The sequence below is a fragment of the Bubalus bubalis genome, chromosome 17, assembly GCF_019923935.1.
Source record: "Bubalus bubalis isolate 160015118507 breed Murrah chromosome 17, NDDB_SH_1, whole genome shotgun sequence".
Lineage (NCBI taxonomy): Eukaryota > Metazoa > Chordata > Mammalia > Artiodactyla > Bovidae > Bubalus > Bubalus bubalis.
This window is the reverse complement of record NC_059173.1, coordinates 72,031,949-72,104,037: the sequence shown is the minus strand read 5'-3', so window position 1 is coordinate 72,104,037 and position 72,089 is coordinate 72,031,949. Positions and strand designations below refer to the sequence as shown.

At 41.0% G+C, this 72,089-nt stretch overlaps 1 protein-coding gene across 4 annotated transcripts; it reads right to left on the bottom strand.

The window, feature by feature from the left end:
* Window positions 1-24,129: 24,129 nt before the first annotated feature.
* TMEM192 (transmembrane protein 192) lies at window positions 24,130-60,334 on the bottom strand. Of its 4 annotated transcripts, none has more exons than XM_025268237.2 (6): window positions 60,161-60,334; window positions 43,343-43,489; window positions 38,792-39,056; window positions 32,212-32,346; window positions 26,290-26,392; window positions 24,130-25,976 (listed from the first exon to the last, which is right to left on the bottom strand). In XM_025268237.2, the coding sequence occupies exons 1-6, from the start codon at window positions 60,242-60,244 to the stop codon at window positions 25,838-25,840; spliced, it is 873 nt and encodes a 290-aa protein (XP_025124022.1). In that variant the 5' UTR covers window positions 60,245-60,334; the 3' UTR covers window positions 24,130-25,837. The 4 variants fall into 4 exon arrangements, with proteins under 4 accessions (XP_025124022.1, XP_025124023.1, XP_025124025.1 ...); XM_025268238.2 differs by lacking the exon at window positions 60,161-60,334 and adding an exon at window positions 52,285-52,437; XM_025268240.2 differs by lacking the exon at window positions 60,161-60,334 and adding an exon at window positions 52,267-52,390.
* Between the last annotated feature and the right edge of the window lie 11,755 nt (window positions 60,335-72,089).

Sequence of the window (72,089 nt, the reverse complement as noted above, 5' to 3'; positions counted from 1 at the left end):
TAAGGAGTTCATGATCTGAGCCACAGTCAGCTCCCAGTCTTGTTTTTGTTGACTGTATAGAGCTTCTCCATCTTTGGCTGCAAAGAACATAATCGATCTGATTTCGGTGTTGACCATCTGGTGATGTCCATGTGCAGAGTCTTCTCTTGTGTTGTTGGAAGAGGGTGTTTGCTATGACCAGTGCATTTTCTTGGCAAAACTCTATTAGTCTTTGCCCCGCTTCATTCCATATTCCAAGGCCAAATTTGCCTGTTACTCCAGGTGTTTCTTGACTTCCTACTTTTGCATTCCAGTCCCCTATAATGAAAAGGACATCTTTTGGGGGTTTTAGTTTTAAAAGGTCTTGTAGGTCTTCATAGAACCATTGAACTTCAGCTTCTTCAGCGTTACTGGTTGGGGCATAGACTTGGATTACTGTTATATTGAATGGTTTGCTCTGGAAACGAACAGAGATCATTCTGTCGTTTTTGAGATTACATCCAAGTACTGCATTTCAGACTCTTTTGTTGACCATGATGCCTACTCCATTTCTTCTGAGGGATTCCTGCCCGCAGTAGTAGATATAATGGTCATCTGAGTTAAATTCACCCATTCCAGTCCATTTGAGTTCACTGATTACTGGAATGTCAACATTCACTCTTGCCATCTCTTGTTTGACCACTTCCAATTTGCCTTGATTCATGGACCTGACATTCCAGGTTCCTATGCAATATTGTTCTTTATAGCATTGGACCTTGTTTCTATCACCCATCACATCCACAGCTGGGTATTGTTTTTGCTTTGGCTCCATCCCTTCATTCTTTGTGGAGTTATTTCTGCACTGATCTCCAGTAGCATATTGGGCACCTATTGACCTGGGGAGTTCCTCTTTCAGTATCCTATCATTTTGCTTTTTCATACTGTTCATGGGGTTTTCAAGGCAAGAATACTGAAGTGGTTTGCCATTCCCTTCTCCAGTGGACCACATTCTGTCAGGTTGTCATAACGACCTCATTAAAAATTTATAAATCTGAATGTCTGGCCAAAGAAAAGATACAGATAGTAAATAAGCATATCAAAAATACTCAAAATCATATATCATTAGGAAATTACAAACTAAAACAACAGTGAAGTAGCACTGCACACCTATTAGATCCAGTAAACTAAAAAAAAAAAGGGTGGGGTGTTGGCTTCTCTGGTGGCTATGTGGTAAAGAATCTGCCTGACAATACAAGACACTCAAGTTCGATCCCTTACCCAGGAAGATCCCACATGCCAGAGAAACTTAGCTGGATTTTTCCACAGCTAAACAAGGCTCACCTGTGACCTGAACACTACACGTCTAGCACTTAGTAAACAGCTTTGAAAAAGTGTCCAGACAAAACTATCACACAATTATACACAGCAGCTCTACTTGTAACAGCTAAAAACTTCCAAATATCAGGAAGTCATAGACTTTCAAGGGACTTGTGATCTATAATGTTACTTTGTACTGTGACTTAGGTCCCAAACTTGCATTGGTAGTCAGGAAGCACCTAGCCTCATTAGGAATCGAAAGTTCAGAAGCTAGATGGAGCTCTAGCTCCAAGAGCATCTCTGAGGTTAAAGGTTACTCAGATTGGAACTACAATGGGTTTTTTTTCCTTTGGTAACGCTGGCTCTTAGTGGACCAGAGAAGGCTCTTATACTGGTGTAGTGACGCTTGGAAGGAACACCTCAGTATTATGTTAGTATCAGCCTTATTGTGGTCAGGAATATACTCAGGGTCGTGCACAGGCACTCAGGTGATGAATGTTTCCCCCAGCGGTCTTAGCTTGGGAAGCATTCCAAAGGTTACTCTGATTGCACCCTGGGTGGCATCAGAGGCAAGCACAGTTAATGCTGAAGAGCTGGACGTCAGTCAAGGATGCCATCAAGTCTACCCCTGGTGCATTCCCACCCCATCTTGGTGGTAGAACCGGGAGGGACAAGTACGGTGCCTGCATCGGTAAGGGATAGACTAAGTCCAAGCAGGAAAGAAAACCTTTGGTGTTAAGTCTGTGTACACCCCCATCTAGAGCAGGGAGGAAGATGGTGCTGGTTGCTTTTTTTCTCTCTTACAGATGGGAGCTAACAATTCCAGCTTCACTCCTTTGAACTATATCCTGAACAACTGGGATAGAGTTGATCCCCAGAGCTTAAAGAAGACACACCTGGTCTTCCTATGGGATACTGCATGGCCATGGTATCCATTGGAGGATGGAGAATGGTGGCCGGTTGGAGGGTCTCTTAATTATAATACTGTTTTACAATTAGACAGGTTCTGTAGAAAACAAGGGAAATGGGTAGAAGTAGTATATGTGTTGCCCTTTTTCTCTCTGTGAAGTATGCCAGACTTATTTCCTAAGGGTATAGATTTGGGTGTGAAACCTTCACCTCCCTCCTGTCCTCCTACTTTGCCCCCATACCCTGGACTCCAAACTGAACAAACTGAAAGCCAGAGAAGCCCCACAAGAAGAGTTGCCTTTGTCTCACTGGAAACCCAAACTGAGATTCAAACTGCCTTGGTCTCAGTGGAAATCCAAACTGACATTCAAACTGCCCACATGGAGATCCAATCAACTCCTGTTTCAGTATGACCTCAGACTACTCTGGTTTCAGTAGAAACTCAGACCATCAAAGTAAGAGATGAGATGGAGGACAGGAGACAAAGAGATAAAGAAAAGCAGGTTTCTCCAATCTATCCCTGGGATCATATGCTCAGAGCAGCCAGAGAGACTGAGGAATAGCCACACAAGCTGTTGCCTCTTAATGAAGTACCCACCAGGAGAAATAATCAGTCTATGAGAGTTAATAATCCTTTCTCTTATCAAGAAATACAAAGAATCAAGGAAAATCTGAGAGACTATTTAGAGCACCCAGAAAATATATATTAGAGCTTTTAAAGGTGTTACTCTGCTTTATGACCTTACTTGGAAGGATGCGATGTATATCTTGGGACAAACGCTGACTCCCGACTCAAAGACTCGAGTTTTGGGGAAAGCAGTTGCTTATGGAGATGAATGGTTTGGTAATAAATCAGTAGGGAACAGGGAGGATGAGATATCTGCCCTCCCCACTGGAAATCAGGTTGTTCCAACTACAGAACCAGATTGGGACTACAACACAACTAAAGGAAGATGGGATCAGAGTCATTTTGTTAGATGTATTTTTGAAGGACTCAGGCAGGCGTGTGCTAAGCCTTTAAACTATGGCAAATTGGCAGACATAGAACAGGAGAAGGAAGCTCCTAGATAGACTGAGAGAGGCCCTTCGCAGATTCACTGAGATTGATCCCAAAAGTGAAGAAGGAAAAGTGATCTTAAAGGATAGATTTCTCACTCACTCAGCTCCAGATATCCGCTGTAAGCCATTAAAACGGGCGTATGAACCAAATCAGTCTTTAGATAATCTGTTACAACTGGCTCAGACAGTCTATTATGGTAGGGAATATGAGGAAAAGAAAGAAAGGCAGAGAAAGACAAAGAAACAGGTGAAAGCCTTCACAATGGCTATGAAACCGTTCTTAAACAGCCTGAGAAAAATGCCCAGAGGGACCCAGCTGAAAAGGGATGGGCATGCTATTACTGTGGAAAGGAGGGGCACCTCAAGCGGGATTGCCCTCAGACATCTAAGCCACCCCCGGCTCCATGTCTGGTCTGCAAAGGACCATACTGGAAGAGAGACTGCCCCTAGAGGCGTAGGTCTCCAGGGTCAGACTCTCAAGACAATCAGGACTGAAGGTGCCCAGGGGTCCCCACAAAAGCTCCCGACCTAATTACACCTGAGGAACCCCGGGTATTAATAACTGTGGGGGGCCAATCCATCGATTTCCTTTTAGATACTGGGGCAACTTACTCTGTGCTTATTGAAGCCCCTGGCCCACTTTCTTCCTGATCTGCTTCCATAATGGGACTGTCTGGACGAGCCAAAAGGTATTATTTCAGTTATTCTGTGTCTTATAACTGGGATTCTATGCTATTTTCACACGAGTTTCTGATCGTGCCAGAATCTCCCTCACCCCTTTTGGGAGGGATATACTGAACAAGGTCCATGCCTCTGTCTTCATGAATATGGAGCCCTCCCTTTCTCTCCCTTTAGTTGAACAAAATGTAAATCCTAGAGTATGGGCTGATGGAAAATCTGTGGGTCAAGCACAAAATGCTATTCCTGTAGTTGTCAAGCTCAAAGACATGCACTTATTTCCACATAAGAAGCAGTATCCACTTAAACCTGAGGTTAAGAAAGAGTTAAAACCCATCATCAAAAAATTTAAAGGAGCAAGGACTATTGGTTCCCTACAGGAAACTAATGGACTGAGTGTTACAACAGTCCATGAAACACTCCTATTTTGGGTATAAAGAAATCAAATGGTAAATGACTAGTTCAAGATTTACAAACCATAAATGAGGTTGTAGTTCCTTTACACCCCGTGGTGCCTAATCCTTATACTCTATTGTCTGAAATTCCTGAACTAGCCAAATATTTCTCAGTAATTTATTTGAAAGATGCCTTCTATTCAGTGCCTTTGGCAGAGGAAAGCCTATTTCTATTTGCCTTTGAAGACCCTATGCGGCCAGCTTCTCAGTTAACCTGGACAGTTTTGCCCCAGAGATTTCGTGACAGTCCTCACTTATTTGGACAAAGGTTTTCACGGGATCTACAAAACTTTAATAGCTCTGAAGCGGTGGTGTTACAATATGTAGATGATATTTTGCTCTGTGCTGAGACAGAGGAAGCTTGTTCATGAGCCTCAGAAGATTTCTTAAACTTTCTGGCAGGCTTCAGTTACAAGGCATCAAGAGAAAAGGCTCAGCTTTGTCAACAATCTGTTAGATATCTGGGCCTAATCATATCAGAAGGGACTAGGGCCATAGACCCTGAGAGAATTAAACCTATACTAAATCATCCCCTACCTATGACTTTAAGACAATTGAGAGGATTTTTGGGAATCACAGGTTACCGTTGCATTTGGATTCCAGGTTATGGGAAACTTGCCCGGCCTTTATATAAACTTATAGCTGAAACTTAGCAGGCCCAAGCCGACAAACAGGTTTGGTCTCCAGATACTCAAAAGACTTTTAAGGTTCTTCAGACTGCTCTCCTGCAAGATCTTGCTTTGAGCTTGCAAACAGGGTCAGAATTTAATTTGTTTGTCACTGAAAGAAAAGATATGGCCTTGGGAGTTTTGACACAACCCCGAGGGCCTCACCAGCAACCTATTGCTTATCTAAGCAGAGAATTAGATGTAATTTCACGGCCCCACTGCCTAAGAGTAATTGGGACAGCAATTTTATTAGCCCCTGAAGCTTTAAAACTAATTGATGGACGAAACCTTACTGTACTGACTTCTCATGATACAAGTGGAATCTTAAATTCTAAGGTTAATATTTGGATGACAGACAGTAGGCTTCTCAAGTATCAGTCATTGTTTTTAGGACCAGTAACTAAGCTTCAGAGAAGGCAATGGCACCCTACTCCAGTACTTTTGTCTAGAAAATCCCATGGATGGAGGAGCCTGGTAGGCTGCAGTCCATGGGTTTGCTAGAGTCGGACACGACTGAGCAACTTCACTTTCACTTTTCACTTTCATGCATTGGAGAAGGAAATGGCAACCCACTCCAGTGTTCTTGCTTGGAGAATCCCAGGGACGGGGAAGCCTGGTGGGCTGCCGTCTATGGGGTCGCACGGAGTTGGACACTACTGAAGCGACTTAGCAGCAGCAGCAGCAGCAGCAGTAGTAACTAAGCTTAAAGTTTGTGGAAATTTAAATCTTGCTACTTTCCTTCCTGAGAAGGAAAATGAAACACCTGAAACACCTGATCACCTGATTAGAAATTGTTCCCAATTTCTAACTTTAAAATATGCAGCTCTGGAGGATCTAATGGATACCTCATTAGACAATCCTGACATGGAAATATTTACAGATGGCAGTTATTTTATTAGGGATGGAAAGCATAAAGCAGGTTACACCGTGGTGACTGCTGAACAGGTTTTAGAAGCAAAATCTCTCCCCCAGGGAACCAGTGCTCAGTTAGTGGAGCTTGTGGATCTGACCCGAGCTCTAGAGCTAAGCAAAGAGCAGCGAGTAAATATCTACACGGATTCTAAGTATGCTTATTTGACTACATGCTCATGCTGCAATATGGAAAGAAAGACAGTTTAAAACAGCAACAGGAGAACCTATTAAGCATTTCAGAGAGATCTAGAGACTTTTAACTGCTATATATTGTCCTAAAGAAGTAGCTGTTATGCATTGCAAAGGGCACAGCAGGAATGGGAGTAAAGTAGCCAATGATAATCAGTTGGCTGACTGTCAAGCCAAAAAAGCAGCACTTTACAAAACCCCTTCACTGCAGACGCCTTGGATCTGGACAGGTCCTGTGGAACAGGAAAAACCACAATGTACTGAGGAAGAATTAGAAAGATATGAGAAAAGAGGAACAAAGATTACTGATAAAGGATGGTTACAGTCTGAGGATGGACAATTAATAATTCCTGAAAATGCTCAATGGAAAATTCTTAAGGGTTTACACCAGAGTTTTCGTTTGGGTGCAGAGAGTACTTACCAAATGGCTTCTTGTTTGTTTGAAGGAAAAAATGTAGTGAAAACTTTAAAGAACATTATCAAAAGGTGTGAGGTTTGTCAGAAAAATAACCCAAAGACTGAAAAGCTAGCAAAACCTGGATTACAATGAAGAGGAAAGTATCCTGGAGAGGACTGGGAAATTGATTTTACTCATATGCCAAAAGCTAATTGATATTCTTGCTTACAAGTTTGGGTAGATACTTTTACTGGATGGATTGAGGCTTTTCCTTGTCATAAGGAACAGGCTAAGGTGGTTATAAAGATTTTAATCCATGAAATTATCCCCAGGTTTGGGCTGCCACGGAGCCTTCAGAGTGACAATGGCTCCGTCTTTAAAGCTGCTGTAACTCAGGGGGTATCTAAAGCTCTAAAAATAAAATATCACTTACACTGTTCCTGGAGACCCCAATCCTCAGAAAATGTTAAAAAAGCTAATGACATCGTCAAAAGATATCTGCACAAATTAACTCAAGAGATGAAGGACAATTGGTTTAAAGTCCTACCCATAGCTTTAATGAGGGCTCTAACTGCCCCCCAAAAGGAGAGACTGTCCGCCTTTGAATGTATTTATGGAAGGCCCTTCTTATGCACAGACATTGTTATAGACCCTGAAGCCTTGGAATTAACTAGTTATGTAACTCAGCTCTCAGCTTTTCAACAGGCATTAACAGAACTACTGGAGATGACTCCTGACCCAGCCTCTGAGTCAAGCAAGCCCCTATTTGAGCCAGGAACCGAGGTCCTCATAAAAACATTGGGATCTGGGGGCCCATCCCTTGAGCCCCTCTGGGAAGGCCCTTACCAGGTTATTCTTTCTTCTCCCACAGCTGTCAAAGTGCCAGGAATTGATTCATGGGTACATCACACTCGAGTTAAGAGATGGCACCCTGACCAAGACTAAGTGACTCATTTTATGTCTTTACTTTCTATACTCTGTACTTTTCAAATGGGCCTGATAATCTAGGTGAGCCTATTTCTGCTGACTCCAAAAATCCTGTGTTGTTGGGGTCCTTTAATGAACCGGAACATGGTGGTCTGGAGTCAACCGATAAGAAAGTAAAGGAGAGAAAAAGAGGCTAATATTCCTTGGTTTACGCAGAAAGCCAATAAAGCCCCTGCCTGAGGCTTGCTCTGTTTATGAAGGCCTCAGGTGCCCTCTTGATGGGGTGAAGGCACAGAGCACCTTCTCGAGAGGGTCTTAGAAGCCCGGGCAGGAAAGTGAACCCAGAGGACCTCTGCGCTCCAAAGAAATAGCCTGAGAGAGAGAGAAAGAAAGCAAGGCATGGGGACCAAAGCTCTGATGGAGCAAAGGTGTTTTATTCAGCACTGTGTAGATATTTATACTGTCTTACAAGATAGCTATTCTCAGCAGAGATAAAATCAAAACCTACAAGTTATCGAGGAAACATGAGGTCATCCATATGAAAGATAGAGGGTTGTAAATAATGACTTTTACCATATGGTTCATAAAAAGGAAGAGGGTACTTATCACCATATAGAAAAACTAACGAAGGAAATGCCTGGATTCTTCAGCCCCCGGGAGAGGCTTACCTCTCCTCTTAATTCCTGAATATTCAGGAATTAATAAGGAACAGAATTCCTGACAGATCCAAAACAGCACACAGGAAGCCTCCTGTTAAATGCTTCCAGACACTGAGTCTGCCATTTGATCCTTAAGACAATGCCTTCCTGTCATGGGCTCACTCCTTTGCTGCATTCTACAATCAGTCTAACTGCTGGGTCTGCAAAGCGCTCCCCTCTTCATCAGTGGAAGGCTTCCTGTGGTCGATATCTCCACTTCAAGGAAAAGACTTTCTCCAAGTCTGCAAATACTTTCAACAACAATCATATGTGATGCCTCTTCTTCATCTGATGATATCTAACAACCCTAAAATGGACTGTGCAACACTTTGTACTTTAACTATGGACATAACACGACTTTTAATTTTGATTATACTGAAAGGTTGTTGTTGAATCACTCAAAGACGCCAGGATTCTTGGCCCTGGAGGAGAAGAATTCAATCCAGGGCCAGAGACGAGGCTTGATTGCTCAGAGCTTTTGTGTAATAAAGTTTTATTAAAGTATAAAGGAGATAGAGAAAGCTTCTGACATAGGCATCAGAAGGGGGCAGAAAGAGTACCCCCCTGCTAGTCTTCAGCTGGATGTCATATAGTCACTAGCAGTCTGTTAATGAAAGAAAGGAATGTCTTAAAATTCAGAATAGCACCAGGCCCCTCACCCATAAGATGCATTTTGGGATAATCTTGGCACCAAATGGTTTATCCTGGGCCATAAAATGATTAACTTGAATCTTGAAGAAGGGCAGACCACCATACAAATAGTTTCATTTACATAGATTAGGGGAACAATATCTGAGTATAACATACTGGTTTGTCAAGTAGGTTCTGAGCCAAGAGCCAGAACCGACTTGAAGATAAGAGTTTGGGGTAAATGCATAATACATTAGCATAGCTTAAGACAAACATTTCCATAAGAAAAAGGCATTGGTTATCTCTAGGTTTGAGAAGTTAACTTCAGGTGAAACCAGGTGTCATTATGGCAACACAGTATTGTAAGAGAAACCTCCTTTTAAATTTGTATAGAGAAGGAAAAAATACGCTAGTTTGTTTCCTCCTGCCAATTAAGAGAGATAAAAATGTCTGACACTTGCAGGCTATTTCCTCCGTTTGGAGACCCCTGGCCTTCCTGCCTGTTACCCTCTCAATACATTGTCTCGGTTTAATGACTATTTCGCTACACATAAGGCAAATAGGTCTAGATCTAATGGTTTTTTACCTGATGTTTATCAAATATGGGATGAGATTATAGCCATATGGCTAACTCCTGAAAAAGGACGTCTAATAGTCTAATATCTACTGCCCCTATATGCTGGGGACAAACAGAGCCATCCCCAAAAGTTAGCCAACAACTTAATTACAATGATTGAAAACAATTGGGATTTTTGCCTTAGAAAATATGCAACGTAATCATTCCTGTGTTTTCCAACCCCAGTTCAGGTCTTCCCTTTCTAGCCAGGAACTAATTGGGACTGGATATTTCAGTCACACTGGCTTGCTCCAAACAGGACTTATTAGATATGTGGCTCTTACATATGGACATGGCTTCCCCCTGGTTGGATAGGGAGATGCACCCTGGGTCTAGCCTTTACTCACGGCTTTATATTTTCAGAGCTTCCAGAAAAGCCTGCTAATTTACCACACCTTAAAACTTGGTGGGCAAGTTCTATATTTCACTGGTATGATTATTTGGCTGCAGTGTTTGTTCTCTCTTTGGGAAATACAGATATTATGCTACAAGTAGATGCTTTAACTAGTTTTACTCAACAGGTATTACAAGATTCTCAAAAAGCTATTTCAACTCTTAATGCTGAAAAAGCACAAATTAAAAAGGTGGTTTTACAAAACAGATTGGCTTTAGATATTCTGACAGCTGCGCAAGGTGGAACTTGTGCCATTATTCATACCCAATGCTGTACATATATACCTGATATGAGCACTAATGTTACTCATTTTACTAAACACATGAACAAAATGATTGGGGTCACGGATACTCCTGAAGCCTCAATTGCCTCACTTTGGGAGATGTTAACTAGTTCTCCATGGTGGAAAACTATCTTAATTACGATAATTCTGACTGTTTTGTTTTTGCTGTTTGCTCCCTGCATTGTAACTGTGTAACTGGATTTGTTTCTAGTTGCATAAAAACTTTTAAGTTACAAATCGTTACTCAAACCCCTGCTACTGCTGCAGCTTCTTCCAACTACTATTTGGGGCCCCTGGATCAGAAATCCTCCTATAAGGGTTAGGAGAATATGTTGCCTCACCATTTTAGGGACAACGCCCCTTGTCAGCTCGGAAGCAGTTATGGAACGAGAACGATGCCCCTTTTCCCTAGGCAACATAATTCTCTTAAAAGAAAAGGGGGTAATAAGAGGATAACAGGCAGGAAGGCCAGGGGTCTCCAAATGGAGGAAATAGGCTGCAAGTGTCAGACATTTTTAATCTCTCTTAAGTGGCAGGAAAAAACAAACTAGCGATATTTTTTTCTTCTCTATACAAATTTAAAAGGAGGTTTCTCTTAAAATACTGTGTTGCCATAATGACACCTGGTTTCACCTGAAGTTAACTATTCTCAAACCTTGAGTTAACCTAGGCATTTTTCTTATGGAATGTTTGTCTTAAGCTGTGTTAATGTACTATGCATTTACCCCAAACTCGGTCTTCAAGTTGGTTCCACCTAATGGCTCAGAACCTACTTGAAAAACCAGTATGTTATACTCAGATATTGCTCCCCTAATCTATGTAAACGAAACTATGTGTATGGTAATCTGCCCTTCTACAAGATTCAAGTCAATCATTTTATGGCCCAGGATGAATCATCTGCTGCCAAGATTTTCCCAGAATGCATCTTATAGATGGTGCCATCCTGAGTTTTAAGACATTCCTTTCTTTCATTAACAGACTGCTAGTGACTATATAACATCCAGCTGAAGACTAGCAGAAGGGTACTCTTTCTCCCCCTTCTGATGCCTATGTCAGAAGCTTTCTCTATCTCCTTTATACTTTAATAAAACTTTATTACACAAAAGCTCTGAGTGATCAAGCCTCATCTCTAGCCCCGGATTGAATTCTTCTCCTTCAGAGGCCAAGAATCCTGGCGTCTTTTCATTCCGCAACAACCTTTCACCTTTCTGTGGCAGTCATTCTTTTTTCTATTAGAGAATTATGCTCTTAGTTTGTGTAAGTGAAATTATCCACCCCGCCCCAATCCCATATGTCTTCTCTCCTCTTACACATCAAACAATTCTGCCATGTCAGCTGGGAATCCCACAATTTGTGATTCTGAAACCACTTACCTGGAGATATAACATCAGCTCTCACAGGTTTAGGGTTTCAGTCGCACAAAGCTGCTGCCCCCAGTTCCGTTCCGACACACTTGGGGAACCATCACAAGTCTAGGTTGTCACTTGTGCTTCCCAAAACACACTCTTTGGTTTCCTTTAATTTCCTAGAGCAGTTCATAGAGCACAGGAAAACACTTTATTTACTATTAATACATTTCCAGTTTACTCTAATAGGAATAACTTGGGAACAGACAGATGGAAATGATGCATAGGCATGATGTGTGGAAAGGGGCACAGAGCTCCCTTCTACCCATTTCTGGGCACAGCACCCCCTCCAACCTCCACGTGCTCCCCAAAAACACCTGGGCTCCATCTTTTGAAGTTTTATGGAGGCACAAATGAGTAAATCATTGGCCACTGGTGACTGCTGCTGCTACTGCTGCTAAGTCAATTTGGTCGTGTCCAACTCTGTGCGACCCCATAGATGGCAGCCCACCAGGCTCCCCCGTCCCTGGGATTCTCCAGGCAAGAACACTGGAATGGGTTGCCATTTCCTTCTCCAATGCATGAAAGTGAAAAGTGAAAGTGAAGTCACTCAGTCGTGTCCGACTCTTAGCAACCCCATGGACTGGAGCTTACTTGGCTCCTCTGTCCATGGGATTTTCCAGGCAAAGTACTGGAGTGGGGTGCCATTGCCTTCTCCGACTGGTGACTGAGTCAACCACAATCCTCTCTGTCTCCCTGAGGGCTGGTAGAGAAGGGACTGTAAGTTCCAGTCCTCTGATCACTTGGTTGCTTTCTGAAGCATCAAAACCCAATCCTTAGGGTCTTTCCAAGAGTCACCTTTGGAACATCAGCTCAACTGCAGTTGAAAGGGGTTGTTATCCTTCCACTTCAATACCTTTGGAGCTATTCAAGAAATGATGACAACAGACCAAATAGTATAACAAAATGTTCCCATTGGTCTCGTCACATAGGAAATTTCAAGGGTTTTAGACGTGAGAGGGTCAATTTCTAGGTAGGCTGATAAGAAGTCTGGGGTCCCCAAGGAGGAAAGAGGGGTCTGGGGCTCTCAAGGAGGAGAAAATGACAAACTGTTTCTACATTCCTTAGTCACATAAAACGTTTTTTGTTGTTGTTGTTGTTTTGTTGTTGTTGTTGTTTGTTTTTTCTTTCTCTTTAAGCCCAGAGCTGATGATTACACAACAAAACAACTCAGCTTAAAATCTGCACTAAGGATTATATTATATTATATTATATTATATTATATTATATTATATTAACTTATATGCAGAGTGCATCATGAGAAACGCTGGACTGGAAGAAGCACAAGCTGGAATCAAGATTGCCAGGAGAAATATCAATAACCTCAGATATGCAGATAACACCACCCTTATGGCAGAAAGCGAAGAGGAACTAAAAAGCCTCTTGATGACAGTGAAAGAAGAGAGTGAAAATGTTGGCTTAAAGCTCAACATTCAGAAAACTAAGATTATGGCATCTGGTCCCATCACTTCATGGGAAATAGATGGAGAAACACTGGAAACAGTGTCAGACTATTTTTGGGGGCTCCAAAGTCACTGCAGATGGTGACTGCAGCCATGAAATTAAAAGACGCTTACTCCTTGGAAGGAAAGTTATGACCAACCTAGATAGCATATTGAAAAACAGAGACATTACCTTGCCAACAAAGGTCCGTCTAGTCAAGGCTAAGGTTTTTCCAGTGGTCATGTATGGATGTGAGAGTTGGACTGTGAAGATAGCTGAGCACCAAAGAATTGATGCTTTTGAACTGTAGTGTTGGAGAAGACTCTTGAGAGTCCCTTGGACTGCAAGGAGATCCAACCAGTCCATTCTAAAGGAGATCAGTTCTGGGTGTTCATTGGAAGGACTGATGCCAAAGCTGAAACTCCTATACTTTGGCCACCTCATGTGAAGAGCTGACTCATTGGAAAAGACTCTGATGCTGGGGGGGATTGGGGGCAGGAGGAGAAGGGAATGACAGAGGATGAGATGGCTGGATGGCATCACCAACTCGATGGACATGAGTTTGAGTCAACTCCGGGAGTTGGGGATGGACAGGGAGGCCTGGCGTGCTGCAATTCATGGGATTGCAAAGAGTTGGACATGGACACAACTGAGCGACTGAACTGAACTGAAGGATTATATAACAACAATGTATCCTGCTTAATGATATGCTTTTCCTTCTTGAGAACCTTCTAACTAACCCTATTATCTTAAAATGTATATTATGGGAGTGCGTCTGGTAAGATCTTTCTATTGCTAGTTCTAATCCTGTCATTCTAAAATGTAAATTGTGGGAGTGGGTCTAGTAAGACAGTCTTTTGATTTATTGTAATAACTAATTAAAATGCATATGAAAAGTATATAAAAGTATAAAAACACCCTCTGTCCCCCTTCTGATGTCTGTGTCAGAAGCTTTCTCTGTCCCTTTTTATACTTTAATAAAACTGCTACACAAAAGCTCTTGAGTGATCAAGACTGGCTCCTGGTCCTGAGGCAAAGTCTTCAGAGGTCACAAATCCAGCTTTGTTCACAGAGAGCTGTCAGATGTTCTGTGCCAAATATATACTCCTTAATAACAACTCAAATTCCCAGCCTGTGGCTTTAATTATAGATAATTTTTACCCAGTTTCTTATTTGTCCTAAATCTTTTGTCATGATTGCCTTACAACAGTTTTTTCCCAGGGGAAATTTTAATTTCTATGCAGTTAAATATATCAGGCTTTCCACTTATGGCTTCTATGCCAATCCTAAAAGTCTTAGGCTTCACCTCTCTGAAATAATTGTAAAAATACAACCATTGTTTATTTCTAATATTTTAATAGTTTCATTTTAAAACATTAATTTTTGAATTAGCTGGATTTAGAAGTTATGAATTTTAAGACAGAGATAATAACCTAAGCTTTTTCTTTGGTGCTTTGCCCAGTGGTTTTAATATCATTTAGTGATTGAACTAACTTTTCTGTGGTGATTTTAAGTGTCACTTTTATATACTAAAGGACTTCCCTGGTGGTTCAGACAGTAAAGCATCTGTCTACAATGAGGGAGACCCGGGTTCGATCCCTGGGTTGGGAAGATCCCCTGGAGAAGGAAATGGCAATCCACTCCAGGACTATTGCCTGGAAAATCCCTTGGACAGAGGAGCCTGGTAGTCTACAGTCTATGGGGTCCCAAAGAGTCAGACACGACTCAGCGACTTCACTTTCACTTTTCTTTTCTTTATATACTAAATTCCCATACACACTTTGGGCTATTTCTTTATTTCCTATTCCATTTCTTTGATCTGATTATTTATGGAAAATATTTAACTGTTGCTGTTATTATAATAATGAGTCCAGTTTCCCATAGCATTAGTCCTCTCATAGATTTCCTGGACAAAAGTAGACATGTTTATGGTGTCAAGACTCTGAGGACATGCCATGCCTTTTCAAGTCTTCTTTTGTAACTTTTAGCAATGTTCTTAAGTTTTCTTCAAAAGGATTTGGATTATTTAATCTTTTTTCATTGTTACTACAGATGAGGCCTGTTCTTGAATTATATGTTCTAACTGGTACTTATCTGTATAAAGCAATGAATTTTTATGTATTAAGTTTCCAGCTATCTTACTGCATGCTCCTATTTCTATTGTTTTCCAGAAATTCCAAAAGCATATTTATATACTCACAGGTAGCAAAAACATCATAAAATTATTTTTGCGGTTGTCCAGCCACGGTAATTCTTTTCTGTCTCATTAAAGTGAATATTGATTAGAAATTATTATGGGGGAAAAAAGACAACCATTCAAAGAGAGGGTCTGAACTAGGCAAGATGCATGAACAAATACCTATTATGGTCCTGTGAAAATGTCCTTCCTTAATTTATTTTTGTCTATATATTTTAATAACAGTTTTTCTAGTAGGATTTTTGGAGTTTTCCTGGTATTCAATCATATTATTCAATCCTAAAAGATGATGTTAAACTGCTGCACTAAGATCAGATCAGTTGCTCAGTCGTGTCCAACTCTTTGCGACCACATGAATCACAGCACGCCAGGCCTTCCTGTCCATCACCAACTCCCAGAGTTCACTGAGACTCATGTCCATCGAGTCAGTGATGCCATCCAGACATCTCATCCTCTGTCGTCCCCTTCTCCTCCTGCCCCCAATCCCTCTCAGCATCAGAGTCTTTTCCCGTGAGTCAACTCTTCGCATGAGGTGGCCAAAGTACTGGAGTTTCAGCTTTAGCATCATTCCTTCCAAAGAAATCCCAGGGCTGATCTCCTTCAGAATGGACTGGTTGGATCTCCTTGCAGTCCAAGGGACTCTCAAGAGTCTTCTCCAACACCACAGTTCAAAAGAATCAATTCTTCGGCACTCAGCCTTCTTCACAGTCCAACTCTCACATCTATACATGACCACTGGAAAAACCATAGCCTTGACTAGACGAACCTTTGTTGGCAAAGTAATGTCTCTGCTTTTGAATATGCTATCTAGGTTGGTCATAACTTCCTTCCAAGGAGTAAGCATTCAATATGCCAGCAAATTTGGAAAACTCAGCAGTAGCCACAGAACTAAAAAAGGTCAGTTTTCACTCCAAAACCAAAGAAAGGCAATGCCAAAGAATGTTCAAACTACTGCACAATTGCACGCATCTAAAATGCCAGCAAAGTAATGCTCAAAATTCTCCAAGTTAGGTTTCAACAGTGCGTGAACCAAGAACTTCCAGATGTTCAAGCCAGATTCAGAAAAGACAGTGGAACCAGAGATCAAATTGCCAACATCCACTGGATCATAGAAAAAGCAAGAGAGTTCCAGAAAACCATCTACTTCTGCTTCATTGACTAGGCCAAAGCCTTTGACTGTGTGGATCACAACAAACTGTGGAAAATTCTTCAAGAGATGGGAATACCAGACCACCTGACCTGCCTCCTGAGAAATCTATATGCTGGTCAAGAAGCAACAGTTAGAACTGGACATTGAACAATGGACTGGTTCCAATTTGGGAAAGGAGTACATCAACACTGTATACTGTCATCTTGCTTATTTAACTTACATTCAGAGTACATCATGCAAAATGCCAGACTGGATGAAGTGCAAGCTAGATTCAAGACTGCAAGGAGAAATATCAACAACCTCAGATATGCAGATAACACCACCTTCATGATAGAAAGTGAAGAGGAACTAAAGAGCCTCTTAATGAAGATGAAAGAGGAGAGTGAAAAAATTAAAACTCAACATTGAAAAAACTAAGATCATGGTGTCCAGTCCCATCATTTCATGGCAAATAGATGGGGAAACAGTGGAAACAGTGAGAGACTTTATTTTGGGGGGCTCCAATATCACTGCAGATGGTGACTGAAGCCATAAAATCAAAAGATGCTTGCTCCTTGGAAGAAAAGCTATGACCAACCTAGACAGCATATTAAAAAGCAGAGACATTACTTTGCTAATGAAGATCCATCTAGTCAAAGCTATGGTTTTTCCAGTAGTCATGCATGGATGTGAGAGTTGAACCATAAATAAAGCTGAGCACCAAAGAATTGATGCTTTTGAACTGTGGTGTTTGAGAAGGCTCTTGAGAGTCCCTTGGACTACAAGGAGATAAAACCAGTCCATCCTAAAGGAAATCAGTCCTGAATATTCATTGGAAGAACTGATGCTGAAGCTGAAACTCCAATACTTTGGCCACCTGATGTGAGGAACTGACTCATTGGAAAAGACTGTGACACTTTGAAAGATTGAAGGCAAAAGAAAAGGGGACAACAGAGGATGAGATGGTTGGATGGCATCACCAACTCAATGGACATGAATTTGAGCAAGATCCAGGAGTTTGTGATGGACAGGAAAGACTGGCATGCTGCAGTTGATGGGGTCACAAAGAGTCAGACACGACTGAGCAACTGAACTGAACTGAATCATATAATCTGGAAGTAATGGTAATTTTCATTACTTTTTCCATCTATAAAGATCCATATACTTTTTTTCATCTGAATATTTTGTTGGAACCTCCAGAATGATAATGTGTGGACATTTTTGTCTTAATTCTAATGTTAATGGGAACATCTGATGTTTTCTACTACCCTTGTCTGTTTTCTGTTGCATTCTTTTCAAAATGAAAATGTTAAATGAGCATATTTGACTCTTACATTGTAAATATTTTCCCCACATATTCTTAATTTTATATATGGCACCAGACATCTTCTATATCAGTGTATATGTGTACATATATATGTGTGTATATATATATATATGTGTGTGTGTATATATATACATATATAACATTATGTGTATATATATACTTAATCCCCTGAAACTATTTCAGTGTATTGTGAAATTTTTCACTCTTATAGCCATTATTGCCATGATTTTACATGTCTTTGTCCATTTGTGAATAATGTAGCAAAATGGTTGCATTTTTTTTTTTTTTACTTTTAAATCTTTGTTACATGTTAAATTAATATGTTACACTCCAGTCAGGGGAGAGAAAAATAAGCAAGTAAATTACATAATATGGAAGGTGGGAAGTGCAATGGGAGAAAAACAAACAAGATGTAGGGGAAGAAAAATCTCTCCTTCCTTCTTTGTTTCTTTGACTGGTTTAATAATATAATGGCTATAAGGCCATTAGATGAACAGGAGAAAAAATTTTAATTTTGTACACATGGGAGCCCCATAAAAACATGACTTGTAAAGAAGTGACCAAGCAGTTAGCTACTCTTTTAAAAGAAACATTTACATTTATAAATAAAATCTCTATTTGTAAGGGTATCTCCGTCTCTGTGCCAGAATGAGGCAGATAGTTCTACATCTTATAATCTGACCAATGGAGAACGCAAAGACCTAAATCTACATAACAATCATACTCTCATTAGCTGTGCCTTTCCTGTAGCTTCCAATAACTGGCTTCCCCACCCTTCAACATGTTCTTTGGTCCTTTGCTAGAGGTATTTAAGGTGGTGGCTTGGGGCTTCCCTTGTGGCTCAGCTGGTAAAGCATCTGTCTGCATGCGGAGACCTGGGTTCGATCTCTGGGTTGGGAAGATCCCCTGGAGAAGGGAAAGGCTACCCACGCCAGTATTCTGGCCTGGAGAATTTCATGGAGTCCATGGGGTTGCAAAGAGTCGGACACGACTGAGCAACTTTCACTCTGTGTCACTCTTGGGCCGTTTTGGGATATTACTCAGTATTCCTGAGTATCTCCCATGTACACAGAAGGTATACATGCGGATAAAGTTTGGGTTATTTTGGTCTCCTGTTTACTATCTTTTATTACAGTGGGTTCCCAGGAAAGAACCTAATAGGGCAGAGGGAAAATTATTTTTTCTTCCCTAAACAAGGTTTGTTTATTTAAAGCCTTCTTGGGTCTAAATTCCATCTGGTGATAAATATGACTTCTGCTCTCCTGGTGTTACCAGATCAATCCTGGGTCTGCTTGCCCACCATGCTGCAAAGCCAATCTAATGACACCAGGTTGTGGTGAAGAAAGTATAGCATTTATTTCAGGTCCAAGTAAGAAGAATGGGTAGCTCATGCTCAAAAGACCTCCAGATGGCTTTCAGGGAAGGGTGTTTAAAGGCAACAATTGGGATGAGGGTTGCAGGGTACATGGCTTTCTTCTGATTGTTTGGTAGTCAGGTAACCAGGTGGTTTCAAGACTCTTAATTATCAGCCTTCTGGTTCCAACCAGCCTTGGGCTACATACTCATCCTTAGCTTGTAGTTATCATTCTACATGTGGGTGCGGTCTTAGTTCCTGCAGAAAAACTCGAAGATATGCATCAGATTGCTATGTATGTCACTTGGGGAGGAACCAGGACTCTTTTTATCTATGCACTATTATTTCTTGGGGCTTCCCTGGTGGCTCAAACAGCCAATAATCTGCCTGCAATGCAGGAGACCCTGGTTTGATCCCTGGGTCAGGAAAATCCTCTGGAGAAGGAAATGGCAACCCTCTCCAGTACTGCCTGGGAAATCCCATGAACAGAGGAACCTGTTGGGCTACAATGTATAGGTCACAGAGTCGGACACAACTGAGTGACTAACACTGATGATGATGATTGTTTCTTGACTGCTTTTCGTGTCTGTATTCCCTCTCTCCACTAATAGTAATTTCTTGTGCCTGCTCTTTGGAACTCAGGGAAGGCCTAGGAGACTAAAGCCATTTTTTATATATAAACAAGAAACAGGGGACACAGTGGGTCTTTTGAATCCAGGAGGACCATACAGGGTCCTACTGTTTCACTGCTGAGGGGATGGTACCTTTCACATGGCAGTTTTATCTCCTGCTTTCACAGGGACAAAGGAGAAGAAGGGCTTATTTATTTATTTATTTTTTTAAGTGACTCTTTTATGAGTGGTGGGTTTTCTCTTGCGGGTTCTTTTCTGCAGGGGTTCTTTTTTTTGCTGGGCCATGCAGCATGCGGGATCTTAGTTCCCCAACCAGGGTTCAAACCCATGCCCCCTGTAGTGGAAGGCAGAGTATAAACTACTCAACTGACCACCTAGTCAGTCCCAAGAGTTTACTTTTTTGTAAGTGGTTGTTTCTCAATAACTTTAGTTTAAAATAACCAAGATGCCAAACTGACAATTTCGAGGAGACATATATTCGGAACCCCTAAAACATAAGGGAGATGGGCTGAGTGTGAGCGGGAGGCCTCAATAAACAAGAGACATGTGAACACAGACTTGAAGGAGGTAAAGTTCCATAGGAGTTGATCTTTCCAGACAGAGGGAACCGGGGTGCAAAGTCCTGAGTTGGGGATGTGTCTCACAGTCCAGAAACAACACAACCGGAGCAGAGAAAGTGAAGGAAAAGCTGCGGTGGGTGGGAGCTGATTTTCTAGAGCCCTGGATGTCACTGCCAGGGACTTGGATTTTTATTGAACATTTAGGACTCCCCTGGTGGTTCAGCAGTAAAGAATCTGCCTGCAATGCAGGAGACCTGGGTTTGATCTGTGGGTCAGGAAGATCCCCTGGAGAAGGGCATGGCAACCCACTCTAGTATTCTTGCCTGGAGAATCCCCTGGACAGAGGAGCCTGGCAGGCTACAGTCGATAGGGTCACAAAAAGTCAGACAGGAATGAAGCGACTAAGCAGCAGGGAAACATCAGAGTTGCATGGTATATGTGTGCTTTAGCATGACCTCTTTGGCTCTTACACTAAACATTGATGTTTGGGGTGGGGGAACAGCATTGGTTAGAAGCTGAAACACCATGTAAAGAGACTATTTCAACAATCCATGTGAAGGTGATGGATTCTGGTTCTATTTTAAAGGAAAAGCCAGCAAGGTTTGCTGATAGATTCTGTGTGCATGTGAGAGGAAGAGGAGCTACCCTGGTGGAGATAAAGAAGGCTGTGTTGGAAGGCTTAGTTTTGCAAAATGCCTTTCAGGCATTGCAGTCAGGATCTAGAGGAACAGCTGGGTATATGCATCTGGAGGTCAGGGAGGACACATCTGGAAGTGGCCAGCTTGTACACTTTGCTATAGCCATGAAGCCAGCAAGAACAAGAACTGATGGAGACGAAAGAGGACCAGGAGACACTAACATCAAGAAAAGTAGCCTGCAAAGGAGATAGGACAGGAGGCTAGTGAAAAGGAAAATTAGGATGTTGCAGTGTCCTGGAAGCCAGAGTAAAGAAAATCAAGTGAGGAGAGAGTGGGGAACTGAGAGGGCCACAGCAGGCAGGCCGAGGAGGTATACTCAGTCCCAGGTAAGAGATATCCTACCTTTTGTCTTGATAAGAAGTTCCAGTAGAGTAGCTGGGTAAAAAAGCTGGGTCAGAACAGAAAGAATGGGAGGGGACAATTTAGAGACATGTTTACTATAGTCTTCTTTAGGAAACCTAGGAAATGTCTTGAGATTTTTGTGATTTGTGGTTGTCATATATTTGAGGTTTGTTTCCTCAAGAATTCAAGAGGCTGCCAGATGGGAGTTTTGTATTCAAGGCTCACAAGAGCATTTCTGATCAGGCTGTAAGACCACTAAATACTGGTGTCTTCTGTAAAAAGTATGAAGCAGACATAAAGTTCATTTTCTCTGCCAAATTCTTTCCGTAAGTCATATTAACATTAAAATCTCCATGAGGCCTGATTTACAGAAAAAGAATTGTATTCCTCAAACCAGATACTGGCTTGTTTGTCTATGCATTCACTTTTACCCTCCCTCTATCTTACTCCTCCCAACCCCACCCCAGAATGTAGGTTCCATGACAACAGAAACCATCTGTCTGACTGACCCCTGTTGCGAACACCTACAACACATCCTGGTGTGCATCAGCTCCCACAGAATGTAAGTATGAAATGAAATGAAATGCCTGTGTACAGACGTTACAGAATCGCAAGTCCGTGTGCCCGATACACAGTAAGATCCATCAATACTAAAACATTAGAGTTTGGAACAGAGAAAGGTTTATCACACATTCATACAGGGAAATGGGTGGCTCATGTCCTAAGAACCCCAAAATTACTGAAAGCTTTTAGAAAGCCCCTTTAAAAGCAAAAGGTGAGGGAATGTTGTGGTGAGTTGTTGCAAACTTCTTGGTGTCAGAATCTTTGTGGTCAGGTCATGGTTCGGTAACGATTTTCCTGTTTATCTCTACCAAATGAATGTTATTTGTTTATTATTAACAGAACAATGTTACTCTGTCCTGACGAGAAAGGGCAAAGTCCCAAGGCACAACTTTCACCCTCCGAGGTCCCAATCATGGCTAAGAGGAGGCAAAGCTCAGCTACAGCTCCTCAGAGCCAGGTTCCCCACTCTCTGCCCACCTGTCACCCCTGAGGAAGCCGGGCATCCAACCCAACTGGCCCTCAGTGTCCTCAGGCTGCCCAAGTAGGGGAGACCAGGTCTCACGGACTGTGACCCAGACAAACAGACACTGCTATTAGGTCACAGACAGGTTTACTGCTGCCTCAAGGCCTGGGCCTCGGCATGGAGGGGCTGAGTGAGGGCTCTGGCCCTGCAGGACAGAGTGTCCAGCCTGGTCCCTGGGCCCACCAGCGCACCCATTGGCCCAAGGCTGGGTAAACTGGAGGGCCTCCAGGAGAAGGCCTGAATCTGCCTCTTACCTCACTCTCCACCTTATGACCACCACACCACTGACCCTGGCTGAATCACTTCCCTAAGGTCCCTCATTGACAGTTCCTTGTGGGCAGGGCCCACTGTGGTGCTGACCAGTAGCTGCGCAGGGCAACTAACAGCCTCTCATTGATGCTTGCTTGTGGGCAGGGCCTACTGAGGTACCAACCAACAGCTGAGCAAGATCTGTTGCCTAGTAACAGGGTATGGAATAATAAGGCACAGCAATGGCTGCCTGCTAAGGGCTGTGCTCATCCTGCTGTTACATGGAGACATTTTTGGTTGTCACAACTAGAGGTTGCTACAGGCATCCCAGTAGTCATACTGCTAAACATCCTATGTGCACAAAACAGTCCCTGAAACAAAGATTATACAACTTAAAATGTCCATAGCACCAAGGATGAAGAACCCTGTCTTAGAGAATAAAGGAAAAAGAATTAACTCAATTCATATAAGACCTCTGTTTGAATCTCTGGATGAAGACAAAGGCCTCCAGCAGAAGCCTCTGTGTGTGTGTATACACATATATTTGGCCTTGCTGTGCAGCTTGTGGGATCTTCATTCCCTGATCAGGGATTAAACCTGGGCCCTCAGTAGTGAAAGCACAGAGCCCTAATCATTGGACCTCCAGGGAATTCCCAAGTCTGAGTATATTAAAATTCCCTCAAGATACTCCTAGCTTTCACCCAATGTACTTTAGGGATCTATTTGTGTCAGTCCCACCAAGGCTGCAGGGACAGAATCCAGCCTGTAGTTGAAGAGTACATGGCAAAAGTACCCCAAACAAAGTAGAAAATATTCCCAACAAATATAAACTGAAGACTATCCTGATATAGAAAGGAAGATCTTGCTTGTTATGAAAAAGAATATCCTAGGAGAATAATAAGCAAAAGACTTATACATGTACATCACAAAAGATTTGTAAAAGGACAAAGAATGAAAAAAAAAAGTCAGCCTCATTAATATTCAAAGAAATGCAGTAAGTCATGATGCTACTGTCATCTGAAATACAATTTTCAAATTAACAATATATAGAAATACATCACAGATATAAACATACACACGCATGATAAAATATTACTCCACTTGCCTTTTTTCATTCAGCACCATGTACTCTGCCACCCATTTTCCCATTCCACCGTGACAGTCTGATCCTCCTGAAACTAAAACCAAGTGCCACTTCCTTGCTTAGAACTCTTCAGTGGGACCCATTCCAGTGCAGGTCCCTTGGCCTACAGGGTCAGGGTCACCAGAATCTCGGTTATTCCTTCTCCCAGTCCTGCCTCACACTTTGGGCTCAAGTTATACACAGCACGTATGGTCATCAGTAGCTGTTGCACTTCTTGTTTGCTCATGAATTTCCCTGGAATTCCTAAAGCTTTGTCCTCCCCACTCCCCACCAGAGAACCCTCTGACTTGGAGCCCCTGTGGTATTTTGGAGTTCCTGCCATCATCTCACATAGCACAGAGCCTGGAAATCCTAGTCCTCTCCTTAGAGTGTAAGTTTTAAACTAGGACTGTCTCACTAATTTTTGTATCCATGGTGCTAGCACAGTGTCCCTGGTGCATAGAATGATTAATATTTAAACTGTTTTGTTCATTCTTTTTAAAATTTCTTTTATTGTTTGAAATGTTCAGCATTCTGTTTAGAAAAGCATGTTAGTGATTATACAGATATCCCATCAGAACTTGAGTTCTAACTTTTAAACTATACTTTTCTCTGTAAACCAAAGTTCATCTCATAACCTTAGAAACTGATGACGGATACAAATTGAATTTTAAAAATAAATGAGCATTAATCACCTACCACCAGTGCTTTCCTTAAGGAAAACAGCTAAAGGCAAAAGCTCTCCAGGGCACAGAGACAAATTTCCACAGAACACAATGGCTTTGAGACATACTAAAAGGAAGGGAAAAAGAGAAAAAGGGAGGAAGAGAAAATCAGGAAACCTGGATACAATTTTAACTTTAAAAATACAATTTTGGCTTCAGTTTGTGAATGCTGTCATTTTGGGGTACTCAATGGGGTTGACTGCAGGTGACAAGCAATCAATCACCTGTCCTCTGCAGAAAATCCTGAGAGTGCTCTGAAAGCACTGTATCTGAAGGAAACAGACATTTGCCATTTCATAAGTATGGTATGATCCACCGAAGACATTCCTTGTCAAACAGTTATGTATTTGCTCAAAGATTTTGAAATCAAATATTCATTATTCAGCTAAATACAAAAAAGATTTTTAGCAGCATACCTAATGACAAATATCTCCTCTCTCATGTTAACCATTCAACCAAGAGGTTTGCTGAGGCAGCATGGAAAGGTGCCAAAAGCAAACTGATAAATGAAAAAGGCAAAGTAGGAAAAATGGAGAAAAAAAATGCCATTTACACATAAAAATGCTTCATTTTATCTGAAGAATTAGATATGTTTAATATCTGTATATAAACAGTTGACACATTTTTCCCATCATAATTTTTAAGTATAATCCAAGACTAAAAAAAAGTTCTTTTTTTTCTTTCAGACAAACTTAAAGCCACAGAAGACTCCTTTTAAATCAGTGAACTTATTGATTCAATGACAATTGGTCAATACTGAAACAGCAATCTCTCAAAGAAGGGTCAAAGTAAAGAAAGAGAAGCCTAAAGTCTTCTCCATTTCAGCTGCTGCCAATCGCAGGCCCTGCTGCTGCCACACGCAGCACTGGTTGGCCTAACACCGGTCCAAGTAAACTTCAAATCTTACTTTTGGAGGAAGGAAAACTGTAAGGTTTGGAAGGTAAATAACCTAGTGGAAAATTGTTTATAAAAACTATAAGGGCCAAGGATATCCAATACCACAGAAGCATATAAAATACATAGGCTCCATGGAAAAAACCAGTAACCATAAGAAATGATGACTTCTCTCACCTGTATAAAAGTGGGAAAAACTCATTTGATCAAAACCCCATTTTAAGTAGGTTGTCATGTCAGACTTTCTTTACAAAAAGACAAATTATCACCAGGTTTCAAAGAGTATGGAAGAAGTGTTGGCCAAGGAGATGTTTAAACTACACTTTGACCTAGGATAAACCAAGTGGTTAAATAATTTCAAAAGGTGCAAAAGACATATTTTCCATGAGTTATCAAGGCTCTTCAAAGTGCCTTTCAAATGATCCATGAGTCCTACTTATTAAACAGTCACACAGGTGAGAATCAGATTCAGGTTTCCAACAGAAACTGTAGAATGTTACTTGGCAAAGCTGCAATCTCCTGTGACACCTTGTCAGGGAGTTGATCAGTCTTAAGTGACTCTGGTTCCTCTGGAATTGCTGTCAAATCCCACTTGGTTGTGAGCCGAGGTCAGAGGACGAGAAGGCCAGCAGCCGCTGACTGAGGAGAGCGTTGTGCCGCTTCAAGTACACTATGATGTCTCCCTGCTTCTCCACAAGTTCCTCCAGGCTCGAGAGAGGCCTGCATAGAACCAAGGTGGCCATGGTTACACATGTTCACCAACAGTCTCTTTGCTAATGGAGCCCTACTACTTTTCAGTAAAACATATTACATTTGTTATTTTTCTTAGACATCATAAGCCAAAGAAATATCCCCAAATGAGATTCTTTCTTTAGACTTCACCACAGCTGAGAGGAAAGAAACAAATCAAACACAGTTGTAAACATATTCTAACATATGCAGAGTCCTAAACTCCAAGCATCAGAATGGTCTCTAGATTTTTAGATGAAAAAACTTTTAATTCTCTTTCTCTACTCTTTCACTCTGCACATACCTGAATCCAGTCTCCGAGGTAATATTGTTGGAGTAAGCATAGATTTTTTCTTCTTCAAGTACATCAGGCTGTGGCTTGGCTTTATTAAATTTTTGAATTTTCACTATAATAAGAAAGTCATTGTCAGGTTATCCAATCACAAAAAAATTTCTAATTCCATTTATTCAAATTACATTAGGAATTGCCTATTCTTTTCAAATAAAATGTAAAAAAAAGTACTTCATAAAGTGAATTAAAAAAATGGGAAAAATTGACTAAAAGGGAATGGAAATGCTGATGCAGAGAGGCAGGAGTAGAATCAGGAAACAGCCATCAGTGGTCATTGCCAGGAAGTGAAGACACCTATATAGAGGAGCCAGAGTTTGATGACTTGGAGGCCACTGATGAGCTTGAAGCCCTAATCCCAACATGACTGTTCTTGGAGACAGTACCTTTGGTGAAGTAATCAAGGTAAAAACAAATGGGATTGTTGATCTGATACATGAAGAGACACCAGGGATGCACTTACACAGAGCCAAGCCCACATGAGAACACAGTGGGAGGGCAGCCACCTACATCCCAAGGGAGAGGCCTCAGGAGAGTCATCCTTGATGACTAATTTCATCACTAACTTGATCACTAATCTCAGATGTCCAGTCTCCAGAACTGAATAACTAAGTTTGTGTGTCTTAGTCATCCAGTTCTGGAAGCCCCAGAAGACTAATGCCACTGGCAGAAGTCAGGTGCAAAGACAAGGCTGCTGCTCCCAACCTCAGACCTGTCTACACACCTGCATGTCTGAATAACAGCCACTGTCCAGGCACCTACTCCAACTGTATAACAACCCCCGGACATGGCTGGAATGAGTACTCCCACCAGAGATGGTACAAGGAGACAGAGGCTGAGGCAGGTCTCTGTGATAGGCAGTGACTGCCCTTGAGAATTATTTCTGCAGCTCGAAATGGGTGGAGTATTCAGCATGTGTGGAGGGGAGAGGAAGTGAGTTAGGCCCTGGCACAATTTTTAAAAACTCCACAGGATTCTTTCCTTTCCTGTAATAACCCTTGAGATATAATTTACATATGATGCAGTTCACATGTAATTCCTTTAATGTGTACAATTCAATGGTTCAATACATTCAAAGAGTTGTGCAACTATCTCCACAATCAATTTTAGAACATCTTACCACCCCAAAAAGAAGTTTGGGTTCCTTGAGCACTCATACTTCATGTAGCCCAGCCTCTAGGACTAGACAACACTTACACATTCTCTTTCTCTATAGATGTGCCTGTTCTGGTCATTTCAAGTATTATAGAATCATATAATATTTATGGCTGTTTTTTCCTGTGGGCATAATGCTTTCAAGGTTCATTCACACTGTACATGTCAGTGCTTCATTCCATGTACTCTTTTTTTTGAGCCTGAACACTATCCTCTGTATAGACAGACTATCTTTTGTTGGTCTAGTCATCACTTTATGCCTTTTGGGTTGTTTCTACTTGTGTGTGTGTGTGTGTGTGTGTGTGTGTGTGTATGTGTGTTAGTTGCTCAGTGGTATCTGACTCTTTGTGACCCCAGGGGCTGTAGCCTGCCAGGTTCTTCTGTCCATTGAATTCTCCAGGCAAGAATACTGGAGTAGGTTGTCATTTCCTTCTCCAAAGGATCTTTCCAATCCATACTATAAATAATGCCACTTGGAACACAAAGTGTAGAAGTAGGCAGATACCCAGAAGTGCATGTGTTGAGTCATATGTTCAATCTGTCATGGAACCACCAGGACCCACGGATGATTTTCATGTGACTCTCAGCTGAGAACAAGGCAAAAGAAGTTTAAGCAATGAAGTTAAAGAGAAATGTGGGAAGGTTAGGAGATATGCAGAGGGTTCACCAGAAAGGACCAGAAGGAAGTGAGATGCCAAAAGAATGAAGTGAGGGAATGTAACAAGAAGCCCTTGACTTTCAGGAGACGGTCAAGAGAATTAGAAATGAGAAGCCTCTCACACAAAAACAGACACATAGATCAATGCAGCAGGATAGAGAGCCCAGAAATAAACCTACACACTTACGGTCAATTAATCTATGACAAAGAAGGTAAGAGAATACAATGGAGAAAAGAAAGTTTGAACTTCAATAAGAGGGGCTGGGAAAACTGGACAGCTACATGTAAAAAATAAAATTAGAACACTCTCTAACACCATATGCAAAAATAAACTTAAATGGATTAAAGATCTAAATGTAAGGCTGGAGACTATAAAACTCCTAGAGGAAAACATAGGTAGTATACCCTGACATAAATCGCAGAGATTTTTTTTGGATCTATCTCTTACAGTAAAGCAAAAATAAACAAATGGAACATAATTAAACTTAAAAGCTTTTGCACAGCAAAGGAAATGATAAACAAAACAAAAAGAAAACCTAAAGAATGGGAGAAAATATTTCCAAACTAAACCATGACACCAACAATGATTAATTTCCAAAATATAAAAACAGTTCATACAGTTCAATATGTATAAAAAAAAAAAAAAAAATCCAAACAAAAATGGGCAAAACTCCTAAATAGACATGTCTCCAAGAAGACATCAAAATGATCAAGACATGAAAAGATACTTAGCATCACTAATTAGAGAAATGAAAATCAAAACTATAATGAAGTATTGCCTCACACCAGTCAGAACAGCCATCATCAAAAAGTCTACAAATAATAAATGCTGGAGAGGGTGTGGAGAAAAGGGACCCCTCCCACACTGTTGGGAATGTAAATTGGTGCAGCCACTATGGGAAACAGTATGCTGCTGCTGCTGCTGCTGCTAAGTCGCTTCAGTCTTGTCTGACTCTGTGCGACCCCAGAGACGGCAGCCCACCAGGCTCCCCCATCCCTGGGATTCTCCAGGCACAAACACTGGAGTGGGTTGCCATTTCCTTCTCCAATGAATGAAAGTGAAAAGTGAAAGTGAAGTTACTCAGTCATGCCCGACTTCCAGCGACCCCATGAACTGCAGCCCACCAGGCTCCTCCGTCCATGGGATTTTCCAGACAAGAGTACTGGAGTGGGGTGCCATTGCCTTCTCCAATGGGAAACAGTATGGAAGTTTATTAAAAAACTAAAAACAGTTACCATATGATCCAACAATCCCATTCCTGAGCATATATCTGGAAGAAAAACATGGTTTGAAAGGGTACATCCACCTCAATGTTCATTGCAGCACTGTTTACAATAGACAAGATATGGAAGCAACCTATATGTTTACTGATGGAGGAATGGAGAAAGATGTGATACATATATACAATGGAATACTGCTGCTGCTGCTGCTAAGTCGCATCCGTCATGTCCAACTCTGTGCGACCCCATAGACGGCAGCCCACCAGGCTCCTCCATCCCTGGGATTCTCCAGGCAAGAATACTGGAGTGGGTTGCTATTTTCTTCTCCAGTGGAATACTAGTCAGTCATTAAACAGAATGAAATAATGCCATTTGCGGCAACATGGATGGATCTACTGATTATCATACTAAGTGAAATAAGTCAGAGAAAGACAAATATATGATATCACTTATATATGGAAACTAAAATATGATGCAAATGAACTTATTTACAAAACAGAAATAGACTCACAGACACAGAAAACAAACCAGGATTTCTGAAGGGGAAATGAGGTGCAGAGGGAGGGATAAATTAGGAGTTTGGAATTAACAGATATACACTACATACATAAAATAGATAAACAATGAAGACTTACTATATGGCATAAGGAACTATATGCAATATCTTATAATAACTTATAATGGAAGAGAATCTTAAAAAGAATATATATATCTGAATCACTTTGCTGTACACCTGAAACTAACACAACACTGTGAATCACCTACACCTCAATGAAAAAAAAAGATATGAATAGCCCCTTGGCTTCCAATGCCACAAGCACAGCGCCCTCATCCAAGAGCAGATAGGGACTGAGCATGGGGCTCCACCATGAAGACTGGGAGTGTTCAGCAAAAAAGATGAGGCCACCAAGGGGGCAGGCAGGATCCCAGGAAGCCAGGGTCCCAGGGGAAGTAAAGAATACATCTCGAGGAGGGAGCAAACCACCATGTCCAGTGCCACTCTGGAGATGAAAGATGAGACCTGACTGTCCCAGGAGGTTTGCTTCTGAATCGGAGTTATGTTCATATGGCATCTCCTTATAATGTTGTCTTCCACATAATAACTCCTAGATAAATGAAGAAACTTGGAACAAGTTTAAGTTTCTTGAATCTGGGAACAGAAATAACACTTAACAGGGTATTAAAATAAAAGTTAAGTGGCAGAAATAAAACACTTAGCTCAACAATATAAAAATGTCCAACTATCAGACTCATCTTTGCAGGTTTTTTTTTTTTTCTGAAGATGTTCCACTTTTTAAATTGAAGTATAGTTGATTTACAATGTTGTGATAGTTTCTGCTGTTTGTGGTTTTTAAAATAAGCTGCATGCAGTCAGCATTTTACAGACCGCAGGCCAGGCGACACCATGAGTGCAATCTACATAGAACAAGAAATCTTCCACTCTTTCTTTCTGCTACAATAAGCCCAGGAGAGCTCTCACTAAACTGCAGGACATGGGACATGGGCCTGCTGCCCTTACACTCCTTTCCTCCTGAGTTGAAGCCAAAACATCAGGGCTGCTAGAAGACTGGTAACGGAGTAGCATTTTTTGAAGCTTGGATTGTTTTTAAACAAATGGTGAGCTAATCAAATCACAAAGCTTGTAAGTTTCACGTTCCTAATTTTTTCCTACAGAGGCAATCCAGTGCTCAATGAAAAAGTCCATCTGTATTTCCAGAGATTAACTACTTTACTACAGACAAGTCAGTCCAGTTTAGGTTAGAGTTAGTGTATCAAAGAATCACATCATGAAGAGTTACTATGCACATTACCAAAACTAGGTATCTTTTAAATCTTTTTAATATAGGGAGGAAAAATGCATGTATCAGGAGATTAACCTTAAATTTTTGTGATACACTTCAGTGTATCATAACAAAAGCAATATTTGCCCTAGAAGTCTCAATCAGAGGCACAAAATAGTAAAATGGAACACAAGTTTTGGTCGATGTGACTTTTCCTTCATAACTGAAGAAATTATCTCTTTCAAATGGGACAGATAGGGTATTTTATTGTCACAAAACAACTGTTGATCAACACTACCAAATTAGCTGTATTACAGATTTTGGTGCATGTCAATATTGCAACAGGAATGAAATCTTGATTTCTTCCAGCTTTGGATTTTTTTTCTCTTCAAGAATCCTTCCACCTATTTTTCATGTTAACATGCTTGAAGCTTATTTAATTTTACCCCTCAGACTTTTGAGAGACAGCTATACAGAGCAATCCTCAGACAAGTCTAAATTTAGAAAGAAGTAGGTTTTTAAATGGTTCATCAAAAACAAGTTTGGTTTAAATGCAGTTTTCATGTACTAACTATTTACTTTCATTTTTCATTGCGATTTTGACCCCCCAGCACATAGGATCTTAATTTCTGGATGAGGGACAGAACCCATGCCTCTGCAGTGGGAGTTACAGAGTCTTAATCAACATGACTGCCAGACAAGTCCTACATTTTGTTATTTTCTAATTTAAAGCCAGACTTACACCTCAGTTGCCTTTGAGGACGCAGAATTTATGGATTTTTTTTTTATCATTTCTTTTTTTAATGAAAAGCCTTCATTCTATTTAATAACAATTTGTTGATGACACAAATTTAGAAATATGACTCACTGGTATGTACCTAGTGGTTTGAAATTAGAGGAGTTTGGATGTGGTCAGCAATGAGAGACATGGGAGCTCAATAGGGTCTCAGTCACGTAGAAAAGCTTTTCTGCCAGAAAGGTAAACGGGCTGGACTTCAGGTGGGGATGCGACCTGCAGTTAAAGACCTTTCTCAGTATTAACAGGCTCCTTGTCATGCTCACCTGTGTACACAAGCAGGCACGTCAGGGAACAGATCAGCTCCAGGGCCAGGATGGCCAAAATGAGGTCCAGGTACCACATGCTGGGCTCAGGGAAGGAGTGCTGCAGGCAGAGGAGGAGGAGGAGTGCCGTGCTGCCTGTGGGGAGATGTGCACAGGTCGGGGTGCAGCTGGGGTCCAAGCGTCCCGGCCACCACCACAGCAGGGGCACCACAAGGGCATGAAACCCCAGTAATTCGGCAAGAAGGAAGTTAGAGGATGGAAATCAAACACAAATAAACAACACTGCCAAAAGTAAATGATGCCCATAACACAAATAGAGAAGAATCTGGACTTTCTTAAAACTCAAGGAGTAAGTTTCTACAAGGACCCAGTGGCCTGTTCTGGTCATGCACCACAGTCAAGGGCAGGGCGAGGGTCCAGAAAAACCCAGGACACGCTGCTGACCTTGGACAGATGATCCAACACCTCTACTTACTGTGACATATGGGATGACGGTACCTTCCTCACAGAGCTGCTGTGAGGAGTAAATGAGTTTGTGTGTGAAAAACACTTAGAATGATGCCTAGCCTGTAAGTATTCAATAAATATGAGCTGTTTGCCCCTGCTCAGATATCCATTAATTATTTTTGAAGATCATTTTAACTTCATCCTATACTTTTATTTTGAAGACTGTCAAAGAAAAGTTTGGGCTTCCCAGGTGGCTCAGTGGTAAAGAATCTGCCTGCCAATTCAGGAGCTGGAGGAGTTGTAGGTTTGATCTTCAAGTTGGGAAGATCCCCTGGTAAAGGAACTGGCAACGCACTCCAGTATTCTTGTCTGGAGGATTCTGTGGACAGAGGAGCCTGGAGGGCTTCAGTCCATGGGGTCACAAAGAGCTGGATGTGGCTGAGCATGCACATGCATCAAAGAAAAGTTTAGGGGCAGAAATCATTCCTGTAGTGTTTTATCTTAGAATTTCCTAAAACTAACACACTTATCTAAATCTGATCATGGCTGGGGAGATGCTTATTTGACTTACCTTCTATTTCTTGGTACAATGGGATGATTTTGAGCCATGATTTTAAATAACCTATCAGAAGTCCCTCTACACAAAGCAATAGTCTAGCACAAATCCCTAAGGTCTTTCCTTACACTCACAAATATCAGTGTCCTAGCATGTTGACCAAGATCTCAATTTATAAATTAGCTTTATGTACAAGGAAAATTTAACTTTACAGCTTTAGGAAGAGGAAAAAACTAGGGGAAAACCTCTGCAGGGAAAGTGAACACAGTTTCCAAAGGATTTTTGATATCCTGAGAAGGCCTGTGTCAGCAAGGTGGCAGGACATGGGGTGAACTTGCAGGCAGCAGCAGAGACTGCTGAAGTAAGACATTCTCCTGATAACAAACATTGTAGACACAAGAGCACCAAACCCACTCTGCCCATGTTTCAGTGAAGGGCTAAGTTTTCAAATCAATGAAAAAAACAACTAAATGTGCAACTTGCTATGTAGCTAGTAATATTTGAAAGAGTTCAAGATTAAGGAAGGAGAACAGATAAATCAGATAAATACTTTCAGCTTACTGGAAGGAAACCAAAGCCCTTTCTCCCATCTCCACAAAATAAAGTAAAATCAATCTATTTTTCTCTCTGAAGAGAAAAACAAGTGTCAAGATGAAGCTATACAATACCCAGAAATACTATCATAGGCCAAAAAAAAAGAATGGTTACACCCTTCAAATTAACTGGAAGTTCTATATCCTCATAGATTTATATTCTTTTTATTCAAATTAGAAAAAAATATATATTTAAAGAAAATAGAAACAAAGTAAACATCTACCCCAATCTCTCAGATTTTCTGGGTCCTTATATAGGCAACTTAAAAGTGAAGCCTTCTGTGATTGTTTAGAAATAGGTTGTGATTAAGGGTCACACATGTAGCAATAATTTCAAAGTCAGAAGAAAGGCAAAAGATAACTAGAACATGGAAGCAACCTAGATGTCCATTGGCAGATGAATGGATAAGAAAGTTGTGGTACATATACACAATGGAATATTACTCAGCTATTAAAAAGAAGGCATTTCAATCAGTTCTAATGAGGTGGATGAAACTGGAGCCTATTATACAGAGTGAAGTAAGTCAGAAAGAAAAACGCCAATACAGTATATTAACACATATATATTGAATTTAGAAAGATGGTAATGATGACCCTATATGCGAGACAGCAAAAGAGACACAGATGTAAAGAACAGACTTTTGGACTCTGTGGGAGAAGGCAAGGGTGAGATGATTTGAGAAAATAGTATCGAAACATGAATATTATCATACATGAAATAGATCACCAGTCCAAGTTTAATGCATGAGACAGCTGCTCAGGGCTGGTGCACTGGGATGACCCAGAGAGATGGGATGGGGAGGGAGGAGGCAGGGGGGTTCACGATGGGAGACATATGTGCACCCATGGTTGATTCATGTCAATGTATGGCCAAAACCACCACAATATTATAAAGTAATTAGCCTCCAATTAAAATAAATAAAATAATTAAAAAAAAAAAAAAAGATTAGACATTCTCTTGGTGATTTCAATACTATTTCCAGACCAGCACTGGAGAAACTGAATGTACAGTCAGTATACAGGTCAGTATACAGACAGGATTCCACTTTTGCTTTGTCAGAGACACAGAGTATAAGTGACATCTTCTGGCCAAAAACAAGCACTGCACATTAGCCATGAAGTGAAAGTGAAGGTCACTCAGCCCTGTCCAATTCTTTGCAACCCCAGAGACTATACAGTCCACGGAATTTCGAGGCCAGAATACTGGAGTGGGTAGCCTTTCCCTTCTCAAGGGGACCTTCTCCCCCAGGGATCAAACCCAGGTCTCCTGCATTGCAGGAAGAATCTTTACCAGCTGAGCCACAAGGGAAGCCAAAGAATACTAAAATGGGTAGGCTATCTCTTCTCCAGGGGATCTTCCCAACCCAGGAATTGAACCAGGGTCTCCTGCATTGCAGGCAGATTCTTTACCAACTGAGCTATCAGAGAAGCCCACACATTAGCAGTAGAAGGCAGAAACAGCTCTTCCTCTGGGGGCAGTAAAGGCCTCCCCCTTGGAGATATGTCAGAACTAGTTATCCCACTACAATGTTTCTTTCTCTGCAATCCCTGGACCCTCCACTCCTACTGAGAACCTCACTGAGCAGATGAACTCGCAGCCTGACTTTTAAGAAAAGGCACTACAGAATACAGAAGGAAAAAAAAAAAAATTAAATTCTATAGAGCTGTTTTTCTGTGAAAAGATTAATTTCTAATTTGGCTTCAAAATGTTTAAACATTTATTCTGGACTCAATTGAAACGAGGGCTTTTTTAAAAAAAGGTAGAAACCTTGACAATTAGGCAAAAATACATGAGAGTTCAAATTAATTCCATTAAGCTTTTAAAATGTCTGCAGCAATAAAGAAAAGCAGGTAGGCATATGTTCAAAGTCCCTGATGGACTTTCTGATCTTGCATTCATAAATTGTTTTCCACATTTCTGTTTTAAATAATACATCTTATTATAAAAGTCTCTCTCTTACTGAAAGAAAAGCACTATGCTGTTGTTTAGTCATGAAGTCGTGTCTGACTCTTTGTGATGCTATGGAGCCTCTGTCCATGGGCTTTCCCAGGAAAGGATACTGCAGTGGGTAAGAAAAGCACGAAGAAGCTTCATGTAAAATAAAACAACTCTCTCTTATCCTACAAGTATAAACTAGCATCAGCTTTATATCTCCTTGAGATAAATAAGCCTGCTAGTAGCAAGAGGAATGAGGGGAGTCACATTTCACCCAGGCATACCTTGCTCACAATGAAGTGGACAGACAGTGCCACAGTAAAATATGCCTTTTTGTCATAAAGGTTGTTTTAAGCTGATTAGTTTTAGGAAATGGTAGACAAAGATGAAGTTCTGAAAACCAACTAGGAGTTACCTTTTACGAGAGACATTTACATTTATAAGGGAAATCTCCATTTATAAGGTTACATCCCTCTCTATACCAGGATGAGATAAGAGAGCCTTCCTAAGTGAACAAAGCAAAGAAATAGAGGAAAATAATAGAATGGGAAAAACTAGAGATCTCTTCAAGAAAATTAGAGATATCAAGGGAAAATTTCATGCAAAGATGGGTACAATAAAGGACAGAAACAGTATGGACCTAAAAGAAGCAGAAGATATTAAGAAGAGGTAGGAAGAATACACAAAAGAACTAAACAAAAAAGATCTTAATAACCCAGACAACCATGCTGGTGTGATCACTCACTAGGAAACAAACATCCTGGAGTATGAAGTAAAGTGGGGCTTAGAAAACATCACTGCAAACAAAGCTACTGAAGGTGATGGAATTCCAGCTGAGCTATTTCAAATCCTAAAAGATGATGCTGTTAAAGTGCTGCACGCAATATGCCAGCAAATTTTGGAAAACTCAGCAGTGGCCACAGGACTGGAAAAGGTCAGTTTTCATTCTAATCCCAAAGAAGGGCAATGCCAAAGAATGCTCAAACTACTGCATAATTGCACTCATTTCACATGCTAGCAAGGTCATGTTCAAAATTCTCCAAGCTAGGCTTCAACAGTATGTGAACCAAAAACTTCCAGATGTACAAGCTGGATTTAGAAAAGGCAGTGGAACCAGAGATCAAATTGACAACATCTGCTGGATCATAGGAAAAGCAAGAGAATTCCAGAAAAACATCTACTTCTGCTTCATTTTGTACTCTAAAGCCTTTGACTGTGTGGATCACAACAAACTGTGGAAAATTCTGAAAGAGATGAGGATACCAGACCACCTTACCTGCCTCCTGAGGAACCTGTATACAGGTCAAGAAGCAACAGTTGAACCACACATGGAACAACAGATAGGTTCCAAATTGGGAAAGGAGTGTACAAGGCTGTATATTGTCACCCTGCTTATTTAACTTATATGCAGAGTACATCATATGAAATGCCAGGCTGGATGAAGCACAAGCTGGAATCAAGATTGCAGGGAGAAATATCAGTAACCTCAGATATGCAGATGATACCACTCTTATGGCAGAAAGTGAAGAAGAACTAAAGAGCCTCTCGATGAGAGTGAAAGAGAAGAGTGAAAAAGCTGGTTTAAACCCAACATTTAAAAAACTAAGATCATGGGGTCCGGTCCCATCACTTCATGGCAAATAGATGGGGAAAAAAATGGAAACAGTGAGAGACTTTATTTTCTTGGGCTCCAAAATCGCCGCAGATGGTGACTGCAGCCATAAAATTGAAAGATGCTTGGTCCTTGGAAGTAAAGCTATGACAAACCTAGATAGTATATTAAAAAGCAGAGACATCACTTTGCCAACAAATGTCTGTATAGTCAAAGCTATGGTTCTTTCAGTAGTTACGTATGGATGTGGGAGTTGGAACATAAAGAATGCTGAGCACCAAAGAATTGGTGCTTTTGAACTGTGGTGTTTGAGAAGACTCTTGAGAGTCCTTTGGACAGCAAGGAGATCCAACCAGTAAATCCTAAAGTAAATCAACCTTGAATATTCATTGGAAGGACTGATGCTCAAACTGAAGCTCCAATACTTTGGACACCTGATGTGAAAAGCTGACTCATCAGAAAAGACCTTGATGCTAGAAAAGATAGTAAGTAGGCAGAGAAGGGGAGGACAGAGGACGAGATGGTTGGATGGTATCACTGACTCACTGGACATGAGTTGGAGCAAGCTCTGGGAGACAGTAAAGGACAGGGAAGCCTAGTGTGCTGCAGTCCATGGGGTTGCAAAGAGTTGGACACGACTGAGGGACTGAACAATAACAAATACCACAATGACTCTAACTCTCTAGAAACTCCTAATCATGGGGAAGGCAAGAAATCAATGGAAATCTGCCTAACAACCTTACCATTGCTTATTGCGCTTTTCATGGTCACCTCTCAGAATACTGCCCCCTGCAATCTTTCCCATCTTCTTTGGTCTTTAGCTGTAGATGTTATTGAAGTGGGTGGCTTAGGCCATTTTCGAGTCACTCAGTTCTCTTGGGTCTCTCTCTTGTATATTGTTGTTTAGTTGCTAACTGTGTCTGACTCTTTTGTGACCCCATGGACTATAGACCACCAGACTCTTCTATAAAAGGGATTTCCCAGGCAATCATACTGGAATGGTTGCCATTTCCTTCTCCAGGGGATCTTCCCAACCCAAAGATTGATTGCATCTCCTGCATTGGTAAACAAGTTCTTTACCACTGAGACACCAGGGAAGCGTCTCCCTTGTATACAGGAGGTATAATGTTATTAAACTTCTGTTTGTTTGTTTTTTTTGTCTCCTGTTAACCTGTCTTTTTTTGGTGGAATCTCAGCTAAAAACCTAGAAGGGAAGAGGAAATATTTTTCCTCCTCTATATAACAATACAGATTTCAAAGGGAAATACAAGAAAAATTTCAAGACATTAAGGTGATATGAATTTTAGTGGCCACATCACTCGCACAGAAATAACAGCGTATATTTGATTATAAAATCAAATTTAACACTTTATTCTGCTGTCATTTATGCCACTCAAGCAAGCTGCGAAAGAGCTGAGTGAGACAACTGAACTTACCAGTGGAGTGTATCATCAGTGGAAATCTTTTCAGATGTCTTGTTGACCGGTAGATCTTGTTATAGCCTCGGTTTCTTACTTTGCAATGGTGATACTGGATATATCGTTCAAGAAGGAAATACAGAATCCACAAAATAACTTTTCCAAGCATTATGACTGTCTGAACTTTCAATGGGTTGGTATAGTTTCCTGGGCACTTGTCCTCCATTGGATTGGGGTAAGAACAAAGCACACCTGTTAAAAATGCTAAAATAACAAACACAAGCTGGTCGAAAAGAAAACAGTAGGATTAACATTCAATATTTGGATTTAAGAAACAATAATGTCCATGCCCAGCACATACTCTTATACCTATGACTTTCACTGTCCTATACTTTATGAATTTAAAAATGCATTTTTGCTATTTTTACAAACTTTTTAAACAGATAACCTGGAGAATTTTTTGCAGAAAATTTGGGGAACAGACAAAATCGCAAATAAGAAAATAAAAACCACCCTAAATCCCATCTGCTAGAGATGAGCACTTCAATGTTAAATGCAGTTTCCTGTCCACTTCTTTTATTAAAAAGAGTAAAAACAATTAATTCAGCACCTCAAAAGTAACTAATAAACATCATGCATTAAAGTTTATTTCTAATTTCAGTTTTAAGAGAACTAAAATAATTGTCCAATTAGATTGACAAAATTTTAAAGACTGGTATCAAAATATGGGCAAACAGACAGTCTTACAAAATGCTGACTGGTCTGGGAAGTGTTGTTGAAAATAATTTGGAAATACCTTGACTGAGAAATCCCATCTTAAGGACCCAGTCACTCAGAAGTAAAAGCAGAAGTAAAAGATATTTTACTGCAGTTTTCTCTGTATTTGAAAAGAAAAAAATGTAAACTGCCCAAGTATATGTGTGTATCCATAGCAGCATATTTGAATAAATTAAGGTATACCCATTCACATAATAGAATGTTATTCAGCTATAAAAGAATTAATTGAAGTTCTATCTATTAGTTTGCATGGATATCTATGACATGTTAAGATTTGAAAACACTAAGGTATAAAGTAGTAGTTAAAAGTGTGGTCTCCAGACCAGTTAGAAATGCAAATTCTCAAGCCCCAGATCAACACCTCTGGGGGAGCAGCCAGCAGCCTGTGGTGTAATAAGCCTGTCAGGGGGTCTGATGTATGTTCAAGTTTGAGAAATGTTGTTTAGAAATAAATACTGTAGTACCCATTTTTTTTTTCTTGGAAATGGGAGACCTTCTTTTACAATGTGGTAATCTTTTTGTATTTACTTGTATGAACTTAACAAAAGATACTGTAAGAAATACAACAAACTCTGAGATACATTTACTAACTCAGGGAGAAGGGGTGAAACAGAGAAATGGGAATATCATATCTTTGTATACTGTGTTTTACTTGTTACAATAAGGAAGTATTATTCTGTAATATTTTAAAAAATCAAATTAAAGAAAACGTTAAATGCTGTCATTAGCATCCATCACCAAGCAGGCACCTATCACCAAGCAGGAAATCTTATCATGTAATAAATCTATTTAAAATGTATGTGATTTGTCAAGAGCAGTAATATTTGCTATATTATACACATCCTCATAAAGCAAAAGTGGAAAAGTCAACATACTCCCTCTACTATAATGTACTGTACATTGAACCTAACTGAACCATTTTATACAAAGTAGCATATAAAGGCATTAATTTTTCTTGTTCTTTAACACAAGATTATCTTAGTCCTAAAATTAGAGCAATCAGTGCCATAATAGCAAGGCAGGCAATTTTTTTTTAAGTGTTGTGTGCATGTGTGTGTATGTATGTATCACATACATAAAAAGTATGTAATACAAATTACACAAAAAGGCACCAGGAAAGAAGTGCTTCAGCAGCAGTCTGGAAATTAGGAAGCCATGGCAGAACCAGGCCACTTGCTAGATGTATAGAGGAGCACAGGGTACCTCTGTCCTCAGTACAGTCAGTCCTCCCGCAGCACACCTCACTGGAGTAGCAGCTAGGCCAGTCCTCAACCACATCCACTCTCCTCATGAACACCTAAGAAGTGGCAAGATTTTGCCCTCTTTTGATTTTTCACATTTCAGCAAAGAGCAACTGCAGCCCCTAGTGCTTGAGACTGCAGTCATCAAAATGAGGAAGAGACTTGGAACAGAGCCCCCAGTGAGCCTCCAAGACCATTCATACATGTGTCTTGTTTTTATGATGTTGAACTTTACTTATTTCTTTTTATTGAGGAATATAACTGACATAACATTGTGTAAGTTTAAGGTGTGCAATGTGTTGATTTGAAACACTCATATGTTGCAAAATGATGGCCACCATAGCTTTAGCCAATACCTCTATCATATCATATATAAGTACCATCTCTTTTTTGTGGTAAGAGCAATTATTTAGTCTCCAAGCAACTTTGAAATTTATAATATTATAGTGTTGACTGTAATCTCTATGCTATGCATTAGATCTCCAGGATTTATTTATCTCGTGGTTGACATGTTTTAAAAATCCCCAGACATTTGTAATTTTATCATATAAAACATGGGAAAACATTATACTGATTTCTCTGTTTAACATTATTTCCTAGGTGTAAATAAATTGGTAAATGTCTGTCAACATATAGATTTATCTATATCTTTTTTTGTTGTTTTTATAACTGAAAAAGTAATACATGATATGGTAAAAAAAAATTTTCAAATAGTACAAAAGGTAAACATTAAAACATATTAGGTGTCCCTTCCATTGAGGTGCTCAGTTCAACTAGTATTAAAAGGGTCATGTCTGCTTCTGGAAATACTCTATTACAGAATATAGAATAAATGTTAAATGTTTCCAGTACTAATTCCAAGGGGGTGGGTGAGCAGGAAGCGAGCAAGCCTTTAACACCAGCTGCATGTACTGCTGCTGCTGCTGCTGCCACTGCTAAGTTGCTTCAGTCATGTCCGACTCTGTGCGACCCCAAAGACGGCAGCCCACCAGGCTTCCCCTCCCTGGGATTCTCCAGGCAAGAACACTGGAGTGGGTTGCCATTTCCTTCTCCAATGCATGAAAGTGAAAAGTGAAAGTGAAAGTGAAGTCGTGTCCGACTCTTAGCGACCCCATGGACTGCAGCCTACCAGGCTCCTCCGTCCATGGGTTTCTCTAGGCAAAAGTACTGGAGTGGAGTGCCATTACAGTTTAGCTCAATTCTGATACTATCCACCCATATATCCACTATCCACCTAAAATCACTTCCACTATCCACCAAGGTATCAGATTCCCTCGGATTATAGGCTCAGTCCCACAAGACTACCCCCACTTCAGATGCTAATTGCAAGTCTAGCTTGTAACCAGTGTTTCTTACCCACTGGCTACAAATCAAAGATTCCCAACTCCCTCTTGGGCTCAATTAGTTTGCTAAAGGGGCTCACAGAACACAAGAAACCTATTTACTCTCCAGATTACCAGTGTATTACAAAGGATATTAAAGGATGCACATCAACAGCCCATTGAAGAGACACACTGGGTGAGGTCCAAAAGGAGCTCCTGTCCTGGTGGAGTTTGGGGCCTGGCAGTATGGCATATCACAAGCGTTCTGGCTCACTAACCTAGAAGCTGTCTGAACCCTTTCCTTTTGAGCTTTTACAGAGGCTTCACTACATAGGCCTGGTTGATTAATCACTAGCCGTCAGTGACTGATTCAACCTCCAGCCCCTCTCCCATCCCCAGAAGTCAGAGGGTGGGACTGTATGTTCCAGCCCTCTGTCCCTGCTTAGTTTCCCTGGCTGTTGCCCCCATCCTTTAGGTGCTTTTCAAAGTCAACTCATCAACATAAACAGAAATGGTGGAATGATGCTTGCTGTGAATATCAAGACACCCAGTTCACCTTTATGACACTGAAGTGATCTTAGGAACTGAAGACAAAAAGACCAAAAATTGTAACAAAAGATACTCCCATTGCTCTTATTGCTCAGGAAATTCCCAGGGTTTTGAGGAGCTGAGAGCCAGAAACCATGGATGACGACCCAGTGCACCTGAGAACTCTACTCTGATCACCCGAATGACCAAATATGTTTCTTGTAAGTCACAATATGACCCACATGCCCAAAAGCTCTCTCAACTCCCTTGCAAACATGCAAAAGGAACATTCTGTTCACACCATTGTAAACCTCATTTTTTTCCATTCAACAATGAATTGTGAAGAGTAATTTAAATACATACGCATCTACCCCAGATTTCTAAGTTTCTCTTTTAATATTACATAAGCATTCCTTCATATGGAAAGGACATACAAAACATCTTCTGGGCAGTGGTAGTTTGCAGTTCCTTCATATTGCAGACAACATTGCTATCATAAACAATATCCTTGCATGTGTGCAAATGTCTACAATAAATTCTTTGAAGTAGAAGTATGAGTAAAAAAGTATGCATACTTTAAATGCTGATAGATACAGCCAAACTGCCCTCTGCCCTCTGAAGAGGTTATAAATTTTTTTTAGAAACATCACCGCTAGCAAAACATCACCTCCAAATGGATCACTTTCCCCCAGCCAACTTACATGTATTAGCAAGAGAAGATTTGCTATGATGACTGTAGGAAGAGGGTGGAATCTGGGCCTAAAATGAGCGTGTAAAGAGTGATGTGGAAGATGCTGGGTGTCCAGAAGAGGGTCATCTTCAATACTCTGGATAAGATCCAAGGAACCCTGAGGTACAGAAAACAGAAGCAAGCAATAAACACCACTTTCTGGATTATGTTTTCAAGAAAAACTACTAACTATAAAGCTTTAAAATTCATTATAAAAATTACAGACAAGACACCATACTCCCCACCTAAAGCCAAATTTGAAAAAATACCATAAACCTCTTAATAACTACTGTAAATAAATTGGTAAAAATAACAACTATTAAAACAAGTAAAGGAAATATTGATTCTTTATCTCCAAATAAGGTAATACATAATGGGATTAAAGCAAATAATTTTCTTCAAGCCCTGAAAACTTACTTATTTTTAAAATACTTTATTCAACAGCTTTATTGACATATAATATATATAATGTAAAATATACTAGCTTAAGTATACAATTCAATAAATGTCTGTATATTTATAGTTAGGCAACTATTACAACAATTTTAGAACACTTGCAACATGCTAATCATGCCCATTTATAATCACTCCCCATTTCTGTCCCTAGACCTAGGTAACTGCTAATCTGTCTTTATAGATTGTTGTTTTGTTTTGTTTTGTTTTTGACATTTCATGTAAATGAAATCATAAAAAATGTGTTGAGTCCTGCTTCTTAGTACTGAATATGTTTTTGAGTTCATCTGTGTTGTGGCATGTATCAGTAATTAGTTCATTTTTATTGATGAATATGGTATTTCATATATGGATATATCACATTGTTTGACCATTATAAATTGATGTCAATATTAATAACAATGCTGCCTCATACAACTCAATAGCAAAAAAGCAAAGCCAAAAACAATTCAATTAAAACATGGGCAAAGGAACCAAATAGAGATTTTTTCAAAGAGGAAATACAGATGGCCAACAGATGCATAAAAAGATGCTTAAGATCCCTGATCACCAGGGAGACGCAAATCAAAACAGCAATAAGCTACTAACTCACACTTGTCAGTATGACTTTTATCAAAAAGATGAGATAATATGTGCTAGAGAAGATATGGAGAAAAGGAAACCCTTGGTCATTGATAGTGGGAATGTAAATTGGTACAGCCACTGTGGAAAACAGTATGGAGGGGCCTCAAAAAATCAAAAATAGAACTATTACATGGCCCAGCAAATCTACTTCTGGGTATATATCCAAAGGATACAAAGTCTTATCTCAAAGAAATATCTGTACTCCCATGTTCATCACAGCATTATTCATAACAGCCAAGACATGGAAACAATCTATTTTTATACAACAAATTATTATTTAGTCATAAAAAAGAATGAAGTCCTGTCATTTGCAACAACATGGATGGATCTTGAAGGAATTATATCAAGTAACATAAATCAAATAGAGAAAGACAATTACTGTATGATCTCACTTTTATATGGAATCTATAAAAACTGAAGATAGATACAAAAAATAGATTGGTGGTTGCCACAGGAAGGAGATGGGAGAGTAGGAGAAATGAGTGAAGGTGGTCAAAATGTAAAAATCTGACAGCAAATAAGTCCTGGGGAAATATAATTTGTGGCCCAGTGACTACAGTTATCTGTAATGTATATATACTTGAGTGTTGCAAAGAGAGTAGATAATTTTTTTCACAATAGTAAAAGATGCTTATCAGTTTCCACATTTAATAGTCATACACAAAAAAAGATATTTACAATTGCAAGTCGTAATGGAAACATGATTAACCTAACAGTATAAAATAACTGCATACAATTTGGGGAGTTAAGTAGAGTGACGTGGTAAGTGCACGTGCATACATGCATATGTTTTCCTCTACTCAGCCAGTTTATGTCTTCTGGTGTGCATTTAATCCATTTATATTTAAGGTAATTATCAATATGTGTGATCCTATTACCATTTTCTTCATTGTTTTGGGTTAATTCTTTGTAGGTCTCTTTCTTCTCTTGTGTTTCTTGCCAAGAGAAGTTCCTTTAAAATGTGTTGTAAAGTTGGTTTGATGATGCTGAATTGTCTTAACTTTTACTTGTCTGGAAAGCTTTTGATTTCTCCATCAAATCTGAACTAGAGTCTTGCTGGGTAGAGTATTCTTGGTTGTAGGTTCTTCCCTTCCATCATTTTAAATATATCACGCTATTCTCTTCTGTTGAAGGGAATTTCTGTTGAGTTTCTGTTGAGAAATCAGCTAATAATCTTATGGGAATTCCCTTGTATGTTGTCATTTTCCCCATTGCTTTATAATATTTTATCTTTGTTTTTAATTTCTGTTAGTTTGATTACATTGCGTCTTGGTGTATTCCTCCTCAGGTTTATCCTGCCTGGGACTCTCTGCACTTCCTGGATTGGCCGGATTGGTTGACTATTTCTTTTCCCATATATAGGTAAGTTTTCAATGAAAACCATCTTTTCAAATATTTTCTTGGATCCTTTCTCTCTCTCTTCTTCTGAGACCCCTATAATGCGAATGTTGGTGCACTTAATGTTGTCCCAGAGGACTCTTAGGCTGACTTCAGTTTTTTTTCTTTTTTTTTCCTATACTCTGTTTTATAGCAGTGATCTCCACATTCTGTCTTCCAGGTCACTTATCTGTTCCTCTGCCTCGGTTATTCTTCTACTGATTCCTTCTAGTGTATTGTTCATCTCTGTTTTGTTTGTTTAGTTCAGCTAGGTCTTTCGTAAACATTTCTTATATCTGCTTCATTTTTTTCCCAAGATTCTGAATCATCTACACTATCATTATTTTGAATTGTTTTCCTGGACCTAGCTCCACTTCATTTAGTTATTTTTCTGGGGTTTTATCTTGTTCTTTCATCTGGGAGATAATTCTTTGCCTTTTCATTTCAGTTAACTTTTGTGGTTGTGGTTTTCATTCAGGAGGCTTCGGGATTGTAGTTCTTCCTGCTTCTTCCTTCTGCCCTCAGGTGAATGAGGCTGATGCCAGGGACTGGTGGTGGGAAAAACTGGGTCTTATTCTTGTGGGCTGGGTAAAACTTTAACCTAATTATCAGCTGATGGGGCAGGTGGGGCTAGTATTTTGGCCTGAGGCAACCCAGCCTTGGAGTCTACAGGCTCTATGGTAGGTCTAATGACTCTTCCAAGAGGGCTCACTTGCCAAGGAGCACCGCCCAGGACTGCTGCTGCCAGTGCCCCTGTCCCCACAGTGAGCCACTGACAACCCACACTTCCACAGGAGACCCTCCAACACTAGGAGGTAGGTCTGGTTCTGTCTTCTATAGGGTCACTGCTCTATTGCCCTGAGTCCTGGTGCATGCAAGAGTTTGCTTGTGCCCTCCAAGAGTGGAGTATCTATTTCTTCCAGTCCTGTGGAAATCCTGTAATCAAATCCTGCTGGCCTGCAAAGTCAGATTCCCTGTGGATTCCTAGTCCCTTTCCCAGATTCCCATATTGGGAAGACTGACATAGAACTCAGAACCCTCACAACAGAGGGAGAACTTCTTAGGTTTTATTCTTCTCTAGTTTGTGGGTCCCCATCCAGAAGGTATGGGATTTGATTTTATCATGATTGTATCCCTTCTATTGTCTCACTGCAGCCTCTCCTTTGTCTTTGAACATGGGGTATCTTTTTTGGTGGGTTCTAGCATTCTCCTGTTAATGGCTGTACAACAGCTAGTTGTGGTCTTGGTGTTCTTACAGGAGGAGATGAGCACATGTCCTTCTACTCCACCATCTTGATTTGATCTCCTTATTTAACATTATACATATATATATATATATATATATATATATATACACACACACACACACACACATACACTGTTGTTGTTGTTCAGTCACCCAGTCGTGTCCAACTCTTGGCAACCCCGTGGATCGCAATGCGCCAGGCCTCTCTGTCCCTCACTATCTCCCAAAGTTTGCCAAGTTCATATCCATTAAATCAGTGATGCCTTCCAGCCATCTCATCCTCTGACACCCTCTTCTCCTTCTCCTCTCAATCTTTCCCAGCATCAGGGACTTTTCCAATGAATTGGCTGTTAGCATCAGCTGTTCACATATATACGTATGTATATATATAAATATATAGGGCTTCCCATGTGGTTCTAGTGGTAAAGAAACTACCTGCCATGCAAGACACAGAAGAGACATGGGTTGGATCCCTGGGTCTGGAAGACCCCCTGCAGGAGGGCACAGCAACCCACTTGCCTGGAGAATCCTATGCACCAGGAGCCTGGTGGTCTACAGTCCATAGGGTCTCCAAGAGTCCAATACAACTGAAGTGACTTAGCACCAGCACCACACACACACACATACACACGTGTGCATATATACGTGTGTGTGTGTGTGTGTGTGTGAGGCTTCCCAGGTGGCTCAGTGGTAAAGAATTCACCTGCCAAGCAGGAGATGCAAGTTCAATCCCTGGGTCAGGAAGATCCCCTGGTAAAGGAAATGGCAACCTACAGTCCATGGGGTTGTGAAGAGCTGGACATGGCTTAGTGACCTAACTCATATATTTACTTCCAAAGTAAATATATATATAATATATAAATATATATTATACATTTAATATAATTTAATTGTAGTTATTATTAATAATTGACTGTTGTTAGTTAATATATATTTAGTATATATATTAAATATATATAACATTTATATATTATATAATATATATATATTTACTTTGAAAGGGGTAGAGAGGGGGACAAATGGTATAAAGGTGGGCTCTGGGCACCGAGATTATAAAGATAACACAGAAGTCTGGGACATAACCAGATCTGGGATGGGCTTCTCGATTTCCACTAGCAGGCATTCAACACTGCTACAATTTTTTTTTTTTTTTTTAATTCAATGCTTAGACAGCTTCCTAATTAGTTTGCCATAACTCAAGGAGCAATTCTAATGATATCTATTTTCTTCATGACTTCTATTCTTCTAGCTTTCTCAGCAGCTGTCTCACCTCCCTGGGTATTCCCTTAGCTAATGTCCACGCACACCTCCAGGGGCCATTTTTCGAATCTCTGTGCCCCTTCATCCCTCCCCACCTGTCAAACGGCTGTCTTGCAAACATGCTGCCTTCCCTGATGCCTCAATGCTGTTCCCTCTGCCCTTTTCATTTTGACACTGTAGTTTTTATTTCTACAAGTTTGAGTGGGTCTATTTTATATCTCTCATGTGTTTTTAACCTTTGGAACATATAGAAAAGTTATAGTAGTTTTTTTAAATGTCCTTGTTTGCTATTTCATGTCATTTTTTAATCAGTTTTAATTGATTTATTACGTTATATTTCCCTGCCTCTTTGCATGCTTGGTCATTTTTTCCACTTTATTAAGATATAATTAACATGTCACATTGTGTAAATTTGTGTATCATGAGTTGATTTGATACACTTATATACTGCAAAATGATTACCACGATAGCATTACTTAACATCTCCATTATATCACATAATTAGCAATGCCTGGTAATTTTGGATTGGATGCCAGACACTGTAAAAAAATTTAACTCTTTGGATGCTGGATACTTTTGTATTCCTATAAATATTCTTGAGCTTTTTTCTGGATTCAGTTAAGTCACTGGAAACAATTTGATCTCTTACTCTTTTAAGGTGCTTTTTAGGTGGGACCACACCATATTTGGTCTAGTGCTAAATATTCCCTACAAGTGAAGTAAGACCTTTCTGAATACTCAATACCCTGTGATTATGAGGTTTCCAGTCTAGCTGGAAGAACAATTACTAATCCTGGCCCTGTGTGAGAGTACTGCTCCTTCTAGTCCTTCTGGGTCATTGTTTTTTTTTTTTTTTTTTTCCCCCTCGGTCGTCAGGGAATTACCTCAGAGGCATAGAGAACAGGACTTAGCTGAATAGGGACTCTGCACTCTTTGGAGCTCTCCCTCTGTACAGCACTCTGCTCTCTGTGTTCTCTGTCTGGTGAACCCAAGCTGCTTCAGTATCCCCAGATTCAGCTCCACCTACTCAACTCAGGGTCTACTGAAGCCCACCTGGTGCCCCAACCTCTGCCATAGCCCGCAAACTCTCTTAAGGCAGTGAGCTGGCAATCACACAGCTCGTTTTGTTTCCTATCTCTCAGAGATCACTCTACTTCATTGCTTGATGTCTATTATCTCAAAACAATGTCCTTTCATGTATTATATACAGATATTTTGTTCCTCCAGGCAGAAAGAAGCACAAGGTATGAAAGTGGTTGGAATAAGGTGTGCTTCACAGGGCAGGACTCTACATTATACTTTGTTCTTTGCACCTTTAGTACCTGATACACAGCAGGTGCTCAATATGTGCATAGAGTGAATGAAAGATGGCCCAACTTCTTGAACAGTTGGGATCTAGGAATTTTTTAAAAGATAGCACTGAAACCCTGACTGTAAGACAACAGTCGGCTTTATCTCTCTCTCGGTCCCTTTCATGCACTTTCTCCTCTGGTCTGCATGAGCTTTTTGGAGTGCCCACAAATACCCTCTTATCTTTTTCAGCATCCAACTCATTTTTCAAGGTCCAACAAAATTTGCATTCTCTATATATAAACTTGTTTTGCCAAGTGTTTTCTTTCTACTTTAAAACCAAAAAAGGTATTGCATTTCGTGCGCTGCCTTGTATTGTTTCATTTACATGTATGCCTTTTGTTCTCCCTCACTACACTGAAGGGGTCGGGGACAATATGGTTTCTGTCACTTATTCAATGTTCATGAAATACAATGTGTTTGGTGACTGTATCAAATACACTGTCCTTTGGATCCTATAAGAAATGTATGAAAACTATACAAACAGCATCCTCTCTCTCTCTGTAACTTGTCATCTGCAAGAGAAAGGTGAAGGGAATAAGACTCTTGATCCAAATAATCTCCGTGATTAATAATCACACTGCTACCTGGAAAAGATACCTGTTGTTTGTCCACATCATCTCCTCCCTCTTTTGTCACAATTACTACTTCCCCTTTGGGGACCCAAAGTCTACCTCTGCAATCTCAAGGGGAACATCCTTCAGTGCTCTTCACCTTCCTCTGGTCTAAGGATGGTCATGAAACCAAAGAGGGTTAGGCCAATCTAACTCTCAGAGTAACAAAGCAAACAAAAGGCCATGGTTGAGGTAGATCCATCCCAGAACAGATTCTGAAAGGACACCTGTCACTGGATCCCTTAAGCAGCCCTTGTTTGAATCCTTTCAGAGGATTAGGTGTTCATCTACCCTGTAGCAGTGTTAGTCTCTCAGTCGTGTCCAACTGTTTGCGACCTCGTGAACTATAGCCCGCCTCTGTCCATAGGATTTTCCAGACAAGAATACTGGAGTGAATTGCCATTACCTTCTCTAGAGGATCTTCCTGACCCAGGGATAGAACCGAGGTGTCCTGCTTTGTAGGCAGATTCTTTACCATCCGAGCTACAGGGAAGATCTTTTATCTTTTTATCATCAACCCTATATCCTTCCAAATAAATCCCTTTCTTCCTTAAAGTAGCCAAAATTGGTTTGCCCGCTTGCAAACAAAGAATCCAAATTAAAAAGTTTTTGCCTCTTAATTCATTTAGGTGTCTGGGCCTAGGACATGGCACATAGTTTTTAGCTTTCTCTTGGGTGGGAGAAATCATATCCACAAATACCAAAGGTAGGCAACTGTTCATACCTAAAGTGACCTAGCTATGTAGCTATTGGTGAAACATTACTCTCCAATTGTTTGGTGAAACAAATTTCTAGGATTGTACTAATCCTAAAGCTAAAAGTTACAGATCCAAGAACCCGGAGGCAGCTTAGCACCAAGTAAGAAGCATTTACTGCACACATTTTTATGTCTCGTTTTCCATTTAGATACTCATTTTCTCCACATATTTTCAATTCATGAATCTCACCCTTTAAAAATTCAAAAACAATCCATTTTCTTTAAATATATGAATCTTAAATCTACTTTCAGGTGTTACAGTTTGCTTCCCACTTTCTCATAGTGGAAAAAACATGGTTTTTATTTTTTTTTATTTTTTTTTATTTTTTTTTTAAACTTTACATAATTGTATTAGTTTTGCCAAATATCAAAATGAATCCGCCACAGGTATACATGTGTTCCCCATCTTTTAGTCCTATCATTAGAAATTGTTTGGTCTTTATTTAGTCAAGATAATTGAACTATGGTCACTATTTGCACAAAAATCTAAGGTATTGTAGGGCTGGAATTGTATTTCAAGTGTCTTGCGTGATGCATCTCATTCAGTGGCAGGATCACAGTAATATTCCTATTAATTTATTAACTCAAATCAGTGCTTTAATATAACTATCAACTTTGCTTTTTCTCAAGAGCAAGAACTTTGTGTCAATGGGTAATCTAGTTAATTCTGGGCACAAATACATGCTTTTCCTAAAAATGTTTTAATACACTCAAGCAAAGACTTTTACAGTTAGGCTGCACTCTGTACACTGAAACTAGGCAGTGGCTTCTTTACAATCTGGTTTGGATCCATTTGAGTAAGATTTAAAAATCCCTTCACTCCTACCAGGCCTCCATTCAAAACATCACATTGTCTCCAATGTGGGTTTCCGGGTGATGATAGCGACAGATCCGCCCTCAGAGCCACGCCGGAGGCCAAGAGGAGGTGGACTCGCTCCTGCTCCCGAGGCCATGCGCGCATCGCTGGCCTCCCCAGTGCCGGGACCCGACACGCGAACGCAAGGGCTGGGCGCCCCTCCTGCCTCCTGTCCCGAGAAAATAAGCCCAGGGCCAGCAAGGCGCGGACCCCGCCGACGCCCCTGTGCCTCCTCCCACACACCGCAGCCCGGTAGCCGCGCGCAGAAGGATCCCCTCCGCCAAGGCTGCTCCCAACCCCGTCTCTGCCCAGGGCGCCCAGCATCAGAGGAGGGGGATGCCGGCCGGTCGCTCGCCACCTGCCACTGAGCACTCACGTCCTCCATACTGCCGGCCGCCGGAGGCCGCAGCCGGGCCGCCCAGCCTCCGCACCTGCGCCCGCGCCGCCTTCCGGGACACGCCCTGAGACCCGCCCTGAGATCCGCCCTTTGCTTTCAATTGGCCGAAGCATAGAGGCGGGACCCTCCTCCTCGCTTCAGGGCCCTGCTTCCGGCGGCCGTCCCAGACCCGCCCCTCGCCCTCGATTGGCAGAGAGGCAGGAGGGATTGGTCCCGCCTCTCTCGTACTATTGGTAGACTCTGACGGGGCTGACCCGATACCTCGATCCCGAATGGCCGAGGAGAAAGGGGGAGTGATCCTTCCTGAAGTCCGTCCCTGGGAGGCGCTGCCTCTGGGAACGCTGCGGTGCCTACGGACTGCTAAACCTGTGCTGGTGTCCTAGGTTGGCCAGAGATTTGGGTGCGTTCTAAGTCCAAGAATTGAATTATTTTTGGCCGTCAGCTGCTTCTTTGTAAAGCATTATTTTTTCTCAGCTTTTCTTAGTTATTGTTTGCAGCCTAGATCTGTGCATAGAACCAGCGGTAGAATCCCAGGTTTTCCTTGATAGCACAAAACTCCACCAGCAGAGGAACACAAACAGAATAAAAACTGGTTTCGAGGACACAGTTAATGATTTCACCAGTAGAAAAGGAGGCAATAAGGGGTTTTCTTGGACTTTTTATTCCAAGTGAAATTGAACAAGAAATTTTATAGCATTTTTCTGAGAATACACTTATTATTTGTTAAAATGTGAAAGTGAAGTCGCTCAGTCGTGTCCGACTCTTTGCGACCCCATGGACTGTAGCCTACCAGGCTCTTCCGACCATGGGATTCTCCAGGCAAGAATACTGGGGTGGGTTGCCATTTCCTTCTCCAGGGGAAATTCCCAACCGAGGGATCAATCCCGGGTCTCCCGCATTGGAGGCAGATGCTTTAACCTCTGAGCCACCAGGGAAGCCTGGTTAAAGTGTAAAGAAAGTTAAAATTTTTGTCAGTATCAGCCCCCATTCTATTGTGATATTGTAGTAATACACTTCCATACTTTTTAATGCTTATTTGTACATTGTGTATGGTGTAATCTTGTTTATACCATTGTTGAAATAAAATTATTTAAATATCAGCCAAGAAAAAGGTGGAAGAGCAAGCAGATCAAGCTAGTCATTCCTAAAGGAAATCAACCTGAATATTCATTGGAAAGACTGATGCTGAAGCTAAAGCTCCAACAGATTGGTCACCTTCTGTGATGTGCTGACTCGTTAGAAAAGATTCTGATGCTGGAAAAGATTGAGAGCAGGAGGAGAAGGGGGCAACAGAAGGTGAGATGGTTGGATGGCATCACTGACTTGATAGCTATGAGTTTGAACAAATTCAGGGATGTAGTGAAGGACAGGGTAGCCTGGCTTTCTGCTGTCCATGAGGTCACAGACAGTTGAACTTAGCAACTGAGCAACAACAAAATAAAAGATGAACTTTTGATCTTTAAAATCTCAAGGCAACTTTAAATCTTTAAAATTTTCTGAGACTCTATAAATTATATCTCAAGAGCTTTGTCTAGATGTGCACTTGCCCTAAACATTTTATTTTAAAAGTTTTGAAACCTGGGAAACTTTGAAAAACTAGTACAGAGAACATCTGTGCACCTCTCATATTGATTCAACAGTGGTTAACATTATCTCAACAGTTAGTTGCTCTGTGTGAGGACTCGTGCTTATGTGTGTGTCACATATTTTTAAATTGAACCATTTGAAAGTAGATTGAGTCCAAAATGAAGATGTTTCTAGATTGTTCATTGCCTAAAAGGAAGGATATTTTCATGTTAACTGCAGGTTTCCCTGGTGGCTCAGATGGTAAAGAATCCAGCTGCAAGAGACCTGGGTTCCATCCCTGGTTGGGAAGATCTCCAGGAGAAGGGAATGGCAACCCACTCCACTATTCTTACCTGGAGAATTCCATGGACAGAGGAGCCTGGCAGGCTCCAGACCATGGGGTCACAAAGAGTTGATCACAACTGAGCGACTTTCACTTTCCTTCTTAACTACAATAATATGATTATACATAAGGAAACCCATAGTAATTCCGTTTTTTGCAAATCCATGGCAAAAATTTCCAAATTGTCCTGCAAATATATGTTTTGCTGCTTCCCTTCACCCAACCATATAGGATCCAATTGTCGGGAAACTATGTAATTTCCTCAGTACTGTCTCACCACAACAAAGGTTTGAACAGTGGACCAGAGTTACAGCTTCATTAGAGCTCAGAGTTTTATTCCACAAACAAAGGATAGTACACCCTCGAGGCCTGAGGGCAGGCCGAACCCAAAGGAGAAGCCCCAGCCCACCTTAGCTCCCTGTTTTTAAATGTTTTGTCTCCTCACCCTCTGAGCCTGTGCTATGCAAATTAGGGCTAGCCAGGAAGGGGGTGTGTTTGTTTCCCCTGAGGTTCTCATTTCGGTCTGCATATTTTTCCTTTGTTCCCTTTGCGTGGGCTTTTCCCTTTCTTTGTCTTTTTGCCACCACCACTATAGACTCCTTTTTCCTAGTCTAACTACCTAAAATTTCCCCTCAAGAGATGGGAGGCCCAATTCTTTGAGAATAGGGGCACCGAGGTCTCTCTGGCTACTTCCTGCTAAGCTGGGTAGGCAAGGGGGATTGGCCCCTCCTCTTGCTAGTCTCAAGTCTCAGAGTCCTTGTAGTGGTATCCTCCTAAGGGTGAGTGATAGATGTTTTCTGCGTTTGGTGTAGTTTTATATATCCTTGTTGAACTAGCACTGCATTTTGTAGCTTGTTGACCTGGGCAGAGACAAAATGAGTTAAATAATTTATACTACATGGAACAATTATAAGCAGTATCAATATGGTGCTAACGGGGGTTAGCAGGGACATTAATCAACTCCAAATCCCCCCTTACGGGGAGAAAGATCCCCAAGGAGAGATTATAGACACCCTGAGGACTCTCCAGCTTGTTCTTTGAGATCCTGTAGGATCTGAATACTTTTCTTGAGGATTGTGAGACTTTCTTCAACTTGGCTGGAGGGGTTTAGCCAGAAAAAACACATCTCATTCAAGATGGCCCAAGTATCTCCTTTTGGAACCACCCCCATATTATCTTCTTGAAAGCCCTTACTCTTAGCTTTAAGAGTTTCACTTTCAGTATAAGGAATTTCTGGTAAATTAATCTGGGGAACTATGGTGGCAACCCCTATTAAGTCATTGTTCTGTAATGCTGCTCTTTCAGCTGCCTGATCGGCTGCTTGGTTCCCTTGTGCCACTTCCGTGCTCCCTTTTTGGTGTCCTTTATAGTGGGAGACTGAAACCTCAGCAGACAGATGGACTGCCTCCAAGAGCATAAGGATTTGATCACCATACTTGATTGAGGACACTCTGGTGGTCAAATGGCCTCTTCCTTTCCAAATAGCAGCACGTGCATGTAGCACCAGAAAGGCATACTTGGAGTCAGTGTAAATGGCTACTCTTTTTCCTTTTCCCAGCTTTAAAGCTCTAGTCAGAGCTATGAGCTCAGCCAATTGGGCTGAAGTACCTTGTGGCAACAGTTAGCCTCTATGGTCTTGAAATTGGAGACTACTGCATATCCGGCTCTTCTTTTTCCATCTAAAGCAAAGCTGCTTCTATCAATATATCAGACTTCCTCAGGATTAGTCAGAGGACCTTCAGTCAATCCCTTTCAGGGTTTTGTCCAATGGTCCAAAGTTTCTAGGCAACAGTGAAAGGTGAGAGAGCCCTCGGGGGTAGGCAGGAGGGTAGCTAGGTTAAGAGCCTCACAAGTCAGGCCTGGATTTTCATCAGCACTACTTGATATCTGAGGATCACTTGATCAGACATCCATAAATGGCCTTTCCCATTCAGGAGTTGTTTCACTTGGTGGCTGGTAAAAATAGTTAGTTTTCCCCCAAGAGAGAGTTTTAAAGCATCTTCTATCAGGACTGCAGTAGCTGCAAGATTTCAAAGACAGGGAGGCCAGCCTCAGTGGTTGGGTCCAGCCTCTTGGATAGCTACTGGCTGGGGCTCAGGTCCCAACCTTTGACTTAACACTCCCTAGCCTATTCCATCGTTTTTGTGGACATATAGTTGGAATGCTTTCTCTGGGTATGGCAACCTCAAGGTGGGTGCTTGAGTTTAGGCTTTTACACTGAAGTAGCCTCTACCTCCTTTTGAGGAGTTCCCCTCATCAATGGGATTGAATCATCCAGTTCCATTAAGCTGTCCTATAAGGGCTGGGCAATAGACCATAGTTGGGTATCCAGATTCTACAATATCCGGTTAGCTCACAATTGTTTTAGAGTTGTGAGGGAAGGCAACTGCAGGATTCTTTGTTCTCAGTGGGTGGACAGCCTCCTGGACCCATGCATAATCTGAACTCCCAGGTAAGTAACCCTTGTCTGGACCATCTATGCCTTAGCACAAGAGACTTTATATCCCCTCTTTGCCAAAAAGTTTAGAATTTGAATCACATTTTATTGAGCATTTCCCTCATCTACAGATTAGCAGGTCATCTACATATTGTAATATTTTCCCATTTGGTCCCAGATCCAGATCTAGGAAATCACAGCTAAGAGCCTGTGCAAACAGGTGGGGACTATCTCTGAACCGCTGATGTAATAATGTTCAGGTTAATTTGTTGTTTTTCTCCTGGAGCCTCCCATTGTTTTTGGTCCCTCCCTATTGGAGAGGGAGTGACGGGTTCCTCAGTAATAACCAGAAGCTGTAGAGTTCTAAGGGCTGAAAATCTTCCCATCCCAAGGGTGGTTCCCAGCTTAGTGAGTATATCTCTTCCCAATAAGGGAGTAGGACACCCAGGGACCACCAGAAACTGGTGGGAAAATATTTGTCCATCCCAATAACAAAGAAGTGCTCAGGTGAATCTTTTTGTAATTGTTTTTCCTGTAGCACCCAAAATGGTATAGGTTTGGGGAGAGAAGGCTCTGGAGTAGAAGGTCAGGATAGAGTGGGTAGCCCCTGTGTCAACCAGAAGAATTTTTGGATCTACCTGCCACATCCAGTTGTACCCTTGGCTCCAGTCCTATGATGGTTATCTGTGACAGGCAGGCTGACTTGAGGGCGCCACTTCAGTCCTATTGAACCATCATGAGGGAAGGCTTAGCACTTGACCTTGAGACTGTACTGCCCAGTGTCCCAATTGACAGCATTTGCAGCAACTTGTTTTAGGAAGCTTACCATGATTTGGACAATATTTGGCCCAATGTCCCACCTGTCTACCGATTAGGCATTCATATCGTGCCTTGTCCTTCAAGGACTCGGAGTTTGCCATAGCTCTTCCCTGGAGGGCAGCCAACATCTGGGCATGCCTAGTCTCTCTTTCTCTCCCTTTCCTGGGCCTTGGCCTCCCTCTTATGTTCTGTTATAAAAGGTATTGGTGGCCATCTGGGCAATCTTGTCTAAAGTGGCAGCAGGGTTCTCCTGCTGTAGCTGTTGAAACTTTATCCTTATATCTGATGCATATTAGGACAGGAATTTGTCCTTTAAAATCACCTGTCTCTTATAAGAGTATCAGTCCAGATTGGTAAGCTTTTGGAGGGCCTCCTTTAGCCTTTCCAGAAAGGCAATCAGGTTCTTGTTGGGCTCCTGAGTTGTTGTTGAGACTGGGCACAGCACCACAACTAATATGCTTCCTACTATTTCCATGGGTGGACTTTCTTAGGGGTGAGTCTTTCTGAAGCTTATCCTATCCAGTACTGTTGCAACCTGGGAGCCGGGCATCCCCGGGTCAGGGTGCAGATCCCCAGACAGGTTGAGGCACATCAACCTCTTGGAGATCAAATCCCTGGGCAGGTTAAGGCATGTCGGCCTCCGAGGGTCAACCTCTTGGGACCCCTGGACGAGCAGATCCCCAATGATGACCTCCTGGGGACCAGATCTCTAGGCAGGTCGAGACAGGTCGACCTCTTGGGCCCCCTGGGCTGGAGTTAGGTGTCCCCAACGTCTCCAGCATAACTAGTGCTGGGTAGGACTAAGGGGTTGTAATCTTAACTCATTGTCAGTTTGTCCACCATGATGTAAAGCAATTTAAGCCCATGCCCTGAGACTGGGAACCTGGCAAAACAGCCACAAGGCTAATTCTCTTAACCCTTGTGTGGGAATGTAAGTCCCTGGTTCCCTCCCCTAGTCCTCCATAAGAGAAACATTTCATTGTCATAGACCCACTCTAGGTAATAACAGAAGTAATGATAAAGGAGTGGGTTATTGGCTGGGTGGAGTGATGCTGCCTACAGAAGGGGAAGGGTTGTGGTTGTAGGAGTTGAGGCAAAGTGGCCTAAGGACAAAATGACAAGAGGCAACTGACTGAAGTGGAGTGGAGATTTGATCCAGGGAGTACATTCACAGCTTTAAGAGAAGGGTAATAAGGGTTTGGACCCAAATGGCCTGCATGGCTAACTCCCAAAGTGGCAAACATTGTCCTTGGTAGCCCAATTGCCCTTGAAGGGATGCCACCAAAAGATGGACTTCTAGCAGGCATTGCGTACCTGTCACCCCCCCCACACACACACACACACACACACCCAGTGCATCCACTGAAAGGTGCTGTTGTCGTCGCACATGTTGTAGTAAACATGGAAGATGAAGGCCTGAATCTCTATAGGGATTGCCTAGTATACCATCTTTCCCACACAAGTGCCAGCTATTTTCTTTCATTTATTCATTTATTTTTTTGAAGGATAATTGCTTTACAGAATTTTGCTGTTTTCTGTCAAACCTCAACATGAATCAGCCATAGGTATACATATAACTACCCCCTCCCTCCCCTCCCCCCACCCCCGCCACCTTTTGGAACTCCGTATTTTCTGATTGTCCTGCCAGAAGATTGTAGAGGCAACATTGTGGTCCCAGACAGGGCTTACAAAGAGAGCATGAGATAGGAGGGAAGGGGGCAAGGCACAACTTTTGAGAAAATGACATAACCCAAGAACATAACATAAACCAATTAAATCAAATGTGTCCAAGATGGCAGACAAGTTGATTTCAACTAAGCTTTGATCCTCAACCTGCCAGTTAAAATGACACACCCAGAGGTGCCAGGACAGTTCCAAGGCATTTATCAAAAGACAAAGAGTAGGCAGTTCCCCAATAGTTGGAATGATCCTCCCATTTATTAGCATATGAAATTACCCAGCCCTTAAAAACTAACCACACCACATTTCACAGCCACCACACTAGCCCTCTGGGATGGCTCACACTCTGTGGAGCGTGTTTCTCTCGAATCTGAACAAATCTACCTCTTACCTATCCCTGTGTCTCTCATTGAATTCTTTCTGCAATGAGACATCAATAACCTGAGTTTCATTAGGCCTTGAAACCAGGCACCATAGGTTTTGGCCAGGCTGGAATCCTGGTCGGACATGACTGAGCGACTAAGCACAACACAGCACAGAGTCCCGGTCACATGGATTCGAGTTCCAGTCTTAGGTAAGTGGTTTCAAACACAACTTTTGGAAATGGAAAGATGATGACCTGACCAATACTTTGTAAACAGTGCTAGAGAGGGAGAGAGGAGCTGAAGGATGGGAGGAAAAAGCAGTGAGAAGAACGTGCCAAGGAATCCCCTTCATAACCTGCTGGAAAAACTGCTAGATGCCTGACCTGTGCCCACAGTTTTCATTGGCCTGATCCTTGGGACAAAGGAGATTAAGGAGAGAAGAACTCTCACTTGCTTGGGCAACAGTTACTAGGGCACAGCAGATAGTGGAGCCTTGAGGACACACTGGGTAGTAGCCCCTACTAGAGTCCCTCATTTGTGCCCACGATTTGCAGAAGGTTCGAGGAAACAAGAAATGAGAGATTGTAAAATAATTGATTTTTTTAGCCATATGTCCTTCCAGCCATAGGGGTGAGGACTTCTTACCTTAACTGGAGGTCTTCTGGAATCTGAGACTGAGCCGTGTGAGCTTTCTGCTGAGTTTGTGTTTGCTGTCCTGGTTTCCAGCATGCTGGGCTTCTTGTCACTTCCCCTGTACTGGGTTTCTTTTTCTGCAGTTTCCACAGCATGAACTTTTGCCAAGTTGGGCTTCTGCCGTGCTTGGTCTCAGCCTCACTGGAGCCGAACCAAGGTTACTTCAGCTAGGTTACATCCAGGTCATAGCACCAGATATGTAGGGAGAGTGTGTAATTTCCTCAGTTCTGTCTCATTGAAGCAAAGATTTGAAACAGTGGACCAGTAGTACAGCTTGGTTACAGCTCAGAGTTTTATTCCACAAGCAAAATACACCCTCAAGGTGTGAGTGCAGTTCAGTTCAGTCACTCAGTTGTGTCCAACTCTTTGCAACCCCATGAATCACAGCACGCCAAGCCTCCCTGGCCATCACCAACTCCTGGAGTTCACTCAGACTCACGTCCATAGAGTCAGTGATGCCATCCAGCCATCTCATCCTCTGTCGTCCCCTTCTCCTCCTGCCCCTAATCCCTCCCAGCATCAGAGTCTTTTCCAATGAGTCAACTCTTCACATGAGGTGGCCAAAGTACTGGAGTTTCAGCTTTAGCATCATTCCTTCCAAAGAAATCCCAGGGATGATCTGCTTCAGAATGGACTGGTTGGATCTCCTTGCAGTCCAAGGGACTCTCAAGAGTCGTCTCCAACACCACAGTTCATAAGCATCAATTCTTCGGTGCTCAGCTTTCTTCACATTCCAACTCTCACATCCATACATGACTACTGGAAAAACCATAGCCTTGACTAGACGGACCTTTGTTGGCAAAGTAATGTCTCTGCTTTTCAATATGCTATCTAGGTTGGTCATAACTTTCCTTCCAAGGAGTAAGCGTCTTTTAATTTCATGGCTGCAGTCACCATCTGTGGTGATTTTGGTGCCCAAAAAATACAGTCTGACACTGTTTCCACTGTTTCCCCATCTATTTCCCATGAAGTGATGGGACCAGATGCCATGATCTTCAGGGTGACCCCAAAAGAGAGCCAAGACCCCAACCCAGCTTGACTTCCCCATTTTATACATTTTGTCTCCTCCCCCCTGAGCCTTCCCTATGCAAATCAAGGCTAGCCAGGAAGGGGGAGTGTTTGTTTCACCTGAGGTTCTCACTCCGGTCTGTGGATTTTTTTCTTTGTTCCTTTTGCGTGGGCTTTTCCCCTTTGTTTTTTAGCCACAACCATTTTGGACTCCTTTTCCTATTCTAACTACTTAACACAATCAAGGTTTACATACAACATTTAGTTATTATTTCAACGTGTACAGTATATTGCTTTCAAGATGGTAGAGTAGAAGGACAAATGCTCGTCTTCTCCCATGAGAACTCCAAAAGGGCAACTAGCTGCTGAACAACCATCAGCAGAAAAATATTGGATCCCACCAAAAAAAGATACCCCATTCCCAAGGGCAAAGGAGAAGCCCCAACAAGATGGTAGAAGGGGTGAAATCATATTTAGATTCAAACCTCATGCTTGCCAGAGACACTCAGAGGGCACAGACAAAATCTTGTGCACCAAGACCCAGGGACCCCACAAGAGATTGAACCAGACCTTCCTTTAAGTGTCTGAGTGTCTCCTGCAGAGGCATGGGTCAGCAGCGGCCTGCCAAGGGGGCAGGAGCTCTGGCTGCAGCAGACCTGGGAGGCATAGCATGTGGCATACATCCTCTTGGAGGAGGTGGTCATTAGCCCCACCATAGAGCCTCTGAGCAGAATGCCCACAAACTGGAGAACAATTATACAAAGAGGGTCTTGGGATGTAGCAAAAGTTCTAGGGCCCACAATAGATTTCCCAGCCCAGAAATCTGGCAAAAAGACTTAGAACCCCAGGGAATTTGATCTTGAAGGCCAGTGGGATTTGAGGAAATCCCACAGGACTGTGGAAACAGACTCTTGAAGGGCACAAACAAAACTTGTGAGCACCAGGACCCAGGAAAAAGAAGCAGTGACCTTACAAAAGACTGAGCCAGACTTTCCTGAGAGTGTCCAGGAGTCTCCGGCAGAGGCGTGGGTGACAGTGGCCTGCCACAGGGTCAGTGGCACTGAATACAACAGTCCTGGGAGCCGCACATGCTGGTATAAGTCCTTTTGAAAGAGGTCACCATTACCACAATTACCCCTATCATAATTTGGCCTCATGCTAAACTACAGAGAAGGAACACAACACCTCCCCTTCAGCAGAAAACTTGAGTTAAAGGTTTACTGAGCATGGCCCCACCCATCAGAGTAAGACCCAGTTTGCCCCACAGCCAGTCTCTCCCATCAGGAAGCTTTCTCAAGCCTCCTATCCTTATCCATCAGAAGGCAGACAGAGCGAAAACCACAATCACAGAAAGCTAACCAAACTGAGCCTGAGCAAGCTTCAGGAGATGGTTAAGGACAGGGAAGCCTGGCGTGCTGCAGTCCATGGGATCACAGAGTCAGACCTGACTGAGCAACTGAACAACAACAACCAAACTGAACACATGGATCACAACCTTGTGTAACTCAATGAAACTATGAGCCATGCCATGCAGGGCCACCCAAGATGGATGGGTCATTGTGGAGAATTCTGATGAAACTTGGCCCACTGGAGAAGAGAATGGCAAACCCCTTCAGTATTGTTGACTTGAGAACCCCATGAACAGTATGAAAAGGCAAAAAGGTATGAAACTGGATAATGAGCCTGCCAGGTTGTTAGGTGTTCATTATGTTACTGGGGAAGAGCAGAGAATTAGCTCCAGAAAGAATGAAGAGGCTGAGCCAAAGTGGAAATGACGGCCAGTTGTGGATGTGTCTGGTGGTGACAGTAAACGGGGAAACAGTGGAAACAGCACAGACTTTTATTTTCTTGGGCTCCAAAATCACTGTGGATGGTAACTGCAGCCATGAAACTAAAAGACGCTTGCTCCTTGGAAGAAAAGAAATTACAAATCTAGACAGGATATTATAAAACAGAGACATTACTTTGCCAACAAAAGTCCATATAGTAAAAGCTATGGTTCTTCCAGTAGTTATGTAGGGATGTGAGAGTTGGACCATAAAGAAGGCTGAGTGCCAAAGAACTGACGCTTTTGAAATCAACCCTCTAGGGTTCAATCAACGAATATTCATTGGAAGGACCTGGGATGATGATAGTGTACTTGGTAGGCTAAAGGACTTACTTACACTTTAGGGTAGAAATCATCTGTGATTACACAAAGATTACATAGAGAAGAGGGCTTCCCAGGTGGCACTAAAGGTAAAGAACCTGCCTGGTAATGCAGGAGACAAATCCCAGGTTCGGAAGATTTCCTGGAGACAGGCATGGCAATGCACTACAGTATTCTTTCCTGGAGAATCCCATGGACAGAGGAGCCTGGTGGGCTACCGTCCATAGTGTTGCAGAGTGGGACACAACTGAAGCAACTTACCACACACGCAATAGGAACCTTTGTATTCGACAGAAGTCAAACTTTAATGACAAGTTAGTCATTAAAATGATTTGCCTGTAAGCTGAATTATACATAATGGCCCATCCATGGGAATCCTACCTCCCAGATAATGAGCATTTAGCTTTGTTTTACTCATAGGAAACATCCAGACCAGACCCACCTGTGAAAGCTGCAGGAAAGAAGAAATTAACATGTCCCCTTTGAAGGCTGATTGCAACCAGGAAATGTTTGACTTTACTCCCTCTCATTTTGGTATCAAAGAAGCCTGAATTCTAACTCAGAGAAAATGGTTCTTTGGGACATTAGTCCACCATCTTCTTGGTCTGCTGGCTTTCTGAATAAAGTTGGTATTCCTTGCCCCAACAACTTGTCTCTCAATTTATTGTCCTGTTGTGCAGTGAGCAGTACATGCTTGAATTTGGTAATACCATCAACTTTTTATTTGAAAAAAAAAAAAGAGGTGCAGGTTCAGCTCCAATGGTAGAGCTAATGGTGACCTCCTCCAAGAGGACTTAGGCCAACAAGCCATGTCTCCCCAAACTGCTGTTGCCAGTAACCCTGTTCCTGCAGCCAGCCACTGCTGACCCACGCCTCTGCAGGAGACCTTCAAACACTCATAGGCAGGTCTGGCTCAGTCTCCTGGGGGGAGGTCACTTTTTCTTTGCCCTGGTCCTGCTTTTATTTGTGCCCACCAGGAGACTCTGGCGGGTATGAGGTTTGATTTTAACATGATTGTGTGCCCCTCCTACTGCCTTGTTGAGGTCTTTCCTTTGTCCTTGGATGTGGGGTATCTTTTTTCTTGGTGGATTTCAATATTCTCCTATTGATGGTTGTTCAGCAGCTAGTTGCGATTTTGGTGTTCTTGCAGGAGAAGATCAGCCCATGTCCTTCTACTCTTCCATCTTAACTCCCCACAGGTGCAAACAATAGGTGCCTAATTAATATTTATTATTTATTTTAAAGTGAGATCTCTTTATTCACTCTCATTCTCTTTAGCTATTGATACTGGAGATTGTTTTGGGCTTCCCTGGTAGCTCAGACAATAAAGAATTTGCCTGCAATGCAGAAGACCCCAGTTTGATCCCTGGGTCCAGAAGACCCCCTGAGAAGGGAATGGCTACCCGCTTTAGTATTCTTGCATGGAAAATTCCAAAGGAAGAGAAGCCTGGCAGGTGAGCTACAGTCCATGGGGTCGCAAAGTGTTAGACATGACTAAGCAGCTAATACCTTCATTGATAGTTTTTTTAAAATGTGTTTATTTTTGTCTGCATTTGGTTTTTATTGCTGTGTATGGGCTTTGTTTAGTTGTGGAGAGAAGGGGCTACTCTCTAGTTACTGTGTTCTGGCTTCTCATTGTGATGGCTTCTTTTGTTGTGGAGCATAGGTTCTAGGGCTCACAGGTTTCAGTGGTTGTGGCACATGGGCTCAGTACTTGTGGCTCCTGGGCTTAAGAGCACAGGCTCAATAGTTGTGGTGCACGGGCTTAGTTGCTCCACAGCATGTGGACTTATTCCCGATCAGAGAATGATCTGCATTAGCAGGTGAATTCTTTACCACTGAGGCACCAGGAAAGCCAATACTGATTTCTAACTTGGCTTTAAATAAAATTTCAAATTTGACCTTTTTACAAATCTCTTGTTTCCCTGTACCTTTATCAGGAATCCATATATTCCAAATTCAAGCTTTGAAATAAAGCTTTGTAGCTAAATCTCTCTTAGATCCCCAGAGATGTGTCACTGAATTTTTTTTTTCTTTCAATCAACAGTCAGAAAAAGTAAGTCAACAGTTATTTTAGTGTGTCAGATTATTTTTGGCTTATAAACTTTTTCTAGAAAGAAATTTAAGGATATTGTAAGCAAATGGAAATATTCTGCAGTTTCTATTTATTTGTTCCATAAATGTCTTTCAGAGCACTGTGTACCACAAATAGAATCCAACTGTAACAAAACGTTTCAAATTTGGGTGAAAGTGTTCTATTCGAGGTCCTCAGGACCTGTGAAATTTCAGACTTTATCCAGCACTTTCTCCCAAGTTATTGGTTTGTGTTATCCAGGAGTTCTTGTGCCTGACATTTAAAAACACACTTGTTTTTGAAGACAGAAAAATTTTATATTGGTTTTGCTGACTAATTCAGAGTGGGAGAACAAATTTGCTAAAACTTCCAAAAATAATTTGTCCTTGGATAGACACCAAAATGTGAAGATTTAGACCAAAAGCAAAATTTCTCTGAAAGTTTAGAAAAACCATTTACAGAAATTCAGGATGAAATGAATTTTGTACACTTCATGGAAATCATGGCTGCTGCTGCTGCTGCTAAGTCGCTTCAGTCGTGTCCGACTCTGCACGACCCCATAGATGGCAGCCCACCAGGCTCCCCTGTCCCTGGGATTCTCCAGGCAAGAACACTGGAGTGGGTTGCCATTTCCTTCTCCAAATCATGGCTACTACTTAGTAATTTAGAGCTGGTCTCATCTGATCTCTGCTCTTGCCTGATTCAACTCTAAAGCTAAATCCCAGGCCCTGAAATCCAGCCAGGTTAGTTCTTAGTATTTCCATGGGGGATTTCCTTATTTCAGAAATAACCAGAAGATGGGGCTTTCAGCTTTCAGCAGTGATATCTCATTTAATTACATTCTAGGCTTCAAGAAGGAAAATTTTTCTTTTAAAATACAATTCACAATTTTGTGTGCTGAGGTTTAAAAGACATTTGAAAGTATCTTCCAACAACTTATAAAATAATTATTTTGATTTTCCAATATTAAGAAAAGTTTGTAGTTTCAGTCTCTGAAGTTGTTTGTACAAAGTTGACATAAAACAGGACATGTGATGATTTGCTGTTAACGGCATTCTTGTTAATATAAGCTAGAGATGAATTTATTCTTTAAAATAAATGAAAATTAAGTTACTTAGAGTGTTATAAAGGAGAAAAAACAGAAGACACAAAGGAATAAAATGTACATTTATACATGTACATGTGCATATCCTGCCTCTCTCTAAGAAGGATCCTATGTACAGCATTTATGTGGGCGTGACAATTTAAAAAACCTTTACACATTTTTAACCAACATTTTTATTTTGGTCTTGACAACAATCCTCAGAGATGGGCTTGTAAAATACTATTGCTTGCATTTTACAGTTCAGAAAACTGGTAAGAGTGTTCAAATGGCTTTCCCAAGATCACAGGGAAACTAGAGGTTGAGTGTATATTCAGCACTCCCTCACTCATTCATTTATTCATTCATCAATAAATATTTGCTAAAGTCCACCAGTGTGGGACACTGATAGGCAATATGGGAAACTAAAATAAAATCACCTATGTTTCCTTGTTTCTATTCCTTTGTTGTTGTTTAGCCACTCAGCTATGTCTGACTCTTTGCAACCCCATGAACTGCAGCACTCCAGGATTCACTGTCTAACCATCTCCCAGAGCTTGCTTAAACTCATGTCTATTGAGTCAGTGATACCATCCAACCATCTAATTCTATGTTTTCCCCTTCTCTTCCTGCCTTCAATCTTTCCCAGCATCAGGGTCTTTTCTAAGAAGTCAGTTCTTCACATCAGTTGGCCATATATTGGAGCTTCAGCTTCAGTATGAATCCTTCCAATGAATATTCTTTGCAATCCAAGGGACTCACAGGAGTCTTCACAGTTCAAATGCATCAATTTTTTGGCACTCAGCCTTTCTTATGGTCCAAATCTCACATTCATACATGACTACTGGAAAAACCACAGCTTTGACTATACTGACCATTGTTGTTAGCAAAGTAATGTCTTTGCTTTTTAGTATGCTGTCTAGGTTTGTCATGGCTATTCTTCCAAGGAGGAAGCATCTTTTAATTTCATGGCTGTAGTCACCATCCACGATGATTTTGGAGCCCAAGAAAATAAAGTCTCTCACTGTTGTAATTTTTTCCTCATCTATTTGAATATTGAGTTTTAATCCAGCTGTTTCACTCTCCTCTTTCACCCTCACCAAGAGGCTCTTTAGTTTCTCTTTGATTTCTGCCATAAGGGTAATGTCATCTGCATATCTGAGGTTACTGATATTTCTCCTGGCAATCTGATTCCAGCTTGTGCTTCTTCCAGCCTGATATTTTGCATGATATATAAGCAGGGTGACAAAATACAGCCTTGATGTTCTATTCCTTGTCTGCTGGCTAATCATTATAAAGTCTGCTCTAAGATTTGTCCTTAGACTCCTGTTTTAGGCTTAATCTCTATGTACATTGAGTACACTATACTCACAAATGTCCATAACTCTTCCAATTATTTTCTCACATGATGTTCTAGTTTCCAGCATAAGCCCAATTCTCTGGTCTCCTTTCAACCCTTTCCCATTTTCAGCTTTCTATTCTCAGCTGACAGTTGAAAATGATTCCTGGATGCTCTGATATGTGTGTTTGAAATGGAGCAGGACAAAATACAGAAACTTTTGGAGAGCTTATAAATATTTTATAATGGTTGAGGTAGCAACTGAGTTGGATTTCACAGAGAAAAGTAGAAAGAGAGGGATATTTGAATTAAAGGGAAGGAGCAAAGAACCCAAATTAGAAACCATAGTATCACACACTGGGCTAGCAGTAGTTCCCTAATCTGGCTCCAATTCTGTTCTGAAGGATAAATAGTTTTCTGTCACGAGACTCATGCTTTAGAATAAACCTTTTAAACCTTATGGGAGTAAAAATGCCCTAGTCATTTTTTAACTTGAACTTTATATTTCTTTTATAAGTACCTCCCAGTTGATGGATTATTTAATGAATGATGTTGGGAAAACCAGATAGTCATTTAGAAGAAAATGAAACTGATCACTCCCACATTCCTTAAGACAGAATAAGTTCCTAAACTTCTAAAGATTTAAACATATAAGATAAATCGACAAGTGCTCTAGAACAAAGAATGATTTTTAACATATATTTATATTAGTTTTATTTTATGCTAAGTTGTGTAAAGAAAGACTTTCCCCAAACCCAGAAGCATAACCCCAAATCCAGAAGCACCAAAGGAAAAAAATGTAATGAATTTGAATGCATAAAAGGTTTGAGATTACTGCATAAGAAAAAAAAAGACAACATAAAGTTACAATATAAATGCCACATAATTGGAAATAACCTAAATACCCATTATTTGTGAAATGGGTGTGAACAACAAAAGAGATGACTTTATATGTGGACATCACCAAATGGTCAACATCAAAATCAAATCGACTACATTTCTTGTAGCTGAAGATGGAGGAGTTATATACAGGCAGCAAAAAAAGACCTGGAGCTGACTGTGGTTCAGATCATCAGCTCCTCATTGCAAAATCCAGGCTTAAACTAAAGAAAATGGGGGAAACTACTAGGCCAGCCAGGCACCACTTATATCAAATCCCCAGTGAATATGCAGTGGAGGTAATGAATAGATTCAAGGGATTAGATGTAGTTAACAGTGTGCTTGAAGAACTATGGACCGAGGTCAGTAATATTGTACAGGAAGCAGTGAACAAAACCACCCCAAAGAAAAAGAAAAGCGAGAAGGCAAAGTGGTTGCCTGAGGAGGCTTTACAAGTAGCTGAAGAAAGAAGAGAAGCAAAAAGCAAGGGATAAAGGGAAAGGTATATCCAACTAAATGCAGAGTTCCAAAGAATAGCATGGAGAAACAAGAAGGCCTTCTTCAATGAACAGTGCATAAAGCTAGAAGAAAATAACAGAAGGGAAAAGACTAGAGATCTCTTCAGGAAAATTGGAAATATCAAGGGAATATTTCACCCAAAGATGGGCACATTAAAGGACAGAAACAGTAGGAAACTAGTACACACTGAAGAGATCAAGAAGAGATGGAAAGAATACGTGGAAGAACTGTACAAAAAATATCTTAATTAACCGAGTTACTACAGTGTGGTCAGCCACCCAGGGTATTAATAAAGAATGTGCTAACCATCAGACAATTGCACTCATCTCCCATGCTAGTAAAGTCATGCTTAAAATCTTGCATCCAAACTTCAGCATTATGTGAACCAAGAACTTCCAGGTGTCCAATCTAGGTTTAGAAAATGAAGAGGCACCAGAGATGAAATTGACAACATTGGCGGGATCATATGAAAAGCAAGAGAATTCCAGAAAAACATCCACCTCTGTTCATCAACTATGCTAAAGCCTTTGACTGTGTGTCATGAAAGCAGATAGCAAAATAATAGTCTGTTATAAATTTTTTCATTAAAAAAAGAGTACATATGTAGTGCAAAAAACAAATATTTTGATGTGTAAATATATGTTATGAACAGATACAGAACAAGAGAAATTAGGCAAGAAAAAGAAATAAAAGACATTCAAATAAAAGCAAAAGAAGTAAAACTATCTCTATTCATAGAAGTCATGATATTACATCTAGAAAATCTTAGGGAATGCATAAATACACCACTTGAGCTAATAAACAGATTTAGCTAAGTCTCAGGATACACAACTACTCACAAAATGATTTGCAGTTCTAAACATTAGCAACAAATGAGTGTTTGTTCTGGAGTCAGAATAAAAGAAATTCCAAAAATAATTACACTTACAATAGCATCAAAAGAATAAAATACCTAGGAATAAATTTAACCAATAAAGTGCAAGACTTGTGCACTGAAAACTGAAGAACATTGCTGAAAAAAATTAAAGAAGACCTAAATAAATGGGAAGACATCTTATGTTCATTGACTGCAAGACAATATTGCTAAGATGACAATACTATCCAAAGTGACAAACAATTTCAATGCAATCACTATGAAAATCCTAACAGTATTTTTTCAGAAATGGAAACCCTCATCCTAAAAATCGTATGGAAATTTAGGTGACCCAGAATAGCCAAAATAATCTTGAAAGAGAAGACTCATCTTTTTCCTGATTTCAAAACTTGCTACAAAGCTATAGTAATCAAAATAGTATGATACCAGAGAGTTGGTGTAGAGACAGAGCAGAAGTGCAGAGATCATGGAGTGTGCAGTATCATGCAAACAAGAGATGACGAGAGAGGTGGACCGGGGTAACGTTCAGGAAGGGGATGGAGTCAGGAATGATGTGGGGTATATAAGCTAGGCTTTAGACCAGTAAAATAGAACTGAAATCCCAGCAATAACCCACACATTAATAATCAATTTATTTTCAACAAAGATTCCAAGATCATTCAATGAAAGAAAGAAAAAACTAAATAAAATGGATTAAAATCTAAATTTAAGAACTAAAACTGTAAAACTATTAAAAGAAATGTAGAGTATGGGGAGGGAGAAGGGAGGTGGGTTCAGGATGGGGAACACATGTTTACCTGTGGCAGATTCATTTTGATATATGGCAAAACCAATACAATATTGTAAAGTTAAATAAAATAATTTTTTTAAAAAAAGGGAAAAAAAAAGAAGAAGAAATGTAGAGTCAAACCTACATGACCTTGAATCTGGCAGTTTTTAAAAATATGATATCAAAAGCACAGAGAACAAAAGAATGAAAAGATAAACTGGACTTGATTAAAATGAAAACCTTTGTTCATCAAAAGATACTATCAAGAAAGTGAAAAGAGAATGAAAAATATTTGATGCTCACATATGTAATAAGGGTTTAATATTCAGAATATATAAAGAACTCCTATGACTCAACAGATCCTTGGGTTGGGAAGATCCCTTGGAGAAGGAAATGACAACCCACTCCAGTATTTTTGCCTGGAGAATTCCATGGATAGAGGAACCTGGGGGGCTACAGTCCATGGGGTCACAAAGAGTCAGACTCGACTGAGTGACTTCACTTTCACTTTCACAGCTCAAAAACATTAAAAAAAATGTATAAAGAATTTCAAAAGACATTTCTCCACAGAAAACATACAAATAGACAACAGGCACATGAAAAAGTGCTCAACATCATTAGTCATCAGAGAAATGCAAATCAAAAAACCCCAATGAAATACCACATCATATCTGTTATAGTCAGAAAAAGAAAACAGCAAATAATAATGTGGGAAAATTGGAATCCTAAACATTGCTTGTGGAAATATAAAATAATGTAGCTGAAATCAGTTTGGCAGTTCCTCAAAAAGTTAAACAAAATTACTATAAGACACACCAATTCTTCTTGTAGGTACACAACCAAGAGGATTGGAAGCAGGCACTGAGTGAAAGCAGACAATGTCCACTGCAGAATCGTTCACAACAGTCAAAACGTGGAACACTCCTTTTTCTTTTTGTTTTTGTTTTTTTGCTGTTGTTGTTTTGCATGTCTCCATCTTTATTGTGGAATTACAGATAGGAAATATAAACATTATTAAATAGGATGAGTAGCATTCTGGTTAAAGGCAAAAATGGTTATGTGTGTGTGTGTGTGTATATATATATACACACACATACTGTATATATGTGTGTGTGTGTGTGTGTGTGTGTGTGTGTGTGTATATATATATACACACACATACATACTGTAGTATATACAAGGCTGTATA

What these genes read in the sequence shown, in the direction of transcription:
- TMEM192 (XM_025268237.2), bottom strand. Translation starts at nt 60,244, where the DNA reads ATGCTGGAAACCAGGACAGCAAACACAAACTCAGCAGAAAGCTCACAC. An exon ending in ATCTTCTCTTGCTAATACAT is followed by an intron (nt 39,057 to 43,342) that starts GTAAGTTGGCTG and finishes CTTTTCGACCAG; the next exon opens with CTTGTGTTTGTTATTTTAGC. An exon ending in GTGCCTGCTTGTGTACACAG is followed by an intron (nt 26,393 to 32,211) that starts GTGAGCATGACA and finishes TTCTTATTATAG; the next exon opens with TGAAAATTCAAAAATTTAAT.